The sequence below is a fragment of the Nelumbo lutea genome, chromosome 4 (genome assembly GCF_056320005.1).
Source record: "Nelumbo lutea isolate HS-2025 chromosome 4, American lotus-T2T, whole genome shotgun sequence".
Lineage (NCBI taxonomy): Eukaryota > Viridiplantae > Streptophyta > Magnoliopsida > Proteales > Nelumbonaceae > Nelumbo > Nelumbo lutea.
Genome location: NC_142687.1, coordinates 15,889,642 through 15,961,730, shown reverse-complemented (window position 1 = coordinate 15,961,730; position 72,089 = coordinate 15,889,642). Strand labels below are relative to the sequence as shown.

At 35.6% G+C, this 72,089-nt stretch overlaps 3 protein-coding genes across 4 annotated transcripts in view; 1 reads left to right on the top strand and 2 right to left on the bottom strand.

Moving 5' to 3' along the window:
- The window catches only part of LOC148854169 (SNF1-related protein kinase regulatory subunit gamma-1-like), a 5,835-nt gene extending 411 nt beyond the window's left edge, over window positions 1-5,424 (bottom strand). Inside the window, exons 1-6 of one of the 2 annotated variants that reach the window (XM_088983998.1) lie at window positions 5,135-5,424; window positions 4,440-4,611; window positions 2,492-2,934; window positions 1,399-1,665; window positions 813-985; window positions 1-84 (exon numbers count right to left, since the gene is read on the bottom strand). The exon at window positions 1-84 is cut by the window's left edge and continues 411 nt beyond it. In XM_088983998.1, coding sequence (XP_088840124.1) covers window positions 1-84; window positions 813-985; window positions 1,399-1,665; window positions 2,492-2,934; window positions 4,440-4,608 — 1,136 coding nt within the window. In that variant the 5' untranslated portion in view covers window positions 4,609-4,611; window positions 5,135-5,424. The remainder of the gene's footprint in view (window positions 85-812; window positions 986-1,398; window positions 1,666-2,491; window positions 2,935-4,439; window positions 4,612-5,134) is intronic. The other variant, XM_088983999.1, reaches the window with a different exon arrangement.
- A 13,048-nt stretch (window positions 5,425-18,472) lies between these two features.
- LOC148854168 (WRKY transcription factor 72A-like) lies at window positions 18,473-22,540 on the bottom strand. The gene is made up of 6 exons (XM_088986694.1): window positions 22,390-22,540; window positions 21,894-21,977; window positions 20,922-20,987; window positions 20,304-20,828; window positions 20,101-20,214; window positions 18,473-19,967 (listed from the first exon to the last, which is right to left on the bottom strand). The coding sequence occupies exons 1-6, from the start codon at window positions 22,489-22,491 to the stop codon at window positions 18,993-18,995; spliced, it is 1,866 nt and encodes a 621-aa protein (XP_088842820.1). The 5' UTR covers window positions 22,492-22,540; the 3' UTR covers window positions 18,473-18,992.
- A 21,849-nt stretch (window positions 22,541-44,389) lies between these two features.
- On the top strand, window positions 44,390-68,052 carry ALDH12A1 (aldehyde dehydrogenase 12A1). Its single transcript, XM_088984455.1, has 16 exons — window positions 44,390-44,755; window positions 45,583-45,662; window positions 58,397-58,500; window positions 58,764-58,831; window positions 59,133-59,190; window positions 59,310-59,423; window positions 60,207-60,290; window positions 60,751-60,855; window positions 61,226-61,339; window positions 62,946-63,077; window positions 63,173-63,262; window positions 64,074-64,163; window positions 64,554-64,763; window positions 65,099-65,209; window positions 67,562-67,641; window positions 67,719-68,052. The coding sequence occupies exons 1-16, from the start codon at window positions 44,667-44,669 to the stop codon at window positions 67,855-67,857; spliced, it is 1,668 nt and encodes a 555-aa protein (XP_088840581.1). The 5' UTR covers window positions 44,390-44,666; the 3' UTR covers window positions 67,858-68,052.
- The last annotated feature ends 4,037 nt before the right edge of the window (window positions 68,053-72,089 follow it).

Sequence of the window (72,089 nt, the reverse complement as noted above, 5' to 3'; positions counted from 1 at the left end):
TTGCATGTTATTGGTGGCATAACCTTCCCAGGTTCTTCTGCAATTGATGCGATGGTGTTCATGAAATCAATCACGGTGAGCTGCCTGCAAGAAGAGCAATGCAGAAGAGGAAGTAGTACAATCAGAATATATAAAAACATATAACAGTAAGTAACCAAAACATAGATGGTTACAAATGCAAGATCATTTCAAGGTTTGAAACTTAAAGCGACCTCTGATTATTTGTTGCATATATAATTGATTTACTAGAGAAGGCAACCAATACAAAGATATATATATATATATATATATATATATATATATATATATATATATATATATATATATATACTTTGTGATTTTAGAATAGAGATGACCATATCAGTGCAACAAAATTATTTTTGTTGTAAAATGAATTTCTGCCAGCCAAATCTTATAACAAAATTAAATTGAGTGCACTCTAATTTAAGAGTTAATAGTTAAAAGATATTAAGGTGGATGTGGATTTGCTTAGCCCATGGCCATATGACCATATCAGTGCAACAAAATTATTTTTGTTGTAAAATGAATTTCTGCCAGCCAAATCTTATAACAAAATTAAATTGAGTGCACTCATTTAATTTCAGAGTTAATAGTTAAAAGATATTAAGGTGGATGTGGATTTGCTTAGCTCATGGCCATATGCATTCAAGTTCAACAAGTTCTACTGGGACCTAAAGGCCAGCCAAGCCAGATCCGGTCTTTCTTTCAGTTAAGGCTATAGAGATTTAATTTGGTACTTATGAACTCTCATTGCTTTCAGTTAAAATTCACATTTGTGTACTCCAAAGCACCTGAAACTGGAAAAGAGTCCAGGGTTAAGCAACAGATATCTGATGTCTCTTATGCTAATGTTTCCAACTATCTTTCTTTTGGGGCCCTCTACAACAGGAAGACCGCCAATTTGTTTGTCCTTCATGCGCTTGAAAGCTTCCAGAATCAGTTCATCACTCCTGATGCTGAGGACCTGACAACCAGAAAATAAGAATATTCTTGATATTCCATATTGAATAACAAGGAATAAAAATAGCAACCGAAATATTATAGCACTCAGGCTTGTCTTCACATATGCACCACAAAGATGCATAATTGAACTGATTAATTAAACATTGATAGATGTTGAGATATCCTTTCCAAGCATATAAAGATGGCTACAAAGACCAAATGATCAAAGAACTCAAAAGCGTCCGACTTTTGTGGCATTGCTTTATTGTGAAATCTTATATAATTGAGATGAAACTAAAGGGTGACTGTGGCGAGGGCATGTGCAGTGCCTCCTTTCTTTCCACCATCATCTTCACAATAAGTGGTTCAATTGCAAGTGCAAGATCTACCTTATCATCTATGCTGTAATATATACAGAAGTTATGCAAATCTCACCTCATTATGAGACATAAAAGGAAGCCCAAAATCATAAATTGGACGTGCAGAAATGCAATCAAACCAGTCCCTTCCTTTGCACTGTTCAAGGCCCTGCACAACTGCTGACTGAGTAATAAAATTCCTAATAAATGGCTTGCCTGTTTCGATTACTGGGACACTCCTCAATCTGTACTTTGAGAGCAGCAGCAACACAGTCAACATGGAACTATCTGTTGAAACGGGAAGAAAAGGAGCCCACCGAAAGGACTTAACTATTGATCTCACCTGGACAATAAGTAGCAATAACAAGTACAGGATCAATTTACAAGAAGGGGAAAGAAAAGTTGCCTCCAAGAAAATAGACCCTTATGGCTAGTGTAAACTAGAGTTCAGCCCAGCTGGTTGCATTTGTATTGATAAAAAATGGTTGGAAACTTTGTTTTCACTGTAAAAGGGGAAGGATATAACTGAAATACAATACTATGCCTTGGTTAGAAACTCGGTAGATTCTACAATACCCATTGTCAGTGGGTTTGGACTCAAGTCAGGGCGAGAAGCTAGAAAGAAGCTGTTCTCCCCTTCTTATGCTGTTCATTTGCCATCCATTAAGGGGTGGATGATCAGCACTCACTCGTCTAGTGTTCCATCAAGGAGATAACCCCACTCCCCCACGCCTCCAAGCAGAAAGTAAGAGGGTCCAACAAACTATTTCAAGATTGGATAATTATGTGCATCTCATCCAGTCATTTCTAGCCTACCCATGCTGGATGAGAGTAATTGAATATGAAGTTCTCGCCATGGGTGCAATGTAACATGACTATTCCATTGTTCTCTCTAAAAGGTCAAAATGTGAAGGCTAGAAAGTTTGAATTTCATTAGGAATCTGAGATGAATGTAGGATATGATGCATCTTTTCAAAATTAGATAGTTGAAACAACAGAAAAGAAACAGAAAATCTATAGAAGTATATCACTTGAACAATATCGATATAAGTTACAGGATACTTTGTCCATATGTGGACAGTTGAAACAGTTAACCCGAAACATCAAAGTTTAAATTTAAAAACACATGGCAACCCAGCTGTCTGATTCTCCAATGAAGATAAACTTACTGTGGTTGACTTAAAAGGCTCCTCCTGAAGGATAACTTTGTAGAAGTCTTCCCCCAGAGAATCAGCGGCTGTTGGAGCATCTTTCCCCATCACTCTGTCTGCAGCCATACCACCAGCCACTGCTGCACCAACTGCAGCAACGGTCAACCCAGCAACTGCAATAGGACCAGTTGCACCTAAAGCCAGTACACCAAGTGCACCAACAGCACCTGCACCTACTCCAGCAGCTGTTGCAGAACCTGCTGATATAGCAAGTGCAGCAAGTTCTGCATTCTCTAACACCCAGAGAATGATTGCAGAATAGTCTACTATTCCCAAATACCTATCCCTCCAATCCAAACTAGTTCCTGCATCTGGATTTCTTACTGGAGCAGACATAATCTTGCATTCAGATAGAATTTTAACTGCATCAGCAATAGATGCATCTGCTTCGATTTCAATAACTGCAAAGAAGAGAATGATATATCTCAGGCATTGAGAGGTTAGAAGGAAGAGTTTTATATCTCATCCAAGGGAGTCTTTAGAAATAAATATTAATATAAGCACTAATCAAGCGATTTTGCAGAAATTGGTAACTAGTGGATACATAAACATGTGTATTTGTGCACCGCGCACATATATCCTTCACAGGGTATCTTTAAACAATGAGTTCCACAAACAAAATGTGGTTTGCTGTCTGAATAAATCATCTGTGTTTAACGAGAAAGCATATGTTGCTTGCCTCACATACACAAGCGTGTACACACTGTTACAGTTAATGTGCTAGAAAGTTAAACTATTTTATGTTTATTTTGTCTTCTTCTACACCATGTAGAAAGTAACTTTAGTTGGGTCTTTTTCACATTTTGTTAACCCGGGTTAGTTGTAAGAAGTGTATAGAAGAAGCTTCTATTTGGTTTGCTCAATAAGCCATTTTCATAGCAGAACCAAGCACACTGCTCTCAAATATCACTTCATTCGAGATGCCATTGAAGGTGGAAAAATTGAACTAGTGTATTGCAGGACCCAAAAGCAATTAGCTGATATTTTCACCAAGCCATTGGCAAAAGAAAAGTTTGAAGAATTAAGAGAAGCATTAGGAGTCCAACAACAGCACATTAAGGGGGAGAATGTTACAGTTAATGTGCTAGAAAGTTAAACTATTTTATGTTTATTGTCTTCTTCTACACCATGTAAAAATTAACTTAGTTGGGTCTTTTTCACTTTTTGTTAACCTGGGTTAGTTGTAAGAAGTGTATAGAAGAAGCTTCTATTTGGCTTGCTCTCTACCTTACTTCAATCTATTTGTACGAAGTGTATAGAAGAAGCTTCTAAGAAGAAGAAGAAGAAGATTTCAGCCATTCTCTTGCTCTGTTTTTGCTCTTTACCTTCAATCTGTTGCATGTAAATCCTCTGTTCTATAATATTTTCTCCACTTTGCATGCACCCACAGGTAGCTGAAACTATAGCCAACATCTAACACACACACACAGAGAAACCGGGAAGCATGTAGACAAAGACTCTAGCACAAGAGCATATACCAATTCAAGAAATGATTCCTTTAGATAATATAATCTTGTGAGCAAAAGCAACCATATTCATGGGTTTCAACAGAAAATTAAAAAAACATCAATATTGTAATAATGCAAAACAGATAACAAGTAGTAACCAAAAAGCTTTGCAGAATGGTAAAAGAGTGCATAGATAGACAATGAGACCAGTTTCAGTACTTGATGAAGAGCCAAAGCTCACTGTTCCAACAAAATGCAGAAATTTCAACTGAATTTAGAGACTTGAGTTTTCTACATGACCATGGGGAAGAATATAGGGAACCACCGCAATTATTACTCAATTCCTCCATCAAACTCCAAAACAAAAGATAAATAAAAATGTACATTGAAAGAATTCAGAGAAAACTTAAAAGTTCAAAAGTAAGTGATGACTGTAAATAAACAAGAATGGGAATCACCTATACCCCCTGGAACGTCTGGAAAGGATGAAACTGGAATCCTGGTAAACGCTCCCGTTAAAGACTCCTGTAAATGATGTGGCAATTTTTTCCTTGACTGGACGGTATCAAAATACGCATCATTGCTTGGAACTTTTGAACATGACTTAGCTTCTTGCGGTTGTGCCATTATCTATTCAAGAAACCAATTACACTTTGAAGTTAATTACCTGCTAACTTGAGAAATCATGCCCTAAGCACATTTATCGCTTGCAATAATAATAGGTAAGAACTGAAAAGATTTAGCAGACGAAGTCTCAACTTGGGCCAGAGCCAGACCGAGACTGCCCCGACGCCACATTTCTCTGCAATTGAAGAATGTACAGAGGTTCACCATAAGTCGGACTCATTCACACCGGCCGGTATGTGGCGAGTGGCGACTTGGCTTATTTCCTTTTTAAGAGATGAAGGTGGTATCTGGTAACGATCCAATGGAATGCTTCTAGTGTTTCTGATTTTTTGCTCCGAGAACATCAGAAACGTTGTGACAGCGTTACCAAGTGCCACCAATCAAAGAATCAAATACAATTGTTCATTCCCTTTTTCATTCTCATAGATCCCGACGAACCAGATAGTCATAACAGAGATACTGAATTTTTATAAGACTGATCGAATGCAAAAGAATTGGATAGGAATAAACCGAAACCATGACGTACCTTTCCGCTTGAAGTTGAGTAGATTGGAAGAGTATAGGGATTTCTGAGACAATTAATCCGTTCTTCCTCCCCTCCTGTCTATTTGAAAAACAGTTACGAAATTGAGATTTATATCTGAGCTCTAGTTTTGCGAAGTGTGCCACTTGGAGATGCGTGTCCAACATTTTTTCTGTCTTGAACAAGTCACGTGCAATGTTTGGTCGGTTGCTAATGCAACTGTTTCGGTTCAACTGTCAAGGGAATTGGATGGTGGAGGGCTTGAGAGCCCTTAGCTTGCCCCGCTACAAACTAGGGCTGATAATAAATCGGAAATTCAATTTTATCCAATTTTAAAGCAATTTAATTCGGATGTCCGATAACAATAACATCCATAGCCGCATGCATGTTTGAGACGTGTGACTATAGTGTTGGCGTTGTGTGCGGTCTAAAAATTCGTTAGGCTGTGTTTGGAAGAGGTCTAAAACGTTTTTTACACTGAATCATAAATATATGACCGTTGTATTTTGAAATGGATGTAAAAATATGTTTAAGTTTTACTATTGATGTAAAACTTTAAAGGAGATAGAGGTTTTACATCTATCATTGATGTAAAATTATAGTCCATTCAAATGTACGCAAAATTGAACCGATTTATAGTCTTACGTCGATAATAATTACACTCTTTTACCAAATGCGTACAAAAGCGAACCGATGTAAATTTTGCATTGGTTCTTGATTTACACCACATCCAAATACAGCCTTATTTATTTATTTTTTTGTTATTTTGTTGTTGAGTTCAAAGGGATAAAACTTTGGCTGTTGGGGGCCAAATAGACCTAGCAATTGGGTTGGGTGGGTCGGGTTGAATTTCGAGTTGAGTTGTCAAATGCTAGACCCTAACCCTAAATCATCGGGTTAGGATTGACTCATGGGTCAATTCGGGTCATCCCAAAAAACAATTAAATTTTAAAAAATAAAGAAACATTACATGAAAAATGTCAAAATTAAAAGAATTAACCTACAAATTCCAAATATAAAATAAAAAACTTGAACATTTAACAATTTAAAGAGTAAATAATAAAAGGTAAAGACTAAACAGAAAAAATTAAAGAGTTGAAACTTCTAACAATGCATAAATAATCCAATTAGACTAGACCATCGGGTCAGCGGGTTGACCCATGACCCAATCCAACCCAGTTTTTTTCAGGTCGGGTCGGGTCAGGTCATTTTCACATTCGGGTAGCTAAATATGAGACCCTAACCCTATTTTTTCGGGTTGGGTTGGGTCAACTTTTTGCTAGGGTCTAGGGCCAAATGTTGAGAGCGTTTTTAAGCTGTACAGGTTCACTAATTACTATTTTACCCTACTCTTTTATGGTCAAAAAGAAAAAAAAGGGGCAATTACTATTTTACCCTACTCTCATGGTAACGTGGCATTTTCAAGAATGTTCTTAATAACATAGGCTCTTGGCCCCCAACAACCAAAGTTTTTCCAAAGAGGTTTGGTTTCAATCAAGGTTCAAAATATCGATACAGGGTATACTGACTTGTATCGGTACTGCTTTTTTGTTTTATTTTATTTTTTTCGAATCTGGTTTAGAGGGGCTAGCTTAAGGCCGGTCTACCCCCTGAACCACTCGACAATCCAAACCATCCCCTATAGGGACGTATCGAAAGGGTCCCATTACAATACGTATCGATATTTTGAACATTGGTTTCAATAGCCTTACACTCGAGGCTTATCTCTCGCCTTTGGGCCTTTGGGCCTTTGGGCCTTTGACCTTTGGCCTCAAAATGCTTGAGGCTTGGACCTCAATTGTTTGGCATGTTAATGTTAAATATGGAGGAGGTTTATAAAGGGGTAAAATAGAAATTTAAGATAAAACAAATGTCTTGTTATATATGTATATATGTAAACATACAAATAATAAATAAATGCATAAAAATGTATAAGAAAATAGTTTGTTTTCTTGTTCATATTTTGTATTATTCATGCTTTATTCTTACCCATCTGCCCATTTACCCAATACTTGATAATCTATTTTGCATTACATAAGTGGTCACTCATCACTAATGCTTATAAGTGCAAGAAACCAAATAGAAATGTTTTTTTCTTAAAACATTGTTTGTTATATCCTTGAACTGAAAATTTGGACTTATTTTATTTTGTTCTTCTAGTGTTTAGATCTTAAGAAAAAAAATACCTTGGTAAGATTCTAACCAATGCAAGGTTCATTGTATTGATACAATACACCATATCTTTGGAGTACTGATACACTTTTGAAGGTACTTAAAAAACTCTTTTTAATAATTAAATAACATAAAACTAACATTGTTGTAACATTTAAAAAAAGAAAAAGAAAAAAAATGACGTGCATGGTTCAAAATGTTGATACTCGGTACACTCCTTCTATGTATTGGGGTGTATCAATACTATTTTCATGTCTAATATATCAAATAAGCCAAATAAGATTTTAATTTTATGTTTTTCATGTCTTTATTATTTAGGGATTATATCCTTTTTTTTTTTTTGTTTGAGACTTATACTTTACCCCTATCAGACCCAACATACTCACTTTCGCCTTTAGCTTTTTAAAACCTTGGTGCTGGTGGAAGTAGGGGATGATTATTTTCAGCCTGGCCGGTTTGACCCAGTCGAGAAATTCCAAGCATTTGGCTAGCTTTTACTCTCAGGCCTGTTTTGAGTCTAGGACTAGGGGTGGCAAATGGGTGGGTTGGGTAAGGGTTGAATACCAATCCACCCATATTGACACACCAACCCACCATGATCCATCATCAGTCCTTGTTAAAGGGTCCTAACCCACCCTAACCCTAACCCACCATGACTCACCCATATTGACCCACTTGACCCATCCATATTGACCCTTAACCACCATCACTCATACCAACCCACCTACCCTCACCTATAAATACAAAAATGGGTTGGGACGGCTCGTATGGCTGAAATAATAATTTTTTAGAGAATAATCCCTCTCTCAAAACTGCCACATGACAAAAACGAGTTACGTCACCTCATATACCCGAAAACGCAAAAATTATAGATAAATGTAGAAAATAGTAGAAAAATTGCAGAAAATTCAGAAAAAATACAAAAAATGCAAAAACAATACTAAAAAATTGCAAAAAAAAAAAACAACTTTTGCATAAAAATAAGAAAATATGCAAAAATTACAGAAAATGCATGAAAAAAAAACAGAAAAATGCAAAAATTATGCAGAAAACACCAAAAAAATGCAAAAAATACAAAAAAAAATAATAAAATGTAGAAAACACCATAAATTGCAAAAAAATGTAGAAAAGTACCAAAAAATTAAAGAAAATGAAGAAAATTTATAGAAAATGCAATTGCATAACTTTTACAAAAGTGCTTTCGCAAAAGTACTTTTATAAAAGTACTTCTATAGAAGTATTTCTGTAAAAGTGCTTTCTTAAAGGTACTTTTGTAAAAGTGTTTTTATGAAAGCACTTTGTAAAAGTGCTTTTATGCTTTCATAAAAGTACTTTCGTAAAAGTGCTTTTGTAAAAGTACTTTTGTAAATATTCTTTCATAAAGTTCTTTTATGTAAGTGTTTTTATGCTTTCATAAAAGTGATTTTGTGTAAAAATACTTTTTTAAAAGTGTTTTTTTGCTTTCAGAAATAAAAGTACTTTTCGTAAAAGTGTTTTCGTAAAGGTACTTTCATAAAGTGATTTCGTGTAAAAGTGTTTTTGTAAAAGTACTTTTATAAAAGTGCGTTTGTGTGAAATTGCATGTGAACATGAAAGTTAATTAAATCTATTTTATTTCACTTTTAATCCCAAAATGAAATGTGGCATGGTGGTTTGAAATTGTAATTAGAAATGGACGCGTTAGGAAGCCTGAGTTTGAGTCACTTCAATTACTATTTTTTTGAGATTTGGCGAGTATAGATAGAGTTGAGTTTGACCCAACCCATCCTGACCCTAATGAGTTACTTGACCCATATTGACATGCTAATAGATTGGATGGGTCAAATGGGTTGGGGTCAAGATTGCTAGCCCTACTAGGACGCTATATTTTCCGAGCAATCCTGGACCCAAAACATTTTTTTTATGCCAGGGAAAACTTTAGGGGTGGGGGGGGGGGGTGTGCGCACACATGTTAAATAAAATTCATATACCTATTCAATTTAAATGTTCTCTACAACACTAAATTTGCGATCTTTGTAAATATTGTGGCCTAAAGAATAATTATAAAAATGTTTTATTAGGTATCACAAATTATTAGTTATTGCAAAAAGCATTTGTTTTGTAAATTTTCATACAACAATACTTGTAATGATCTACGAATACCCTAGTAAAATTAGAAATCTTTGCTTAACAGTTATTATAAAAAACTAAAGAAAAAGTTTACTTGTAATGGTTTTGATTGCTTTTGTTTTATCTTCTCTTAATATGAAAAGTAGGTATGAGCAGTGAGATAGGGGTGTCAATGCTATTCGAAAATCCAATTTTGAATTCAAGATTCAACATAATCAAATCGAATTCGAATATTTAATTGGTTGAGTTTGGATATGACCAAATTTGATTCGATAAATATCCGAATTCGATCGATTACTTAATTCTTGTATAAAATATTTAAATGTTTCATATTATAATTTATATATATATATAATAATTAAATTATATAAAAAATTTATATAATTATATACTTTATATAAATAAAATTATTTATTATATATATTAATGACCTAAAATAATTAATTGATTAAATTTGAATCAAATCGAATTCAAATATTTAGGCCGTATTTGGGAGTGCTTAAGTTAAAAATAAATGCTTAAAAACAAGTGCTTATTCAAATAAGCATTTGGTACCCAACTTTTTCAAGTGCTTATTTTTTAAAATAAGCATTGGTAGTCTTTTTCTCTAATAAACATTTGTTACTATTTTGTCCTTCATTTTCTTTCAAATTTTCAAAATATACCCTTAGCTTTGAAAGTACTTTTATTAAATTACTTTTATAAAAACATTTTTATGAAACTACTTTTATGAAAGCACTTTTATGAATACACTTTTGTGAAAACACTTTTATAAAAGTACTTTTATGAAAGCACTTCTATAAAAACACTTATAAAAGTAATTTTAAGAAAGTACCCTTACAAATTAGAAAAGCACTTTTATGAAGTGCTTTTATAAAAGTGTTTTCGTAAAAGTGCTTTTATAAAAGTACTTTCACAAAAGTGTTTTTGTAAAAGTGCTTTCATTAAAGAATAAGAGTCAATTTTTTTTTGTGGTGTAATCGATTAGGTCATGTGTCGTTTGAAATAATGAAGTCTTTGTTTCCTCATTTATTTAAGTCATGTTCAATGTCAAATTTCCAATGTTAAACATGTCAACTGAACAAGCAATGTACAACATTTCATTCAAGTAATAAAAGATCAAGTTTCCCTTAAAATATTGTGTATTCTGATGTGTGGGGGCCTACTACTATAACTTCAGAGGGCAGGTATAAGTACTTTATCACATTGATTTATGATTTCTCTCATTATACATGGGTATTTCCCACGCATAGTAGAGACGAAGTTCCAAAGGTTGTGTGAGATTTTCAAATGATGGTGTTCACACAATTTCATGTTGAAATTCAAAATTTTCAATCAGATAATGCAAAGGAGTATTTCTATGGTGAGCCAATGAGTTCTTTGCTTCCCATGGATCAATTCATAGGAGCTCATGTGCAAGAACACCACAACAATATGGTGTTGCAAAGAGAAAGAACAGACACTTCCTTGAGGTTGCATGAGGGATGATGTTACACGTGAATGTACCAAAACGTTTTTGGATAGATGTTGTATTTGTTGTTGCTTATGTCATCAATTGCATGCCTTCCAAAGTGCTGAACTACAAGGTCGCCCATTAGTTGTTGTTCCCCCAATCTCATTTGTTTTCCTTTCCCATGAGAGTGTTTGGTTGCCATGCTTTTGTCCATGATTTATCTCTATCTCGTGGTAAGTTAGACCCTCGGTATATTCCATGTATCTTTTAGGGTATCCCTCTACTCAAAAGGGTTACTGGTGCTTTGATCCCATTGATCATAAGTTCTTTGTCTCTATGGATGTCTCATTTTTTGAGTCTGAACCATTCTCCTCTGCTTCCCCTCAGGGGGAGAGTAGCATGGAAGAGGAGAAGCATGTCCAGGTCCATCAAGTCTCTCTTCCTTCTATTCTGGATCCTACTCCTTTTCATGTCTTCCAACATACACATAGTAGAGATCAACAATGTGACAAAGATGTGGAGCCACCAAAAATTGAGCAACTGACACCTTCAAGTTCCTAGGAGGTAAGTCCAGATGAACTAGGTATTATCCCACCTGTTGATACCCCAGCTCCCTCTTCAGTTGTGGATGACCTTGACATTCCTACTGCTCAAAGAAATGAAGTTTGGTCATGCACTACAAAACACCCCATTACCTAGTATGTCTCCTATGACCACATTTCTCCCTCTTATCGTGATTTCCTATCTGCAGTTGATAACATCCCTATACCTAGAAATATTGCAGAGGCTTTAAAATACCCTGAATGTACAAATGCTATGAAGGAGGAGATTAATGCTCTCCATAAGAACCAGACTTGGGTGTTGGTTGATCTTCCAAAGGGAAAGGACCCGGTAGGGTGCAAGTGGGGTGTTCACAGTGAAACACAAGGTGGATGGGACAGTTGAAAGGTATAAAGCAAGGTTGGTAGCAAAAGGGTACACTCAAGTCTATGGTGTTGACTATGATGAGACATTTGCTCCATAAGCTAAGATGAACTCAATTCGGGTTCTTCTATCATTGGCTGTAAACTTTGACTGAGAATTACATTAGTTGGATATAAATAATGCCTTCTTAAATGGTGACTTGGAGGAGGAGGTCTATATGGTTCAACCCCCAGGGTTTTGTGCCAAAGGAAGTGAAAATAAGATGTGCAAGCTAAGAAAGTTTCTCTATGGTTTTAAACAGTCTCCTAGGGCATGGTTCAGTAAATTTCATATGGTGGTCCAACAAGTAAGATTCAAATAATGTCAGTCCAATCACAGTCTCATTGTAAATAGATGTCAGGAACATATTTTTATACTGATAATGTATGTAGATGATATCATCATTACAGAAAACTGGAGCTCAAAAATACAAAGGTTGAAGAGGTTCCTAACATCCAAATTTGAAGTGAAAAATCTGGGTCCACTAAAGTATTTTCTTGGAATTGAAGTTCCCCACTCAAAAAGGGGCATATATATTTCTCAAAGGAAGTATGTCCTTGATCTGTTACAAGACACAAACAAGTTAGGAGCAAAGCCAACAGATACTCCTATGGATGTAGATCATAAACTGGGTGATTGTCCATAACACGTCCAGACATTGCTTATTCAGTTGTCTATAACACGTCCAGACATTGCTTATTCAGTTGGGGTCCTAAGCCAATTCATGCATTCCCCTAAGAGACCACACATGGAGGCAGCAGAGAGGATTCTCAGGTATTTGAAGAAGTATCCAGGAACAAGGTTGCTATTCAATAAACATAATCATCTGAAAGTGGAAGTCTATACAAATACAAATTGGGCAGGTGTTGTGGATGATAGAAAGTCCACAAGTGGATCCTGCACACTTGTGGGAGGAAATCTAGTGACATGGAGAAGCAAAAAACAAAGTGTAGTTGCAAGGTCAAGTGCTGAAGCGGAGTATAGGGCTATGGCACATGGGGTCGCTGAAGTACTTTGGCTGAAGAATCGTCTAGGGGAACTTGGGGTAACTGTTCACAATCCTATGAGAAGTGGACAAGCACTTCATAAGAGAAAACTGGAGAAGGGAGAATTTTTTACGCCTTATGTCAACTCTAAGGAGCAACTAGCCGATATTCTCACAAAAGGACTTTCATACTTGCAGCATAATGAGTTGTGTGACAAGTTGGGCATTATAGGTATATTTAGCCCAACTTGAGGGAGAGTGTTGTTAGAATTAGTTTTTTTATTTCTGTTGTTAGGGTGCTATCAGTCTAGGATGCTATTAGCATGTTCTTTTCTTTGTTTAAGTTCTTATTATTAGAGCAGGCCACCAAGGCATACTTGTAATTTCATTTTCTTTTATTTTACATAATGATAATACAAATAGGAAGCTGGGAGCCGCAAGTTTCAGTTTTTGACTCTCAAACACTCTTTCCTCTTCTCTTCTCTTCTCTTATCTCCTCTCCTCTCCTCTCCTCTCTCTCTTCTAGAAAGAAAATGCAGATAATATCATTATTTTTGTGAAGGGGGAGACCCTAGGAGTGTGAGGAAACTAAAAGAACTTATTCAAAGGTTTGAAAAGGTGTCCAATCTGAAAATCGATTTGGACAAAAATTGTGTAGTAGGGATTAATATGGATGAGAGTGTCTTATGTTTGGTCGTGGAGTGCTTAGAGTGTCAGATTACCCCTTGGACTTTGACCTACTTAGGACTTCCCCTAGGAGCCAACCCTAAGGAAAGCAGATTTTGGAACCCAATTATAGAAGGATATGGTAAGAGACTGGCCACTTGGAAGAGGAGTTACATCTCTTTGGGAGGGAGGATTACCTTGATAAGATCTACTTTGGCTAACTTACCTATTTATTTTCTCTCTATTTTTAGGATCTCTCCAAGGGAAGAAAAGAAATTAGAAAAAATTATGAGAGATTTCCTTTGGGAGCCAGGAGAGACAAGAAAAGACCGCTTAATCAATTGGGGTATTGTGTGCAAAAGTAAGGAAGAGGGTGATTACGTCTTGGGAATTTGAGACAGAAAAACGCAGCTCTATTAGAAAAATGGTTATGGAGGTGGTCAATTGAGCGGGGAAATTTGTGGGCTGAAGTAGTGGACAATATTCATGGGAGATTAGAGAGTGGTCGGGATGCTGGTGTATCACGTCGGGCTACTTTGCCTTGGAAAGCAATCCACAGTGTGCTTCCTCAGTTCCTCAGTTTTATCAAATATGATGCTTGCTCAGGGAACCTAATCCGTTATTTGGAATATATTTGGCTTGATGACCGACCCCTAAAGGGGACCTGTTTCCTTGTACTCCATTTCCTTATACAAAAATAAGGTGATTTCGAGATTTTTTAGTCCTTTCTACTTCACCTTTGAATCTTAATTGGGATTTTGGGTTTCGAAGGGAGCTAAGGGATAAAGAAGCCTCCTTTTTGACAGAGCTTTTCTTACGATTGGATAAATTTTGCCTAGACCCTCTAAACCAAACAAGAGAGTATGGTTACCAAATCCTAAAGGTTTCTTCTCTTGTGCCTCCTTCTTTAAAACTCTTTGCCAGTCCTCTTCCTCTCCGATGTTTCCTTGGTAGGATGTTTGGTTTCAGTCGATCCCCCGTAAAATAAAAGCCTTTTGTTGGGAAGTGGTATATGGGAAAATTAGCACTTTGGATTATTTGCAAAAGAACAGGCCTTTTTTGTGTATTTCTCTGAATTGGTGCACTCTGTATAAGTTTGATGGTGAATCTTGTTTTCATATATTTATTTCCTGTTCTTTTACTACAGAAATTTGGGAGTGGATCTTCTCTTTATTTGGGTGCAGGTGGAATATGCCATTGGAGATTAAATTGTTGTTTAATCCATCTACATTTACTTGGCCAAAGAAAAGGAGAATAACGACATGAAGATGTGCTAGAGCAGCAGTGGTTTGGACTTTATGGGAAGAAAGAAATGCCAGAATCTTCCAAGAGAAGGAGAGCAGCAACAAATTATGGATTGTGTTTTGGCTAAAACTATACATTGGCTCTTTTATAAAGTGCTTTTGTAAGGGTACTTTCATAAAATCACTTTTATAAAATTCATCTAGGGATATTATTATAAGTGGTATTTTAAAATTCAACTAGGGATAATTTTGGAAGAAAAATTTGAATAAATGCTTATACTTAAAAAAAGTTGAAAATTTAGGCTTAAAAAAGAAACCCTTATTTTGGGCTTATTTCCCAAATACCAATAAGTGTTTAATGGCCCAAATAAGTACTTATTTTTAAGCACTCCTAAACATGGATTTAATCAAATTCGAATATTAATTTTCAATATCTGTTGGATATCGAATCAAATTTGAATATCAGATTTCTTAATTGGATTCAAATTCAGATATTGTCTTATTAGATTTGAATTTGATCCGTTTACACCCCTACAGTGAGCAGCACCGGCTGGTCCCACAACTCGAGCCCAAATAAGAGGGTTAGATATGGGCCAAAACACAAGCCCAACTAGAGGACTTAGGCAGGATTTAAATTCTAGAATATGTATTTATATTATATTATATTTGGTATTTGGTGATATGCACCACTAATAGCCTCATCCCTTAACATACTAGCTAACATAATGGAGCAAACCAGCTAACATACCAATTGAGCCACCCCTCGGTTGGCAAGTATGTATATTTTATACCTTATTAATATCAATGACTACTTAATGACCCCGTACTAAGCATGAGAAAACTGGTACATATTTTGTTTTAGTTCCAGTGTAAAAGTTGCAAGTCTTGGAGCATTTCATTCGAGTTTTTCATTTGATTTAGTACACTAAATCAGGTTTATTTTTGCATTTAGATAATCTACTTTATCTTGAAAAATAGAACCTACACGAATATGACATCTCAAAAGCCTTATTGATTTTTTTTTTGAATTTGGGTTATGTAATTAAAACTAGATTTGATTTGTTATAAGAGCTCCATTTGGAAGGAGTACAAATACAAATAGGTAGAGTGCAAAAGCTTGTATTTTGTATTATTTTGTATGTATTTGTATCATACATATTTGTATTTGTAGTTCTTGGGCTCAGTTTGGAAGGATTAAAAATACAAATATGTAGAATGCAAAACCTTGTATTTTGTATTATTTTGTATGTATTTATATTGTACATACTTGTATTTGTATTCTTTTTGGGCTCAGTTTTGGAAGGAGTACAAATATGGATATATAGAGCAGAAAACCTTGTATTTTGTATGTATTTGCACTGTACATATTTCTATTTCTACTCCTAAACTGAGCTTTTTAGGCTCATTTTGAAGGAGTACAAATGCAAATATGTACAATGCAAATACATATAAAATAATACAAAATATAAGATTTTGTACTCTACAAATTTATATTTGTAGTCCTTCCAAACTGAGCCTAAGTACATATGAATTGAAATTTACATTTTTTATAAGTTATAAAAAATATCATAGGGAAAAGCACTAAATCAGAGAGAGAGAGAGAGGAAAAACCATATTAGATGAAAGAAAAAAAAGAGTTTTAGAAAGAAGCTAGTTAGGGGAGAGGTAGACTATAGTCATTCATCATGCCAGATCACAGATTCACACGTGTTAATTGAGTTTTAATTTTTTGGTAAATATAAAAAACCATGGGCAGAGACGTGTTAATTTAGTTTTTCTTTTCTCAAATGTATCACATCAAGTTGAATGAGTTTCCTTAAGGCTATGTTTGGTTTGAAGGATAGGTATGAAAAGGTACGTTACCAGGTTAATAGGTTTCCGTACCTTTTCCTTCCTTTCCCTATTTTTTCCTTCCAACCAAACACTGCTAAGGCCAATCAATTTGGTATGTTTAATAAGATAATTAATTAGATTATTTTGTATTGATGGCAGCCTATATATGCCAAATTGAGGAACTAAGAGTAAAGGTACATGTGAAGTTGGTCAATATGCTTAATTTTGATTTTTAAAAAAACTGCCACATCAGCAAAATCATATTACCTTTGATGATGTGGCAGTTTTTTTTTTTTTTGAAAAACAAAATTATACATATTGGTGAAGACCTCCTTAATGCTTGTTGAGTGGGTGGGGATTGAAAATTAGAAAATACCATTTCTTCAATGTTGAGACTAGATCAGACTAGACAATTAATGAACTTGTCAACCCACAACCCAATCGCAAAACTGGGTTTTGAATTATCTGGTTCTCCAAATTATGTTTTTATTTTTTTATTTTTTCTTTTTATTTTTTTTCCCTTTGTCATGCCAAATGGTTGGAGTAGTCAATTTGCAACCCAACAGCCTGAATGGACTGATCTTTAGCCGGATTTAAGAACATTGCTTTTGTTATTGATTTTTCCTATGTTTTGAATGGAGAGAAGGATTGTTTCAGAAAAACGTATGAAATTGCATTGAATACCAAAAACAACTAAAATGATATTTATCAAATTAAGTAATATATGTAGGTAATAATTTTAATTGCTATGTCCTATATGTAGAACTAATGTGCTATCATTGTAATATCTAATAGAGTAAATACATTTTCTTAACTAATATTATTAATTAATAAATAGCGAAAGGTACCAATAATCTATAGTATTATAAAATAGATACTTATGTTGGTTTTGATGCAAGTCATAAAAATTAAATTTTGATGATATAATGTCAATTTATATCTTCTCTACGATTTACTAATTTACACATGCACAAGCCTTTATGCTGGTAAATCATAAAATCATGCACTGTCTTCCCTGCGTTTGGATATCCTATCCAAGAACCCAACCCACACCATCCTTAGGACACTAAAACTGTACATTGATCGGAAATATTTCCCCATGGATGATAAATTGACAACAAATTAGTACAGAAATGTTCTGTTGTACGGCTGTGGTATCCTGTGGGTAAGAGATCTAGACTCCTTCTAACTTTGATTAAATTTTAATATTTAATACTTTATTTATAAAATCTCAATTACAAGGGAGTCCATTATGGTATATGCAATAGAAGAAAGAAGATCAGCCCCACCATTGAATGAATGTTACCGGTGTTTATAGGGGAATGAATGTAATACATTTGAGAAACCAATAAAACAATTTGGGTACTAAAGAAAAAGTCATCTGATTTATGATTTATGAACTAGATCAAGCTTGAGCATTTATTAGGCTCCACCAAAAAATGCAATGATGGTAATCTAAACTTGATTTAGATGCATGGTTTTTAAAATTGAATCAGATTGGATGGTTGGACCGGAAAAATTGGGAATTAGTTAGGTGATCGGTTCCATTTTACCTCAGAACCGTTATTTCATCAAAAACCATTGATTTAGTCAGCAAATCACTGACCTGGACAGTCGAATCATTCGAAGCGTCTAACGATTTTGACCATTTTTAAATTTTTAAATTTTTTATCAGAATGGATCATTTGTTCAATTCGAACAGTCAGACTGTTTGACTCAGAAATTGGACCTCTAATCAGTTCATTGTCTGATTCCATTTTAAAAACCTTATTTAGACGGTTAACATTTTGTTGCTTAGAATTTCGCGGACCAAACCCAACCGAAGCGATCATTTTGTTGCTTAGAATATGTTTTTTCCCAGCCTACGGTTGAACCATTCACTTCATAAAACGAAAAATGCTTAATCTAACAAATGAACAAACTCGAGAGGTAATGTAATGAATTGATGAACTTGTCCTACCTTCGATTTTAGCAATAGAATGCAACATCTTTATGATACATGTGGATACAAAGAGGTGAGAAGTATAGCCAGAGTGAAACTTGACCTTAGGCTTAGGGTTTCAACTTTCAGGGTTTCCCTTCTTCGTTGATGGAACGTATAGCTAGCTCCTTCGGGCGGCGGATAACAATGCCACGTTGCACATGTTTGGGAGCAAGAGACAGACATACTGACGTGGCCATTATTCCACCTGCGGATCGAAGGTCCTACAATCCTTGGAGGAGGAAGTAGTAGCGAAGGTGAACTCTCAAGTCTCAATAACCAATGCCATATTATCCACATATGTATACCAACATTAATTGTCAGAAAGAAAAGTGATGACGATCGATCAATGTAGTTCGCTTGCTGTCACCTACGCCTTGCAAATTTTTCTTCGTCAAGCAGCCCAACCAGCATTAAACAACATCCCAGCGGTCAGCTATCCAGAAAAGCCGTCATCAGTTGATATTGATATGGTCCCTATTGTCAGCCGGAGACGCAGATGCACTCTTAGAGGTTGAAAATGGCAATGCAGGTGGGAGAAACATCAGGCTTCCTTGTTGAGTATTCGACGAGGCCGATCTGTTCAAGAAGCTCGATGCGCATCCATTCCCATTCGGAGTCGTCGATGTGTAGGGAGGAACAGCAGAAAATTGTTCACCCCACTTCAAGTTCTGGCCAAAATTCTCACCACTGCCTTGATTTCCCTGGGTCGTCGTCCCAGAATTTCCGGAACCTACTATCGATGCTATTGCGGCTGCTAGCGCCGATCGGAAACTTGGGTCTGATGTGATCGCCTTGGTTGCAGCGGCGATCGACTCCGTTAAAGACTGCTGAGAAGGAGCTGCAGGGTTATTCTTTTGCATGTAAGCCTGATAGAAAGGCTCTTGAGGTTGCCTTCCAAGACTCAAAGATCCAAGTTGCTGCTGGTTCTTATTGTAGGGCTGGGTACCATGGCTTAGGTACCCATTGCCCCAGGTTGGTTGGGAGTTAGATTCTGTAGAAGAAAAGTTAAAGATTGTTGGAGAGTATCTTTGAGCTGGGAAGTTTGAAGTAGATAACCTATTGAGATGAAAGGAGGACGATGATGCAGACGACGAAGGGGGGGCAGTGAGGTCGAGAGTAATCGTGGGGTATGTGGTAGAGGATGAGACTGAAGAACTCGGTAGGTAAAATGACGGCCTAGCTCTGGTATTATCTGCAAGGTTAAAGTTTAGGCCATGGAGGTCGGCCGCGGAGGTGGTGTTTGTAGCCAACGGCCCAAGGCTTGCACCAGCAAGGGTTGGTCGGGAGCTAGTTGAGCCGGACATTAGCATGGAAGCGGCCGCTGAAGTAGTGGAAGCCATGGCTGTGGCTGAAACCGGTAGGGGGTGGTTGTGGGTTCCTTCATATGTGGTGATCAAAATGGACATGTCCTCGGCACATCTTTGCACCTGAAATTTATAATGAAGAGAAAAAAAAAAATACAGAACAATCAAACATCTTTGGCAACAAGAAATAAGAGGAGATCAATTGTGTGAATCATATATCTCCTACAACAGCGGTGGAAACTAAGCGCTGCACTACCTGTTTTCTTACTGGGCATGCTGGTGCAACGGTGCAACGGTAGTATGCGCGAGGGCATGGATTCCCTTTGGCGATTTTCTGCCCATATTTCCTCCATTGGCATCCGTCGTTCATCTGTTAAATACATAAATCAGTAGTCAGTAGACATATTCCATATATAGTTCATCTTAACTGAAGAGTGGATGAAGACTGATCAAACTAACCGTTGGAGTATCGCATCTTGCTCTGACAGAAACCCTAGCTTTCTTCACTTGGGCCTGCTGTGAAACTTCATCATCTCCACTTCTCATGGTCTTGAGAAACTTACTGGGTGGCCATGTCTCCCCGGCCTCCTCTTCCTTGGGTTCTTCGAAGCTATTTTCCGGGCTTGGGTTCGAGGCTCTCTCAGTGGAACCCGGGTTAGAGACATCAAATTTGCAGTCCAACCCAAGAGATAATCCTTCGTGGTCGTCCTCTTTACATTTGCTAGAATTGCTGTTCTTTTCTTCCTTTTTAGGTTCAGTTGAAATTCTTCCAAGGCTAAGCGAAACAAGTTCAGGCTCTTCAATTTCTTGGTCTTTAGGGGCTGTATCTGCAAATTGCGTAGCTGCTTCTTGTTCGGCGATGCCAAAGAATTGCGTTTGGAGTGATTGGTAGTCCTTCGCAATTCGAGCTAAGACCATTTTCAATCTTTCATTTTCTTCTCTCACTTCACCCATTTCGGCTTTGGCAGATTCAAGCTTCTCCTCCTATATAACAAAGTATTAATTAAAGCAACTAATAAGTTCCTCACTAGTTGTGATTAAGAAACAACAAATATGGGAATATACAGTTGATCTTACCTGATCCTTCTTTATTGAAGATGGTGCTCTTAAAATATTTTGCATAGGTGATGTTTCAGTAGGCACCTGTATATGAATCAAAGCTAATCTGTCAAAACACCCAGCAGAGGTGAAATTCAACCAAATAGACAGGGAATTTAAATTATCTTTTATCGAATCAGGTTCTTCCCAAACATATAATAAATTTTCTGTCAACAGTCGTGGAAATTTTTTTCCTTGGTGTCTCCTATGGTGACCCACCTAGATTGACTTCATGGGAGCTATGCTAGAGATTCATGGGCAAATGGCAATTACTGAAAATTAAGTCATAGACAATTGGAAATCCCGCTGCCAAAGATAGAGTAGTATTCTTCTTAGATGGTCAACAAAAAAAAAAAATTGTTCAATAAAAAGGTGCATTTATAGACCCTAAGTCGAACGCCTATGATCTTTGGGCCACATATAACTTCGAAATGGGCTATCAAATCAATGGTATGGATCTGTTATCACTTGCCAACAATGGCAATAAGAGTGGTTGCACGCCCATAGCTTTTGATAAACTGTCTAACTGGAAGAATGATTATATATATATATATATTGCATCCACAACCATTAATTTGTAGATAATTAATTACCATCATGTGATGTAGTTCAGAAAACCTTTTTCCCAATTTTCAAATACAGTTGCTTATTGAAATCAAGAGGTGTTAATTAAGGATTTATCTTATCTGGTTGGGTTGAAGAAAAAAAGAAAGAATTAAAGAAAATGATTTTAATTTGTTCAAGCTTATCTAGATAATAAGCCATACATCAACTGGGAAAATATATAGAGAACTCTATGGCTATTTTAATTCAATTATTTGGAGAAAAATGAACCATTTAATATGAATTCTTTATCAAGATATAACTGAATGTTGATAATCAAAAGAAGAGTTCAATTTTTTACACTGTTTCTTCTAACAGTGAATATCCTTAGGTGTGTTGTGTACGTACCTGTTTGCTAATGGTTGTCTCTTTTTGGTTAGGTGAAGACGGCTTTGAACCGTTATCGTCGTGGACTTGTCTTCCATCACAGAGCTGAAAGAAGAAACCAATTGAAAGTTATATTCAGTAACAAATCTAGCAACCCTTGAAAATTCTCTACATATCAGTCATCACCGTGGCAATTAGCAGACAAAGAAGCTCTACCGTGAAAATTCAGATATCTTCAAGAAGATTGAATTGCACAGTGAATCTTTAGAGTAGCTTGAACTAAATCATTACGTAGAGTTTATCCAAATTAAATCTTCATCAACTAACGATGCAATTCGATTAAATTCAGTAATTCAATTCAACCCAATATCTAAAACCGAGCTCATGGCTTTCTTAGACCATTTGCTAGAGATGACAGAAAATAAATCTCATACTATTCAGAAGAACAAATTGAAGAAATATATTCCGGGACCTCTAATTCATCAAGGGATCGAATGAAGGAGAAAGAACAATTCACCTTTTCAAGCTCTCTAGAGCCGTCGTCATCACCGCAGGACTGATCGGCTCTCTTCTCATCCTTAATTGGACCTCCAAGACAAGATCTTATCGTGGCATCCATGGCTTAGAAGATCTCCTCCCTTTTTCTCCTCCAAGTTCAACTTTCTCTTTGCCGTATCCCTTGCAGTTCCCCTTTTATAAAAAGAGAGCCCCTGTTTGACTTGTTTGATATGTTTAAAAAAAGAAATTCAAACCCAAATACTTTTCTATTTTTCCCATCACACAACCATCAAATAATGCTCATAAAAGAAAATCACTTAACCTTCAAAATGTCAACAGCCCAAGTGCACTCTAAGAAGCAAAACGACATTTTTTTTAAATTATTGTTATTTTTTTTTCAATAATGGACAAGTTAAGAGAGGAAGAATTCATTCAACGCCCATGAATTAAGATATACCCAAACGGTGCCTTTTAGTCATCCCACAAGAGAGAGAGATGCTTCATGCCGCATTGGGCGGTCCCAAGCTTAGTACCACCTTTGAAGGTTCGTACAGGTAAACGTCACATGGCCGCCGGTGACTGGAGTTTATACTTTTTACCTATTTGGGGAGCCAGTTCGGCCGGTCAGTGGAATCCGTTGATGTCAGATTCCAGTCAAAGCTTAAAACGCGTGCTTAACAAGGTGTTGAATGACTCAGGATGGGGTTGTCCAAGCCACCGTCCGCTGTCCGCATCACCGTCAACACTTAAACCAGAATTAAGATTTGTTAATTACTGTATAATTTGATCATTTGCTAAAAGCCAAAAATTGGACGGATGGAGAGAATTTGGCAAGTCCAATTCCCTTAAAACGGACCTTTTTTTTTTATGTTACTTGTAAGCGTGTAATTCTAGGTTTTTTTTTAATACCAGTAAAAAATGTGTTTGTAGTAATTTTAGATGATGATAATGATAATAATAATATATTTATAAATTTTTATAAATATATATTTTTAATTATTAATCAAATGCAAATTGTAAAACGAAATCTGATTATATAAACATTTTATTCAAATATGTGATAATTTGATTGAGTTATGAAGTTTCAAGTATCAATGATAGGCCAATATACTTTACTAGATTCTTCTTTTTGTAATATTTTAGATTTTTTGTGTATCTTTTTTTTTGTTCATTTATAAAAAAAAAATGTAAGTTTTAAATAAAGGGAATGAGATGTGAACAGTAGTAGTTCAATTTATAATTTAAACGTCACAAAGTAAATAAGGAATAAATTCTAAAATGAGTATTTTAGTTAAAAGAAAATTCTACAATCTTATTCATATTTTTAATAGTTGTGTAAATATAGATTTATAGATGTGTTCAATTTTTTTTTATATATATTTTTTGGATTTCTCTGTGTAAAAATAATTTTGATATGTTACATTTGTTTTTGGTTTAATATGATATTATACATGTGTCTTAATGTTTTTTATTTTTGCAAAATTTATGTATTTTTTTATTTTTATAATTTTATATTTTATTATTTTTATTATTTATTTATGACATTAAATGTTAACACATTTGACCCAAAAGTTGAACTATTCATTTTGAATAGTTTTAAATTATGTACTTCATTTTCATTATCAATAAAAATAATTTTTGTTTATTACACTTATTGTTTTAATTTGATTAATAAAAATATCATTAATGTGTCTAATTTTTTCTATGTTTTTTGTAATTTTTTATATTTATTCTTATTTTAAAAATTTTATTACCTAACTATGACTTCATAGGTTGATCAATTTGATTTCAATGGTTGAATTTCTTAACCACCACTTGGACAATGAATGGTTTTGTTTTTTAGTCTGGTTTAAAATATATGAATTTATGTTGTTAAAAATATCAACATAGATCTAATTAGTAGCACTTATTGGTAAAAAATAATTTAAATATAGGATTTAATAAGAAAAATGAAAGTTAATAATTTAAGTGTAAGATTTAATGAGGGGGATTAAATGATGTGAGAAATAATAATTAAAGTTACATTTTCAACTCTTACCATTAGAGGTGGACTAAATACATAATTATGGGCATTTTAGTAACTATAAAATCTGACATTAAAACTATAATAAAATAACTTTTATACCCTTTCTAACACAAAGAAATAAACCGTAATTTTAGTCTGAAAAAGTTCCACATTGCATTCCCACTTCTATATATAATATAGATATAGATATGATACATCTCAACCATCCCTCAAATGGACTCCAACCAAGAAATCAAAGTAGAGAGGGTCAAGATCGGATTCATACATGTCTCCTTAAAGTCATTCATTTCTAGAGTGAAACGGGCCCACCCAGCTGTTGTTTAAATTTCATTTTCATGTTGAAGGTAGGGACCACTTTATAAGTTTCTATGACGAAAACCTTACAATTTCATGTAATTAAACTAACAATATCAGGTGATTACATCGCTAAATTTGAAATTCGAAATTAATTAATTCAGTAGAGGTGCTCCGTGAATTACAGAATTGTAAATCCATCACCTAATTACCATTAGAAATAATGGATAGAAGAAGATTTACACTAAACAATTGTTGTGAGTTCCAACTTCCAATGCCATTAATCCTTGAAGGCTTTAAACTAAGGTGCTTAAATCCCTCCCAAGTCTAAATTTGACACAAGCAATACGTAAGGAATGGGTAAGGATTTCAGCTACTTGTTTTTCTTTTTCTGCATTGCTGAATCCAAGGTATTGGGATTTGGGACCTGCTTCACTACCTAACCTAGCTGATTAGCTTATTGGTTCCTTAATTTTGAGAAAAAGAAAACTGTATATAGTTTATCAAATGTTTATTAATTGTTATGGTTGTTGGGATGCACATGTGATTAGGTGTATAGAATGAGGAATAAAAGAGAGTCTCACATTGGAAAGACACAAGAAGTGCATGATATTTATGTACAAGAGTGGTACATAATCCAATAACTTGGGCTTTTGGGTTGTAAGTGGTGTTATCTCTTGTGTACAACAAGTCTTACATGCAGATACATGTATGAGCCCTTGGTTATGGCAACTCTTCATGGTTCATGACCACCCCTCAAGACACAACAAGTGGTATTAGAGCCGAAGGTTTGGCTGAATGTAAGTATTGACAAATGAACATGGTGACTCCAATGGTGAAATAGTTTGCATGCGATGGCTGCGGCTTTCAAGAGAATGTACGTGATCCCGAATGGGTAGCAGTAGGTGGTAGACTCTCTATGGCTTGAGCAAGGGCTCTTGGTGTTGTGCATGTATTAAGTGTACGAGCCCCTCGTTATGGCGATTCTAACCAATAAAAACACTTCGTGATGAGCTTCCATAAGGAGATGAATTTTAGCAATCTGCTTAAAACATGGTCTCTGTAAGGGCTTGTAAATTGTAATCTATTCTTCCTTTTACATTTTTGTTTGATTTTTACTGTACTTTCGGTAATTTACATGTGTATGGTACATTTAAAACCACCCAAATATTATAATTATATTAAAAATGCATTGGTGCACAAATGCACAATAGTTTTATTCGAACTACTTAGATTCATTGACTTTACAATTTACCGTTGAGCCAAGTGGGAAAGCTGTAGATGGGAATTAATTAAAAAGAGCAATAATAAATTAGATAATTAATGATGGTTAATATGAGCAAAACTATAACAATATTACTGAACATTTGCTACCCACTTCGCTATGTTTCAAGTGGAAGATGCAAGATGCAGCTCTATCATCCTTATGTCTCGCCACAATTTCGGGATCAAGTCAATGTTTATGACATCTAAATAAATCGTACTAGGCTACCACTTCTATGAACAACCAACGTCAAATTGATCGATATCCCCAGTGAAGATCCAGAGAAAAGAGAAAGTAGTGTCAGTTACTAAGGACCTCTTCTCCCCCCTTTGACAGACAGTGATAAAGATTAAAAATTAAAATTGAGATTTTTAGATGGGAAAAATATTAAAAATAAAAAAATGGGGATTTGAGATGGAATATTCAGAGTCAGAGTATCCTCACCTTTAAGAAACGCACGTGCATCAAGTTGTCAGAGCCCGGCAACTAGTTGTTGTGGATTAATTCCAGTCTGCTTACTACTTGCCGATTTTCCTCCGTTGGATTTGGATCGGAAGGTTTTGTAAGCAAGCGTTGAAATTTTGGACTGGCCGACTTCATATTTTCCGTTTTCGGCTTTCAAAGAAATTGACGAAGATCATTACTATAGCCGTTTGAAATGACAAACTTCAACAATTTCGAATCGCACCGCGAGGCCGAGGCGTAAATGAACCAACATGCATAGACGTAATGGACCTTAAATTTTTTTCTCTGACTAATTTGCCCCAGATAATATAAGAAAAAGGAAATGAGAATTATTTTGACGTTTTTTACAATAAAAAATTCCAGTAGGGCCGCATTTGTTCTATTGCTGAAATAGGAAAATTGGATGCACAAATTTCACATTTTACTTGGTAATACAAGGAAAGAATACTGGGAACAAACCGTAATAATAAAGAAATTGTGTTTTCAAATTTCAATAATCCTTGGTTGAATTGATTGGTTGGGGTAGAATCCATCACCAAATTTTGGGTTACTTAATATGAAGAAACAAGACTTGACCAATGAACCAATAACATAACCAGTTTAACCATTTAACTGTTTGACCCAGTTAATAGGTCATGCATCATACATTACTTAGTTTTTCTTTTGTTTTTAAGTTATTTTCATCATTAATAAAAATTATTTTTATTTAATAAAATGAATATATATAATGTTAAAGATATTTTAAATTATTTTATAAAAAATATATTTTTTTGTCTTTTTTTATTTTATTACTTAATTATGACATCATAAGTTAATCCATTTGACTTATTGAATGGTTGAGCCATTGATCTATCACCTAGGTAGAAAATCAATTTTAAAAATGTTCCAAAATATGTGCATTTTTAAGTGTTAGACAAACACTCCCTTTCATCCAATCTCATAACATCTCAGAATTAAAGCAAACGTATAAAGAACAGAAGTTTAACTCGGATTGGGTTAGGAGCAACCAAAGAATAATTCTGCAGGTAATATAGAAGTGATCCAAATAAAATTGGATCTTGGATCAGATGATATGATCCATTTGCACCCCTAACCAAAAGGATTGGGGATGGGGGTTTAGTTTTATCCCCAACAAATATTAAGCTCGGGGTTGAGGTCAAGGATGAAGATTACATTGCCTGTCCCGAACTGCCCCGTTGTCATTCCTACCCGTATAACGTTAATCATGGCTGAATCTAGCAGGCCAAAATTGACCCATTACATCGCTATAAGCTGTATATCTTCCTTGCTCCTGATGAAAAGTTTGGTCTTCCCTTGAAAAGGCCCAAAGCATTGTCTTCCCTTGAACGAGATTTGCAGGGACAAAATGCATTTTACTACGCAACTGTAGAAAGCCAAAGAAATTAAAAATTAAACGAAATGCAAGAAAAGATGACTTAATCTGTGAGCATTTTCAAAGGAAACCGGTGGATGCCACCAAACCAACCAAATTTTAATAAGAATTTGGTGTATTTTTTTTTTTAGTTATCTCGTTAAGGTCTATGATGTCGATCATAACGAATTAGTTGAGAAGGAGGTGACGAGATGCCTGTTTGGCCTTAGTGTGGAAATGAATAGTCAATAATGGGGATTTGTTAATAAGAGACGAGTCATAAGAAGCCTTACTAAGATGACAAAATGGGACGATGACGCAATGACAAACAGATGGATGAAAGGGTCAGATGGTCTTCGCATACCTCTAGTTTATGACTAATTATTAATCACCAAAAGATAAAATGTTCATGTGAAAGTCTATTCGAGCTTGATTTCAACAATATGGATCCACTTGGTTTGGTGTGTGGAGAGAAATTTAATGCTGACTTTTGACCTAATCCTTCCATGTGTTCAATTCAGTAGTTCCATGTTCCAAGGGCAGCGCGTGCAAAGACATGAAACAGCTTTTTCTGAACAAATCGGACCAGTTCTAGCCAGGGAGACCGTCCTCGGATGGGGCCTTGGACGAAATAATAATAGTTCGAACAACCCTTTTCCGCGTTCTCTTTCGGAGGAGGTTCCTTCCTCCAAATAGTTGGGTGTGGCCTACCACGGTTGGCCATGCAGCATGCAGCAGAGATGTAAGGTCTCTGTGCCACTTTTTCAAACACAAAGAGAGCCTTTTCTGCTGAAGGGAAATTAATTAGGTAGTTGATTCATGTAAAACCAGACATACATGTGCATATGTATGCATGTTAATATATATATTCTTATACATATGAGAAATCTACATCTACGCATGCATACAAGATATATGGTATATAATTGACATTATTCTAATAGATACGCACCTAGATAATACTGTCGACATATAGCAGTGTACAGTGGTATTTCACCGATGAAAAAAAAAATAGATAAATAGTCAAAATAAGTGTAGGATCCATTCACAAGTAAACATCTTATGCATAAGGCAATCCACTGATTATTGAATACTCTAGATGGATGGATGGATGGAAGGGAGCATGCATCATCCTCAGTGCAATTTGTATGAGAGTTATTAATTAATCGTGGGTACATTTTCTTTACAAAGTTGAATTTGATCTCACATGCGCACATAACTAAAATATATAAGCAGAAAGAGTTTCTATTTATTAAAGGCATGTTAACACCTTGATCTTGGTTTTTAGCAACAATTGGTCAATAATCTGTACTTTGTTCTAACTTGTTTTACTCTATAAGCATTTATAGAGTATTCTAAGTAAGTTAAGATTCTAATCCATTATTTAGGTATTCAAGAAAATATTCTTTTCATCTCAATAGGCTACGATTGAGGAACCTAAATCTCCTGTAAACAAAAACTCTGTAAATATATAATAGGGAAAATTTATGATACCAAAAAGATATGATATGAAAAGAGTTTTGACTAATCAAAGCCTATTCATGAATTTTGATAAACGATATTTGATCCGTTATCACATTTATGATTCTAATTTATTGGTCAGTTGTTTTTCCGATATTATATCTTTTCTATATCATAGTCGAACCCTACATAATATTTTACCGTATATTAAGAATATCTCTTATACATATATGTTAAATCTCCTATATATAAACATAGTTTTTACTTGCAGAGAATCGCATCGCACCATTGGGAACTTGAGTGATAAACCTTCACAATGATGTTAATAAAAATATATATAAGTTGTTAAAAATACAGATCAAGCATTGAATTTAATATTCGATTGAGACTTTTGTTAAATTAGTCCAAGTTGTACATATTCTATTGAGTGAGGTCAATGCTTTTGATCAAGCATTGGATTTACTGTTTAAAATAGAGATGTGGGTGTCAGTCATCCTCATGCATTATAAACCACTTCAAGTAAGATTTGTTAGTTTTATTTTAATGGGAATAAAAGATTGAGCTTTCCTAATTGAAATTGACTTCGGCATGTTACTTGAAAACTAGTAATCTGCTACTAGCCTATGTGATAGAATAGTCATGGCTTACATTAGTTGTATAACATATTACCAATTTAGTCTTTTATATTTCCACTGGCAATAAATCTCATCTAGACTTAAAATTCAAAACAAGCTAATGCCATTATCCATCATCATGGAGGTCAAATACAGTTCTAGCTAATTCCAATATTCGAATACTACATCTGCTTAGTATAAAGAGAGAGGGAGAGAGATATGTATACTCATACTTATGTTTAGTTGTAATGGTGTTTACTAATGGATTTAATTAAATAGTAAATGAGATGCTAAATCAGTTTGGACTATTTCTGGACTCAAAACTTTAAAAGTTTAGGTGGAGAAGTAAACCTAGAGGTTTATCTAAATTAAAAATATACAAATAATTAAGTTGCAGCCAGAATAAGAATCAGAGTTGTTGGTTCAGATAAAAATAGGAATTGGAATTGGCAAGAATGGGAAATAGCCCCATTCTGATTCTGATTCCAGACCCCTATTCCTATAAACTAAACAGGACGTAATGGTTAAATCTACTTCAAAAAGGGCTTGCCATCATACTGACATTGGGTGAAGTCCATATCTTGAACACTTATAATAGACCCTAATCTATATATGCAACCGTCTCAGCATGGTATGACATAATAAGTGGTTTCTCTACCTTATCTTATGAGAAGCCACACAATTAACTAAAGGAAATCCAACAGGACCGACCACACACACACAGATAACTACTGTATGACTGGTCTCAATCTTATCCCAGAATTAACAATGAACCTGGTCCAAAAAATATAGATTTCATCACCAGACCGGATTAATCGGGTCAAGCTTGATTAGCTAATTGCGCAAAGATTTACAAAAGTCATTATTTAAGAATTAGCTAAAAAGTCAATGGAATTGATCTTGCATTAGAAGGCAACCGATCGATAGATACAGGAATAGGCATCCATCAGAATGTTTAAGCCCTGGATAAGTCAATTCTTCTTCTGATTAATGACTTTTGCTTAACTAAAACAAATAAAAAAAGAGGTCGTTTACCCAGAAAAGAAAAGATAGTCAATTTCTTCTCAGCAGAGCTTTCATGCTGAAATAACTTTTATTTTTATTTTGGGATAATAAATGTAAAACTTATAATGGGAGAGAGATGGCCTCAAATAATAGAGATCTAACGAATATACTGCATGGATTGTGCTAACTAAATAAAACCCTTTACTTTACACTGTCAACAGCATTTATTACATAGAAACTGTTAGTGTGAGTTATCCATATGCATTTTGATAACAACTCATCAAAACAGAAGAATTATTGAGGGCTTAGTCCAGAGTTAGTTCGGATATATAATTCACTGTATTTAGCTAGCTATCATATGATGAGATTGTTTTAGTTTCAGCTCTCAACCTCATCGTTTCCTACTTCTACTTGTATCTCATGAAATTATGAAGGGAGACTCGTTTATGGATAAATGCGTTTAACTGCAGTAGTCCTTTGGGTTTCCTGGACGAGGGCTAGACCAATTCTAGGCCACGTATTGTGTTGTGTTCATTGGTAATATAATTAACGGGCCAGGCTGGGAAAATGGGTTTGACTTTCTTGATAAACCTGTTGTCAAAGGTGTTACGCTATGATTGGGAGTCTTTATTCAAAATAAGTGCTTATTTGGGTTATTAAACACTTATTGGTATTTAGGAAATAAGTTCAAAATAAGTATTTATTTTCAAAATAAGAACATATTTTTTAAGCCCAAATTTCCAGCTTTTTTTCAGTGCTTATACAATAAGCACTTATTCTTTTTTTTTTCTTTCAAAATTATCCCTAGTTGAATTTTAAAATACCACTTATAAAATTATCCTAGATGAATTTTGTAAAAGTACTTTTATAAAGTGTTTTTATAAAAGTGCTTTTATGAAATCACTTTTGTAAAAACACTTTTATGAAAGCACTTTTATGAAAACACTTTTACAAAAACACTTATAAAAGTACCTTTATGAAAGCACTTTTAAGAAAATACTTTTATAAAAGCATTTTTGTGAAATTACTTTTACGAAAGCACTTTTACAAAAGTACTTTCTTAAAAGCAATTTTATAAAAGGAAAGTACTTTTATGAAAGCACTTTTATAAAAGTACTTTTATAAAGTACCATTAATAAAATCACTTTTACATAAAAGTGCTTTTATAAAGTGCTTTCATAAAATTACTTTCATAAAAGTGTTTTTATAAAAGCAATTTAATAAAAGTGCTTTCAAAGGGTATATATTGAAAATTTAAAAGAAAATGAAGGGCAAAATAGTCACAAATGCTTATTAGAGAAAAAGACTACCAAATGCCCAATATAAAATAAGTGTTTATTTAAAAACAAAATATGCACTTGAAAAAGTTGGGTGCCAAATGAAATAAATGCTTATTCAAATAAGCACTTGTTTTTAAGCACTTATTTTTAACTTAAGCACACCCAAACATGTCCTTAGTCTATTTGGGCAAAACCTGTATTTGGTTTGAAGGAAAAGGTAAGGAAACATATACAAGGTTTGTTAAGGTTTTCCTACCTTTCCCTACCTTTCTAATGATGTGCGATCTGGTGTTCCTTGCCATTGGATAACTTGAACGCTGAACTGAGTAGGTCGCTTAGTCGAGTTGCAAGGAAGTAATGATCAGAGTGTCTGGGTTGCTTTACCCAGGGTGGGCACTCCAATGCTTAAGTTAGCGAACTGGGTGTTTGATTGCAAGAAAGCAAGAGCTAGAATGTTATGAGAGCTAAATTGCACATACCTTGTGAGGATGAAGGTGAGCCTTTATATAGGTGAGCTGCCGTGAGCCTCACGAAGCGTGTCTGTGATCTCCGGCTTGTCTGGTTCGGAGGTGGTTTCATGCCTGGAGATGGACTCCCCGTAAGTGGGAAAGTTGGAGGCGATAGCCCGCTTAAGGGGGAGGTTGTCAGTATGTTAGGTAGGTCACTAATCGAAGTCAAATCAGGTTGCCTCTTACGCTAACTTGAGGTCTTGCTTGGCTGTTCACAATTTGGCCTACAAGAGTGGTGTCAAGGTCGTCAAGGCGGTTACGAAGTGTCCAAAGTACTCTTGGGGTCTGCTTATGTGGTGCCAAGATGTCAGTCTCGTGTTCTGCAATGTCACATGTCATGATATCATTAGAAGACCAAATTACCCCTCATTACTTTCCTTTTAAACCAAACACAACCAAAGAGTATAAGCTTAGGCCTCACTCATCTATGTCATTCTCATCACCCTCTATAGATCTACCCGTTAATAAGTGGAAAAACTTTGGCTATTTAGATAAAATAGTTTGTGTTGCTTTGAAGCTTTTTACTTATGACACATTAACATGGATGAAGGATAAAAGAATATTTACAATTAAGGTTGTGTTTGGTTGCAATGCAAAGAAATTTGCACTGATGCAAAACCATGGTAGTGCAAATGATTTGAGTGTAAATTTTGACCTATTTTTTATTTCAAATTTTAGCTTATTTTGTTTGATTGCAGTACAAATGAAGTAAATTAAGACATGAAGTAGAATAAAATAAAATTCAAAACAAAATTAAACAAGAATTTGCATTTTTTATATTTGCACTCCTATGCATTTATACTAGTGCAAATAAATTTGCATTGCAACCAAATACATCCTAATATTCTTTTAAGTATAAATATATAAGCAAGGAATTGAATGGATAACATGTCATGTGAAGGAAATTCTTAGCTAAACTGACCAGACTAGGTGTTTTTCCTAAACAACCAAAAATGTTCCCGTTGACACACTCCCCATGCATTATATTGGAGGTAACTTTTCCTAATGAGCATATATCCTTACCTAATTAAACTTGAGAGAGTAATGATCAATGATCAAAGTATCGGTATCGGTTACCATATCGAACAACTTGGATACAAATACGGATATGGATACACTTAGGAAACACATGTATACGGACAAAAAATAGAGATTCTAAGACATTATATAGATTCTTATTAATCTTTTATTTTATAAATAATATATAAATACATAAGAGCTTTATATTTTAATGGTATATATAAAGAAATATATTACAACTAATATAACAAGATGCAAAGATATTATTCAATTTTATTTATAGTGCATCAATCAATATTCTAAGACATATTATATAGATTCTTAGAAATTAATACATGCATAAAGCCATTATTATTTTATTTTCTATTAAAGTCCAATGCACAAAACATGTGCAACTATTCTATTTGAATTGCTATATCAATATTTTTATTTTACTATTTTTATTTTTTAACATTAACAAAAGAATCAACAAAAAAAAATCAATTCTCAAATAAATTTGTTATTATAAAAAATAAATATGTTAATTTCATTTTTTTAAATAAATATATTATTATAAAATGTAAAGTATTAATTAATAATTTATAAAAATATATAATCTTAACTTAAAATATATCAAATCTATTAAAATTTTAAAGATATATATCATACGAAAATTCATAAATTTTAATTACTAAAATAATTATTCCATTATTAATATTTTATTTTATAAAATTTCTAAAATGCAAAATTATTTTATTTTTATATAAATGTAGATTAGCGGAATTGACCAATTAAATTTATGTTATATTCTCAAATAGTAAAGACATTATTATTTAATTCAAATTAAAATATTAATTAATAATTTATAAAAATTTGAATATGCATATAATGTGCAAATTTATAAAATTTAATTATTAAAATAATTATTCTATCAATAATAATTTTATTTATATAAATTTCTTGGAATTAAAAAAAACAATTTTTGGTATATATGTAGATTTGATAAATTATTTATTCTATTGTTCATAAAATTCTAATTTTAAAAATTATTCTTTTTAATTTATAGTTGGACTTGTTGAATATTAATATACATTATTTATTTGGGTTGTATGTAGACTACTAGACTTTATTGTAATAAAGGTTAATGTTTTTCTTTTATTATCAAAAAGTGGTAAGTGGCTTTGTCGTTGAAGAGACATATGCTCTTGGTCATTGTGTAGCTCTGGTATTGTGGTTGAATCATGTTGGTCTCAATTTTTTTAAGTGAGATGTGGTTTATACTAGCCAGACGAAGGCATGGACACGAACGCGTGATACGTTGTCGTATCGGTGCGTATCAGATTGTATCACTCGATACTATACAATACGCATCAACACACTAGCGCATTGGACCGATACGCATGACTAGCAAGATAAGTATTCAGTCGTGACATATCCTGTGTCGGTCAGGTCCAATACTGATACGATACCCGTATCGGGCATCGTATCGATATTTTAATCCTTGGTAATGAAACAACCATTATGTTCAGCTAATCCAAATTCACATATAATCTAACTTTGGAGGTGATTTGATAGAATTATGGATTTGATAAATTTGCTTTCTCATTTTGTCACACCAATAAATTCTTCAGATCACAAGAGATTCTTTAGACAACTCTCCATAGGGTACTTTTGGATACATTGGCATATAGAGGAGATGTTTCCAATGCATGGTTAGAAGTAGGGTGCCTGTGGGGTACATATGTGAATTTAGCCATTTGATAATAGATGAAGTTGCTGAAATGAGAGACTTATTATTTTATTTTTTTAGTGGATAAAACAATTTTAAAATATTCAAGGATATAATTATATATCCAACTTTAGCTTCAGCAATGAAGAAGCTCTCAATCTCTTTAAAAACCCATTCACTATAAAGCAATAATAAGCCTTTCAATTCAACCATTTCATTTATTATCAGACGGTACCTGAGTGATTTTTAACATGGAAATTAAATGATGTGTTCATGTTCATAGTGCCTATAACAATAATATGCAAACACCTCAAAAGAAACACAAAAATTCCATGCCAGCGTTATTGACTTATTTCTAATAAAATGTGATTGTTGGATCAATTGGGTGTTTGTTTCTCTAAATCTCTCAAAAGTAATGAGATTTAGGAAAAATATTTACTAAACACTCATTTCTTATATATCCACTTATTAACCTTCAATATAAGAATTATATTATAGCTCCCACTTTTTCCTTTCTTCAATGGTTTACAGATGCATCTTAACACATATGTGGTACATGATGCACTTATAAGTGATACAACTTAGTTTAGTGAGATGTGCAAATGCATGTGCAGGAGAAGAGAGAGTATCCAAGAAAGAAATTGACTGTTGAAGTCCACAAGACTCCTCCATATCCTAGATTAAGTGATATAACTTAGTTTAGTGAGATGTGCAAATGCATGTGCATGAGAAGGGAGAGTATCCAAGAAAGAAATTGACTGTCAAAGTCCACAAGACTCTCTCCATATCCTAGAAGAGAGAGTATCCAATTGATACATTAGTCACACATACTTGGTGTAATAATGAGTGGAAAAATCAGGAATTTTCTTTAGGGAGTAGAAAAAGTAGGGTTTAGGGAAAATGACCTGAGAATGTTTGGGTTTATTATAGTTTTTTTTAAATAAAAAAATAAATGTTCTTTTTGGATGAGAATTAGAAAGTGATCCTTTATATTTTAGTTCAAGTTTTGGGGGAGGGGGGGGGGGGACCCACTTTATTATGTTTTTGACCCAACCTCCACTTAGTAACCATATAAATAATGGTTATAACAAAATGTTTGAGGATCCAAGGACCTCCCACCAATATACTTGGTTCCATTTTGGTGGTAACTGTATAAGTGTGTGATGCATGCATTGTTGAACGAGCTAACATGTGATACAAGGGAGTAATATTCAATATTGACAGCCTAGGTTGTCGACTATGTGTAGCCAAAGTTTTCTTTCACGAATAGAGTTGAGAGAAGTAAATATATATATATATATATATATATATATATATATATAGAGAGAGAGAGAGAGAGAGAGAGGGAGAGAGAGAGAATAAATGGATTAAATTTTCTTTATAATGGATGGAATATATAAACATTTCTTATTTTAGGCACATTAGTTTAAAAAGAAAATTTATGGTTTCTTCCCCTTCAGGAATTTTTATTAATTTTCTGAATGTATTATTGTAATGGATCCATCCACTTGTCACTATTCCTAAGTGTATAAACCTACAAAAATTTATGAGGTAAAGGAATCTATAAAAACCCCTTAAAAAAAGGTAAAAGTCATTTTTTTTTTGCTGATAGTTGATTATGGCCATTGGATTGAGGTATGTAAAGTGATGGCCTTTACTTAACCATCGACTAATAAAGTAACATATGAGCAATAAAATATAGGTGGCATTTTTGTTGAGTAACTATTTTGTTGAAACAATATAACTTCATTCAAAGTAATAAAGAATGGGACTCACCGGCATGTAGATAGTTGGATTGAGGCAGCAGTTTGAATATGTAAGTTGGCATTTCTATCATATCAGAACTGCTAGCATGCAAATGGTTGGACCAGTACCCTAAGACAACGGTTTTGTCTTTATAGGCTAGTGGCAATGAACTGAACTGGCACGGCCTAAAGCTTGGGTCTAAGATGGTGATTTAGAAGGTTAAGCCGATAATTCATTTTTCTTGTAGTGATTCCATCTTTTATATAACAAGTGGTTAAATCCTTCGTGGAAAATGTTGGAAATCATACTTTAGAATAGTTAAAGAATATTTTAGTGTTTCAAAATATCAATCAAAGAAGACCCTATTAAAAAGAATGACATTCTCCAACAATTATGGTCTATTTGGTTCATGTGACAGAGATGAAAAAATAGGAATATTCAATTTGTTTTGGGCGATATAATGGGATGCCACAAGAATTCTCTTCTCAAAATATGGGACGTGGGGTCTCACCTATTTGGTGAAACCCCATTGAGAAACGAAAGAGGTGCAACGATAGTGACAAAATGTTATTGAGGGCACACTGTTCTCATCTCCCACCCTTGTAATGGTCCAAACTTCGACCGCCTGAAACCTTCATTTCCAATATAGTTTACGACCTCCGGTAAGCACTTTCATCCCGTTTCACACCATTTAAATGTTCTTTGATATTTTATTCGATGGAAAATCTAATTCCCTTCTTCCCTCAAGTCAAGTTCAAATCCTCAAATAGCAAGGAGACATGATTATCATTTTCTTGTTCTTTGGCGAAGGTTCGAAGTCTAACTATTGAAATCTTGTTCTCCGGCAAAGGTTTGAAGTCCAACCATTGAAACCTTGTTCTCCGATGAAAGTTCGAAGTCCTACCATTGAAACCTTGTCCTTTGGCGAAGGTTCGATGTCTGACCATTGAAACCTTTTTCTCAGCAACTAAACATGGGGCAATAAGAGTTCTTACATAGTGTTATGCATGAGAGTTGTTCCCAATGCACAAAAGTAATGTGTTGTGGGTAGATGTGGGCAGGAGATTTGAAGTCGATTTTTAGTCACTTTGTGTGCAACCACACATAGAAATGTAGGTGAGTGGTTGACTCCCACGATTACAGCAATAATCACGTTCTCTTTTATGAGTCTATGATCTTGTGGTTTATTTGGTCGCATCGGAATAAGAAAATCTTGGAGTAGAAAGACTTTAATGGTCCTAGTACAATGATTCATAGAGCTCAGGTATATGTTCTCACTTTTCTTCAACATGACAATTGATCAAAGTCCTTCGCAACAAGATACCCATGAGTGCTTCAGTCATTTGAACAAAGCCCCTTTAGTGGGATCACTGTGTCGATATGTTATCTCACTAAGGGGGCTGAAGATTGCATTGGATCTATATCTTTGCAAGATATTGTTATTGAAGGTGATGCATCAAATATCACAAATCAACACAATTATGATTGATTGTAGGGGCTTCATTTCAAACCTTCCATTCATCTAGGTGGCAAATAGTGCAGCTCACCATATCGTATGTTGTGTTGTTTATATTAGAACTTTTATATGGTCTTAGGTTGCACGTATGAGTGTATAGAATGTACTTTTTCACATTGGAAAGAAATGAAAAATGTAAGGGACTTATGTATAAAGATTGGTTTATAATTTAATGACTTAACCTTTTGGGTTAAAGGTCGTTTCCACCTCTTTTTTATATGTCCTTATGCATATAAAAATTCTCCAGTTTTTGGCGACTCCCCTTATAAGTACATGTAGTTTACCATCACCGGGACTACAACGAAGATGTGGAGATATCCCAACCAGGACACCTCTATAATGGCACAACAATACTTTATCAAAGTGATATAAGGCTCATGCACTTGTGATGAGCTCAAAAGGACATCCTACACTTGCGATGAGCATGAAATGCCTTCTAGGACTTCGATGAGCATAGTGTGCTATCCAAGACCAGCGAAGGATATCGCAACACTATGATGAACTCAATACACTACCAATATCATGCGATGAGCATAGAATGACAGCTCACACCATGATGAATGATAAACAAAGCCAAAGCCAACAATATATGTTCATAGGCAATTCGCACTCTGCACAATTGCAATAAGCCATGATGAAATGCTCCGAAGATCTCTTATAGAGACATTCGAACACATTATCCGATCGAAAGTCCTGACACGTGACTGTGAGAGAAGCCATGGAGGGGTGTAGCCAATATGTTCTATGTGAGAATCCTTAGGGAAATGAAACCATTTTTCTAGAAAGTCTTATTAGACACATGGCGAAACCTTAATGAAGTTCGCCTAATAGCTAACATGAGGATAAGTTTCCCTTTCCTAATAGGGAAAAGCCTCTTTTGGGATATTCTCTTAATAGCCTCAAGATCTTGTTTATAAAAGGGGAGCAACCCTCCCCCATGCCAGATGGCCGTATAACCCTAATCATAGGGTTCCTTGGAGCATCTCTCTCCCTCCTCTCCACCATTCTATGCAATAATTCTTCTCCATCTTCTCTCTTTAGCGCCATTCTCATGGATCTTTAGAGACTAGGCCAACTGTTTGGGGTCCATACCGATTGCATTAACTACAGTGATTACACCCCTCAATGTACAACACCTAGTACCAAGGCTGGAAATTTAGTTGGACACAAGTATTGATAGATGCACATGGTGACTCTCATGGTTTTAGTGACTTCCCCTTGGACAAATAAAGAAATAAAGAAACTCAATGTACAACACCTAGTACAAAGGTTGGAAATTTAGTTGGACACAAGTATTGATAGATGCACATGGTGACTCTCATGGTTTTAGTGACTTCCCCTTAAATAAATAAAGAAATAAAGAAGCTCACATGTGAGGGAGAACCCCACATTGATCAACTCGTGTGTAAATCTTAAGCACATGTATGACTTCCCCCATGAATGATTTCCCTCAATGCGTAACATTCTTTTTATTCAAAATTTCCAATTTCAAAAGATGTTTTTCAATCGAGATCGCAGTGAATGAAATTTTATGTGTTTGTACTTAAAAAAACACTATGGCTGAGTTTGAAAGGAGTACAAATGCAAATACATAGAGTGCAAAACCTTATATTTTGTATTATTTTGTATGCATTTACGCTGTACATATTTGCATTTGTACTCTTTCTAGACTAAGCCTATGACTCAATTTTGAAGGAGTACAAATACAAATATATAGAGTACAAAACTTTGTATTTTGTATTATTTTGTATGCATTTACACTATACATATTTGTATTTGTACTCTTTCCAGACTAAGCCTATGATTCAGTTTGGAAGGAGTACAAATACAAATATGTAGAGTACAAAACTTTGTATTTTGTATTATTTTGTATGCATTTGCACTGTACATATTTGTATTTGTACTCCTTCCAAATTGAGCCTATAAAACAAATCATTTCTTTTCCTCATTCAACAAATGAAGAATTTAGCCTATGTTTGGTTTGAAGGAAAATGTAGGGAAAGGAAGGGAAAGGTAGGGAGACCTTTACAAACCTTGTATTGGTTTCTCTACCTTTCCCTTCCTTTCCCTACCTTTTCCTTTAGGCTCCATTTGGTTTGTGGGAAAATTTGGGTGGGATGAGAAAGTGTAAAAAATTAAGTTTCCATTGTTTGGTTTTATTGGAATGGGATGGGATGGGATGGGATGGGAAAATGTAAAAAGGGGAGAAGTTTATGAAGGAATCCAGTATTCACCTTCGTCCTCCTCTCGACCGAACAGAGCGACGACTAGGAAGAGAAGCGGCGGATCTGAACCCATCTCCGACTTCCCTCTCCCACTCTCTCTCCCCGATCTTCTTCTCTCTTCTCCTTCTTCTTCCCCAATTTTCTCTCTCACTCCGTTTCGTCACCGCTGCTGCAAGTTGCAATGGTGGTAGATCTGCACGCCCCCTCTCTAATCTCTCTCTCTCTCTCTCTCTTCTTCTTCTTCTTCTTCTTCTTTTGCTTATTTTTCTTCTTCGTTTTTCGTCTCCACTACTCTGGTTTGCTTCGCTTGTAAGTCACCGCTGCCGCCACAGATCTGGTGAAGATTGGAAGAAGGTGAGGGAGAAGAGAGAAGAGGAAGATGGAGGGAGATCGCCGCTGCCCCTCGCACTGGTTCCTTGCCAGGTGAAGAAGAAGGCTAGTAATGGTGGTTCTTTCAGTAGTAATAGTTCTTTCCCAAAATTTTCCACCAGGGTCGCACGGTTTTGGTGTGACCCCAAATCCATGATTTTGGGATCAGAATATTCTCTTTTTCTCATCCCCATCCCACAAACCAAACGGAGCCTTAGGGAAAATCTATGATATGGAAAAAAAGTATCTTTTCCATATCATATCGGATGAGATGGACCAATCAACATTTGACTTTTTGTTTCGGTGAATATGGATTATCCCAAGTAACTAGTTTCAAAAAGAACTATTTAAATCACATTTCAAAACAAAAAAAGCATTTCAATATAAGAAAGACGTTAACCAGATTTCTTTTTTCCTGTGTAGTCACCGAGGGATTGTTGTAGGGTTCTGCCATCGAAGAAGAGTTCCACAATGCACATATCCGTAGGCAACTGCCGAGGTGGTGAAGTAACTGAATTGTAGCACTAGAGATATTGAGTTAGCTTTTGATTCATTAATCTATATATATATATATATATTTTTGGGGGGGGGGGGAGTGAGTTCATGAGGGTAAGATCAATTTCTGTTCACATTACTATAATTGCTAATTCATATAATACAACATCGCATTGGTAATAATGGTCTTTCTTGGTAGAGCGCTGACTCCGACATAACAAATCGTAACAAAACAAAATATCAAAATCTCTCTAACTGGTAACAAATTCAGAAATATGTCCAACTCAATTATCTTTTACCGACTAATAAAGTGTTTCGGCTTCTTTGTTAGCATTCAGTTCCTTTGAAAATACAACTCAATTACAATTTCCTTGTATGTGCTCATTTTCAACTTCACAAAGCATTTTTTTTTCACTTACTATGCTTTGTATTTGTTGATTTTTGGTTTGCAGACTGCAGTTATGCCACTAGGAAAGGAGGAACTCCATTTTGGTAGCCATGTTATCTAGGAAGAATGATGAACAATATTTATGTTTTTGAGATATTAATGTTGCACCAGGCCTTTACAATTCTTGTCTTGTCATGCTAAATCTTAGATGTCTTGGCATGGTATTTGATCTTGATGAAACACTTATAGTTGTAAACACAATGCTATCATTTGAGGATCAAATTGATGCCTTACAGCGGAAAATAAATACATTGCTGGCATGTTAGTAGAGGTTAAGCGCTATAAGGATGACAAGATTATTTTGAAACAATATGCATAAAATGATTGGGCTGTTGACAATGGAAAGGTGATCAAAGTTCAATCTGAGATTGTTCCAGCTTTGTTTGACAACCATCAACCAATTGCCGGTCCACTTATAAGGTTACTCACCAAATCCAAATCCTTTTACTTAGGTCAAATCCATAACTGGGTTTACGATTTCAAAAGGGAGAAGTTCGACCAGAAGAGGGAACTCGAAGGAGATAAGAATGGGTTAAAGAGTGTTTTAAATTTTAATTAATATATAAAAAACAATTACCGGTTATTTAAATAAATTCAATAATTACTGCATACGTGGCAGTAATAGAGGGTTTAGATATGATATGATTTTCCATATCATAGTCGGACCCTTTCCTTTAAACCAAACATAGCCTTAATCTCTAACGAGAGATTTCACAATGTGTCCTACGTGATAAGCTCCCACCTTGTTAGAAAATTGAATCAAACTGTAGTTTGCTCTTCACATGTGGGAGACAATGTCCGCAAAGCTAAAAGCACCCAAAATACGTTTAGTAAAAAAAGCCATAAACGGACTTATTAGGTAAAAAAAAAAAAACAGTAAAATCCTATTTTGCCCATACAGAAAAAGACCTCATATGTTTTATGTTTTGTTGATGGACTGTGTTCGCTTGTGGTTGGGCCCATTCAAATTTTGACAAAAGTTAAGTCCAAATCTGACCCATGGACTGGTTTTGTTGTGCTGTCCCAGCCTGTGGGCCAGCACATTTTTTTATATAATGGGCTACATAGAAATTTTCTTATTCTATATATATAAATGTTATATTATAACACTTACAATATATATTAGATATACCATTTTATAATTTACAATTATAAAATATTTATATATATAATATATACTATATAAAAGACAGGCCCAGGTCATACTGCGGCCCGTTTTACACCTATAGTTACTGGTAATGGATTGATGGTTGTGCTGGGGGTAGCATGTGAAGGTTTTCTTCTTTGATTTCTCGGTTGGCTGTTAGGTATTAGCTATATTTCAGCTAAATAACTGAAAAAGTGAAAATGGTCAGTTTGAAATCTCTCGAATTTTTTATCAAATATGGCTGATAAGTTTTTACTAATGCAGCAACGTGAAAGCTCTCTTAAACGACAAGTCTTTAAAATTTTTTAAAAACTATGGGCCCCACAGAGCACTAGTAGTCCTGTGTCCGAGGCCCGAGATAATAACCTAACGTGGGCTATGTGAAAGAATGTGGGCCCCCACACCCACCATGACGCCCCCGCAAGCTAAAAGAAGGAAATTTAAAACTTTAAACTGGGGAGATCAAATCAGCATCTCACAAGATTGCCCCACCCACAACGTTCCACGGCACATTACCGTGTATTGGGAACATCTCCTTTCCCTTTTCAATACACGGAGGAGATGTGCTGTGAGGGGCTGATTTGAACTGGATCGGTTTGGATAACCATTCAGTTCACTACTCCTGATTTCGGGTTGGTCGGACCATTATCCTGATCTAAGAGTGATATTTGACCCGATTCAACCCTCCCAAATTCTTAATTTTGAAAAATTCATCATCAGCGGCTCAGCAACTAAAATAAGAGTTCAGATTATACTCTACAAGTGGGCACCCCATAACGTCCCTGAAAATATCTCCGATGATAATATTATTATTTTTAATAGTATTATTGAAAGATGTTTCCAAAACATACGGCGGAAATGTGCTGTGGAATGTTGTGGGGCGCCTCTTGGGGTGCGTTGTGGGGTTTCTACTTTCAAGTTCCAAGCCAGTTCTCCGCATAAGATCTTACTGTAGAAGAGAAATATGTCATGTAGCTAACATCCATCACCGTTTTGTGATTTTTTTGCGCACAAGTTAACAAGAATAATAAGATTATTCTATACCGTTCGATAAAATCGTTAATGGATTGATCGATCACTCATACAGATGAACTGAACTACCATTTCATATCTTATAAAATCCCTTGAATAAAAGCAATTTCGTATAGTGAAAAGTCGACATGGAACATTGGAACCTATCCTTAAATGCCAACATATATAATTCTCGCAGACGAGAATTTGTTTGCTCTTTAGTATTTTCTATCAGTAGAGTTTCAGACGTTACTTGTTTATTTATTTTTGAGATTTCGAAAGGTTCTAGGGTTTTATCCGAAGCCGAACTGCTAGAAGAGGATGTATAGATTTGGAGTCTGCAGAGAAATGCAAGCCAGAGCTCCTAAATGGGCTTTGAATTGGTTCAACTCTTCATTCATTGTTTCAAGGTATATGGTGGTATTTTTAATTTCGCAACTTGATTTGTTGTTGATTAATGGGTTTCTTAGTAGACCGGGAACTTTTCTGGGTTCGTGTTGTTCCTTGAAATCATTAGCAGCCAAGTATAATCGGAGTTTTCTTCAATTTAGTTTTTCCTCTGTGATGCTGTGAATTTAGTTGTGGGATTGGCTTCTTAGTTATACGATGTTGGTATTGTTGTCATCTTGAAAGCTCGGTTAGCTCTTTATGATCAGGCGTCTTTTGATGGTTGAGGTTTTATAAGATTGTCTGCTGAAATCAGTGAAAATTCCTTATTCTGGTCACACTCGGTGATGATCAATACGTCGGTGTGATTGGATTATTAGTAATTTTGGAGCTTCAGTGTGGTCTAATGATTATTTAATGCCTTCGGCACTATGTCTCTACAATGTTTTTTTTTTTTTTCTTTTTCTTTTTGTTTTTATTCTGAAGGAGTTGAGCCATTGCTTCTCACATGTGAATCGGTGTTTGTATTATTTGTTGAATATATCGCAAGAAAAAGGAAAAGATAGAATTGGAGGTTTGTTTTCAACGTCCTCTTTATATTTCTGCTCCTGCTCCGTGTTACAGCATTGGCTAATAGAGAGCTTATATTTATTATTGAGTGATGGATGTTTGATATATGAATCTTCTCATTATTATGCTTTGAAAATTAATATTGAGATTGTTGAGGAACTAGCTTATTCTTGTATGCGCTAGATATCTAAAATGCTGTAGAGGCATGGTTACTTTTTTTTCTTGATCTCCTTAATTTGGTTCTCATTTTAATAGATTTTCTTTCTTTTATTCATTGCAGATCTGTATATTCACTGCCTTTTGCTACTGTGGAAGTTGAAAAGATCTCAGGCTCTCAACCAGCTGAAGTACGAAATTTGGGTATGTATTTCAAAGTGAGAAGTATGCACCTATTTATACATATATGCGCATCTCCTTGTTATTGGTCAGAAAGCTCTACTCGAGTAACTCACCCCCTTTTTTTTGAAAGGTAAAAGTTAATATATTAAAAAAAAGATACAGATACATGGTTTGAGATATCAGATACATCAGAAGTATAAGTATCTAGCAAAAAATAATCCTGTATGGCAGTTTTGCTTTTGCATGCAATCTGATGGGCTGTAGTGTTATATTTTCTACTAATGTGAATACAAGCAACTGATTAAAATTCTTGAAGTAGGTTCATAGTTCATTGTTCAGTGAAGAAGATGCAACAATGATCAATGGAGAGATGTTTTTCCTTGTAAGGCTTGAATAGCTGCCTGAGAATTTGAGTAAACCAAAATGTGCCACTTACTGTACTGTTGCGCTTGGATGAGGCCTTGATATATAGCAAAAAGTTCCGCAGCTTCAACCAAATTCAAAGATTTCCGACCTCCTGAGATTTGAATACAGTCCAAATGCCGATTGAGGAGGATAGTTCCAAAGCAAAATTCATTAGAAGAAATCTCCCCCGCATCTGTTAAAAGGATACCATCTATATATGGTTGCACAGACAGAGTTAAGGTGGGAGATGAATCCAGCAAGGGTTCATGAAGAGTGGGTAAAAGTAGAATACTATTAAACACAGTATTAGTTTTGTGTAAAATCCAGTGATTGGAAACAATAATATCTTTAAATGATTTTTCATTTCGCACAAACCAGATGTAATATAGTGCAATTGCATACCAACTAAGTGTTTTTAAAGAAGTAGTTTTTTCAGGGAAAAGAGTACGCAGATGCGTAATACAATTAAGCTAGTTGGTACAATGAGTAGTAGAAAAATTAATATTCCAGGGTGAAGCAAAAAGAATGGATTGAGTGAAAGAACAATCAAGAAAAAGGTGGCTCAAAGTTTATGGATGGTTCTGACAAAAAACACAGTTGTGGTCCTGATGAGAAGAAAAAATCTGTGTTTTAATAGGAATAAAGTTTTGGATAATTCTCCAAATAAATAACTGATAATGCAGAGGGCAGGGAAGTTTCCAAATCCATTTAAAACAAGATTTAAGTTGATCAGAAACATTGGGAAGGTAAGCCTGTATTAGGTCTCTATAGGTTGCAGCAGAAGAAAATTTACCCAAAGAATGTTTAGTCCAAACCCAAGAAATGGAGGCATTGATTGGAAAGGTTGGGGTTTGTAGAATACTTTCAACTTGTTCTGTATTAAAAAGTTGATGTAGAATGGGGGTATTCCAAGTATTATGGTCAATAATATCATTGAAGGTAAGTTGAGATACAGGGAAGGAAATGGGGTGAGGTATCATTTGAAACTTCTCAGTTGTTTGGGCCCAGGATAGATGAGCAATATGTTATGAGGAGGATGTTTTAACTAAGAATCCTATTTCCTGAAGTAGAAATATGAAGTTTAGGGGCAGCCAATTTCCAAAATAGAGAGCTATTTGATGGGATATTAGAAGGAAAAGAGAATGACTAAGGAGATATTTTGATTTCCAAATTTGGGCCCACAATTTATGCTGCTCATTAAGGTATCTCCAAGCTAATTTTTTGAGTAATACTAAATTGATTAACTTGATGTGTCTAAAACCTAATCCTCCTGAAGATTTAGGGATGGCTAAAGAATTCCAAGAACACCAATGATATGGATGAGGGTTGGAATCAGATCTGACCCACCAAAAGTCTTTAATAATATGTTCAATAGAATTTAGAGTTTTTTGGAGTAGTTGTACAACAGACATGGTATGAGTTGGAATAGCTTGAAGAACAGATTGAATGGGAACTCTTTTGCCAGCTTGACTTATTGCAGTAGCTTTCCACTTATTAAGTTTGGCTTTGAGATTATCCAAAATGTAGGATAGCTGGGAGTGTTTGTTTCGACCCCAAACTAGAGGTAGGCCAAGATATTTAGAATTTGCAGGAAGGGTTTGTATATGAAGTTGTTGGCGGATCATTCATTGGTGCCTAGGATGAATGTTTCTGGTAAAATAAATTCCTGATTTCTCGAAATTGATCAATTGTCCTGAGGCATCCTGGAATTGTTGGAGGATAGTTTTAAGGTTATCTAGTTCATCTCGATGTCCTCGCATAAATAAAAGAATATCATATACAAAGAATAAATGGGAAATTGGGGGAGCTCTAGTAGAGATTTGGATGCCTTGGAGCTACTGATCATATTCAGCTTTTGCAATCATTCGGGTGAGACATTCCATGGCTATAGTAAACAAATAGGGGGATAAAGGGTCACCCTGTCTAAGTCCTCTTGTAGGTAGAATTTTTCCTGCAGAAGTACCATTGATTAGAACACAGTGGAAATACATTCAAGTATGAAGTGATGGAAGTCTTCAAAAAAGCCTAAAGCTTTTAATACTAAAAGAAGAAAAGACCATTCTAGTCGATCATAGGCTTTTGCCATATCTAACTTGATGGCCACATAGCCTGTACCCCGTTTATGCTGTTTTAAGAAATGGAACATTTCATGTGCTATAATGGTATTATCCATTATCTGATGACCTGGGACAAAAGCATATTGGTTTGGGGAAATACATTTATCCAGGACAGTACGGATTCTGGTAGCCAAAATTTTTGAGATGATTTGTTGTGAGGATTATTTAATTGTTATTTTATAGTTGCTATTAGTGGGTTGTCAGCTTAAGATGCTGTCAGTCAGTTAGTTTCTTTCTTTCTTATTAGTTTGTTTCTAGGGAGTGCCACCAGGGGCATACTTGTAATCTCCCATTCCTTTTATATTAAGTTAATATAAATAACTAAACTGGCGACAACCAGAAGTAGTTGGTTTTTTTGTCTCTCAATCATATCTTCCTCTTCTTCTCTTTCTCTCTCTCGTTTCTCTCTCTCCCTGAATGATTACATGGTATCAGAGCAAGGTTCTGGGCTATAAAAAAATCGGTTTCTCCCATGTGAACCTGCTACGTCCTCTTTTCTTTGATTTCTTGGACGTGGAAGACAGAGAAACCCTAGTAGACTACTTGCGACTCTTCCTTTGGGTTCTTCCTTGGTCGTAATATCAAGGAGACCCTAGTAGAAGAAAGGGTGATGCAGAAAAAGACTCCCTTTCTTATCTGTTTGATGCTGTGAAGTTAATTTCTGGTTGGCACCTTCTTACAAGTGCTGGACAGGTTGTGTGGGATTTGGTCTGATTCAGCAGTACTTTATGGAAAATTATGATTCAACTTCATCGGGGGGTTACACCGACCCGCAACACAACTGGTATGGGAAGTGAAAACATGATGTTTCCCATGCCCATTACCCCTTTAAATGGTTTAAACTACCTGGAGTGGGCTAAAAGTGTAAAACTTTATGTAACGACAAGGGGAAAAGCTGGTTACATAAATGGAAGGGTGAAAGAACCCAAGAGTGAGATAGTTGAACATGATTGGTGGGACCAAGAAAACAGTATGGTGATGTCTTGGTTCCTTGCAGCCATGGAACCTGATGTGAAGAAGAACTTTATGTGGGCAGACACCGCTAGTGAGATTTGGGAACAGGCCAAAACTACCTATTTTGAGCAAAGGCATTATGCCAAGGTTTACCAGTTGCAAGCTGAATCCTCAATCTGTAAACAGGGAAATCGTAGTTTGTCTTCCTATTATTCAGCCCTTACTTTCATATGGAAAGAATTGGATTATTATCAGGCTATAGAGTGGAAACATGATGATGATGGTAAGGCCTACAGGAAGCTGGTTTCTCAACAGCGTATGTTTGCCTTCTTGTTGGGACTGGACCCTGCCTATGAACCCTTGAGAGTTCAGATCTTAGGAAGCAAAGAGTTGTCGTCGGTTCACGAGGTATATGCCCTTGTTCAATCGGAAGAAAGTAGGCGGAGTGTGATGGTTACAACCGAGGGGGAGCAATAAATTGCTTTGGCTACAATGAGTAATAACAACATGGGAAAGAAAAGTGACACCAAGAAGGCTGATGATAAAGACAAGTTGTTTTGTACCCACTATCGACACTTACAACATACACGTGACACATGTTGGGACATTCACAGGAAACCCAAGTGGGCAGTGAAGAACCAAGAACAGGGTAAAGGGCAAGGTCAGAAGAAGATGAACACATCACATAATGCAGCACATGTGGCAACCCAAGATACTCAGGTTGCCGATACTACTCGGGACCACCTTACTAATTTTGACCACAAGGAAGATATAATGAATTCCTTCAGAGACCACTTGGAGTCATATGGTAGGGCTTTGCGACAGATGGATATTTCAGTCACTGGTACTACGTCATTTGCATCTACATCAGGTAACGCGGCTTCTGCATTCCATGTCACTACTACCACTGGTTCCCCTTGGATCATTGACTCAAGGGTCTCTAACCACATGACCGGTAAGCCGAACTTGTTTTAGACTTATAGCCTTTTGTCCGGAAGGGATAAAGTGAGGCTTGCAGATGGATCATTCTCCCCCACTGCAGGCCAAGGATCAATATCTCTTCCCCATGGTCTTAACCTGAATTGTGTATTGCATGTCCCTCAACTTCTTATAAAATTGCTTTCAATTAGTAGTATCACAAGCTCTTTAAATTGTAGTATAACCTTTTTTCTTGGTTCATGTGTTTTTTAGGACTTAACTTCTGGGAGGACGATTGGTAGAGGGAGCTTAGTGGATGGTCTCTACATTCTCGACAACAAAGCTGGTCTCTCGATGTCATCCTCAGTCACATAGTCAATCAAATAAGAGTCAAATTTTTTGTGGCATAGTCGGTTAGGTCATGTTTCTTTTGAAATAGTAAAGTCTTTGTTTCCGGTTTTATTTAAGTCATGTTCAATGTCAGAGTTCCAGTGTCAAACGTGTTAGTTGAGCAAACAATGTAGAACAACTTTTCACTCAAATAATAAAAGATCAAGTATTCATTTTCATGTTGTGTATTCTGATGTATGGGGGCCTACTACTATAATCTCTGAGACCGGATATAAGTACTTTATCACAATGATCGGTGACTACTCTCGCTATACATGGTATAGCCTATGCATAGTAGAGACGAAGTTCCAAAGATTGTGAAAGACTTCCAGAGGATGGTATTTATGCAATTCCATGTTGAAATATGGATCTTCCAATCCGACAATGCAAAAAAATATTTTCATGGTGAGCTCAATGAGTTCTTTGCCTCCCACGAATCTATTCATAGGAGCTCATGCGCAAGAACACCACAACAAAATGGTGTTGCAGAAAGAAAAAACAGACACCTCCTTGAGGTAGCTCACAGGATGATGTTACACATGAATGTTCCAAAAAGGTTTTGGATGGATGCTATACTTGCAGTTGCTTATGTCATCAATTGCATGCTCTTCAGAGTGCTAAACTACATGGCCCCTCATCAGTTGTTGTTCCCTCAGTCCCCTTTATTTTCCATTCCCACGAGAGTTTTTGGTTGTCATGCCTTTGTCCATGATTTGTTTCCGTCTCGAGGTAAGTTAGACCCTCGGTCCATTCCTTGTATCTTTCTGGGGTATCCCTCCTCTAAAAAAGGTTATCGGTGCTTTGATCCTGTTAGTCATAAGTTTTTGTGTCTATGGATGTGTCCTTCTTTGAGTCTGAACCATTCTTCCCTGCTTCTCCTTAGGGGGAGAGTAGTAGGGTGGAAGAGGAGAAGCATGTTCAGGTTCGCCAAGTCTCTCTTCTTTCTATTCCGAACCTTGCTCCCTTTCATGTCTTCCAACATACACGCTGTAGAGATCAGCAATGTGATAAAGATGTTGAGCATCCAAACATTGAGCAACCGACACTATTAGACTCCCAGGAGGTAAGTCCAATTCCTGCTGCATCTACTGATTCCCCTACTCCTACTGTGGATGACCTTGACATTACTATTGGTCAAAGAAAGGGAGTCAGGTCATGCACTACCAAACACCCCATTACTCAGTATGTCTCCTATGATCACATTGCCCCCTCATACCGAGCATTTCTATCCGCAGTTGATTGCATCCTTGTTCCCAAAAATGTTGCAGAAGCCTTAAAATGCCCCGAATGGACAAATGCCACGAAGGAGGAGATTATTGCTCTTCATAAAAATCAAACTTGGGAATTGGTGGATCTTCCAAGGAGGAAAGTGGGTGTTTACAGTTAAATACAAGGCAGACAGGACAATTGAAAGGTACAAAGCAAGATTACTAGCCAAAGGGTACACTCAATTAGGGTTCTCCTGTCATTAGCTGCTAACCTTGACTGGGAATTGCATCAAATGGACATAAAGAATGCTTTTTTAAATGGTGACTTAGAGGAGGAAGTATACATGGTTCAACCCCTTGGATTCTGTGCCAATGGAAGTGAAAATAAGGTGTGCAAGCTGAGAAAGTCTCTTTATGGTTTAAAACAATCTCCCAGAGCTTGGTTCAGTAAGTTTCACATGGCAGTTCAACAGGTAGGCTTCAAACAATGTCAGTCTGATCATACACTCTTTGTGAAGAGATGTCAGGAACAAGTTGCTGTAGTGATAGTGTATGTGGATGATATCATCATTACAGGAAATTGGAGTTCAGAAATACAAAAATTGAAACAATTCCTTGCATCTAAATTTGAAGTAAAAGATTTAGGTCCCCTAAAGTATTTTGTTGGAATTGAAGTCGCCCGCTCAGAAAGGGGTATCTTCATTTCTCCATGTAAATACACCATTGATCTATTACAAGACACAGGCAAATTGGGTGCAAGGTCAGCAAATACTCCCATGGATGTTGATCACAAGTTGGGTGACTGTGATGGTGAACCTCTGAAATATGTGAAACAGTTTCAAAGGTTAGTGGGAAAGCTGATTTATTTGTCCATAACCTGTCCAGACATTGCCTATTCAGTTGGAGTTCTAAGCCAATTCATGCACTCTCCTAAGAAACCACACATGGAGGCAATAGAGAGAGTTCTTAGATACTTAAAAAAGTATCCCGGAATAGGTCTACTATTCAGTAAACATAATCACCTAAAAGTGGAAGTCTTTACAGATGCTGATTGGGCAGGTGTTGTGGATGATAGAAAGTCCACGAGTGGGTATTACACATTTGCGGGAGGAAACCTAGTGACCTGGAAAAGCAAGAAACAAAGTGTGGTAGCAAGGTCAAGTGCTGAAGCTGAATATAGAGCTATGGCACATGGGGTGGCTGAAGTCCTTTGGATAAAAAATCTTCTAGGGGAGCTTGGAGTTGTTGTTCATAATCCTATGTCTCTTTACTGTGATAACAAGGCAGACATAAACATCGCCAGCAACCCTGTCCTACATGAGAGGACCAAGCACATTGAGGTGGACAAACACTTCATAAGGGAAAATTCGGAAAAAAGAGAAATTTGCATCCCTTATGTCAACCCAAGGAATAACTCACTGATGTCCTCACAAAATGGCTTCCATACTCGCGGCACAATGAGTTATGTGACAAGCTGGGCATGATAGACATATTCAGCCCAACTTGAGGGGGAGTGTTGTGAGGATTATTTAATTGTTATTTTATAGTTGTTGTTAGTGGGTTGTTAGCTTAAGATGCTGTCAGTCAGTTAGTTTCTTTCTTTCTTAATAGTTTGTTTATAGGGAGTGCCACCAGGGGCATACTTGTAATCTCCCATTCCTTTTATATTAAGTTAATATAAATAACTAAACTGGCGACAACTAGAAGTAGTTGGTTTTTTTGTCTCTCAATCATATCTTCCTCTTCTTCTCTCTCTCTCTCTCGTCTCTCCTTCCATGAATGATTACATGATTTTATAAAGAACATTACACAGACTGATGGGTATCCTTTTTGGGATTAGACAAAGAAAAGTATGATTTAGACATTTAAGTAATTTCTTGTTCTGGAAAAATTCCTACACAAAAGCTACAATTTCAGAACTCATTAACTCCCAATAATGTTTATAGACTAATGCTGGCATTCCATCTGGTCTAGGAGATTTGAGACTACCAATATTGAATAAAGCTGTTTTAACTTCATCTTCAGAGGGGATGGCAGTTAAAAAAATTATTTTCATCCTTTGAAATGATAGGGGTAAAAAGTTCTGACACAGGATAAATCAGATTGGGGGTGATGAGTAAATAACTCCGAAAAATACGAGATAAAGACATCCAAGATAGATTTATGATCTATCACCCAATAATTATGGTTATCTTTTACTCCTTGTATTTCATTCTTTTTCTATCGGCATAAAGTACTTTTATGGAAAAAAATTATGTTCTTGTCATCCAATGAAAGCCGGATTTGTCTGGATCTTTGTCTCCAAAAACTCTCTATTTGTGATTGAATATCAGCATACAGTTTATACAAAGTTGAGAGTTGTGATTGATTCCAAGGGGTGGATTGTTCTACATAGATAATGTGTTGCTCCAAATCACTTAACTTCTCTTGGGGATTTATGAATTTAAATTTTTGCCAATGAATAAGGTCAGATTTAATTTGACTCATCTTCTGAGACAAGCAGTAGGCAGCATATCCATGAGTCTGTATCTCCCAACCATGCTGAATAACTTCATTATAGGAACTATCAGCCAGCTACACTTCATAAAATCTAAAGGGCTTTGGAAATTGGTTTTTAGGGGGGTAGTATTTAGGATTAGTGGATGATGATCAAAACTAGGGGTGGATTTGAGCCGAGCCGAGCCGAACTGAATAGTACCAGGCTCGAGTTCGGCTCGAGACTATTCTACAAGGCTCGAGCTTGGTTCGAGCTTGGTACCACAAGTTGTACCAAGCCCGACACGGAGGTTCATGCCACGCTGGGCCAGGGGTTCGAGGCCCATGGGCTGGGTTGGCATGGCACGACTCAGCATGCTAGGCCCATAGCGGGCCGATATTAGGGGGGTATTTGTGTTTTGCTTATGGGGGTTGAAAAAATGACATAAATGCCCCCCCAACAGCTATATAACAATTAGTTTAGGGGGTATTTTGGGTAAAGTTATAAGTAACTTTACAATGATCAAAATACCCCTCCCAACAACTAAATAACAGATAGTTTTTTGGGTATTTTGGGCAATTGAATTATGTTCAATTCCTATAAATAGCCCTATCCTCCACCATTCTCATCACACCAATTCAACAATTCTCTTAATCTCTTCTCTCTCTCTCTCATACTCATATATTCTCAATTATCTGCAATCTGAGAAATTATGATTAGCTTATTGTCTGATTCTGCATTCTCTAATTCTCAAGTCTCAACTTTATCGAAGTTTTGACTTTTAACAAGAAGGCTTGTTCAACCAGTTCAAGTATCTCACTTCGGGAGGCTTGGACGTTGAAAGGCTTCAACCGTTGAAATCAAGTTGGGGTTTTGAACCGGAAATCTGGGTAAGTTGAATTAGATTAATTTTTATCTTTTTAGAATTAAAAAAAATGGCCGGCTCTTTTGAAAACCGATTCCCCAACATGTTCGCCATGGATGACATTCAATCGCATCACGATAGTGTTAGCATTGATGCGATTGATGTCGATGGAAGTGGAACTTTCATCCCCGGTAGTAGTGATACTAGGGGAAAAAGGAGGGCTTCTAAGCTGAGTAGCCCGGTTTGGAAAGTTTTCAAAGTAGAGGATATTGATGGGAAGGGGAAAAGGGCCGTTTGCCAAAAATGTAGCAAGGGTGGTACGGGTCATTTGAGTAGACATCTACTCACACATGAGCGAGAGGAAGATGAAGGGAGAGAAACAACCCAAACAGATTGGGAGGGGGACTAGTTTTGGTATATTCACAAGAAAAAATGAGACAAGAACTTGCTAAGTATATTGTACATGAAGAACAACCATTTATATTAGCTGAAGATCCAAAGCTAGAAAAATGGTTGCGTACTTCTGTAAACCCACAATATAAAAAAAATTCTAGGAATACTATAAGAACTGATGCTTTAAAATTTTTTTATTCATATAAACAAAATTTAATTTCTTTGTTAGCAAATCTTAATTCTAAAGTTGCAATTACTTCGATGTTTGGACATCCAAATTTAATATTAGTTATATTTGTGTTACTGGCCATTTTACTAATGAAAATTGGCTTTTGAATAAAATAATTTTAAGTTTTACTAGGCTTGAATGGCGACATAGTGGCCCAACTATTGTTGCAAGTATTTTAAATACTTTGCATGCTTATGGAATAGAAAACAATAATGCCAGGAATAATGATTCTGCAATAAATATTTTAAAATCTCAATTAAAACCATGCTTAAATGGTAAATTATTTCATATTAGATGTGCATGTCACATCTTAAATTCATGTATTCAAGATGCCTTGAATATTATTTGTACTCATATTTCAAAAATTAGAAATTGTATTATATATATAAAAAGTTCAAGGGCAAGAAGACAAGAATTTAAATATTTATGCCAAAATTATGGTTTAAAATATAAACATTTTATATTAGATGTAAAGCATAGTTGGAATTCTACCTATGCTATGTTAGAAAGTTGTATATCTCATACACAAATTCTTTCTGATTTTTATAATTTAAAAATGCCTAATGATATGATATTTGAGGAAGACTGGGAAATGGCAATCTGTATAAGAGATTTTTTAAAACATTTTTATGATGCAACAAATGAATTATCTGGAATTTATTATCCAACTAGTTGTAATTTACCATATGAATTAATGGTAATTAGTGATTGTTTTGCTAAATATAGAAATAATCCACAATTTCAATGTATTGCTGAAATTATGGAAAATAAATTTAAAAAATATTGGGAGAACATTTCTCCCCTTTATTGTTTAGCTATAATATTAGACCCTTGGATTAGGAAAGATGGTTTAGATATTTTACTTCAAACATATTGTGAAACTATGAATATTGATATATGAAATAAAAAAGAATAAATTAATAATTTATTATTTGGAATGTATAGTTTGTATGAATCTGAATTCCTACAACTTGTTCATCATCTTCTTCTACTTCTGACCTTGAGCCCAATAGTAGAAGAGAAAGTTTTTTATTTAATAAGTAAAAGGCAGAAATCTGCTAGTTCTACAACAAGTTCATTTACTGAACTTAATTTTTATTTACAAGCAAATTCTTCTAATTTAGGTGAAGTATCAAATAATTTTGATATTTTAGCCTGGTGGAGTGATACAACACTGGACATTTCACCTAAAGCAGATGATGAAAGTCATGAATGATGATTCATGAATTTGAATGCTTGTATAGAATTTTTCATTTTTTCAAATTATTGTAAAATTTTTTATTTTTATTTAATTTATTTGATATATATTTTTAAATTTTTTAACAATGTAATTTTTATTTTCAATTTGTAACCATATTGTATTTTTTATGTTTTATTAATTTATTCCATTTTTATATTTCATTCATCCAAGTATGCAATGATCCAATCATTGTATTTGTAATTCACTAATTTGTACCATTCAAATTTAAATGAAATAAAATTCCTATTTCTCTTCCAATTTGTTATTCCATCATTCTTATTTCAATTTGGTTAAGTATTTTTTTTTCATTTATGTGTTAATTAACTTAGATTTCTCATTTCTTAATTTTTTAAATAGTTTGCATTTCCCAAAGTTCATAGGAAAGTTAAATATTTTAGTTTTACAATTTTACTTAGAAAAGAAATCAAAATTTTCAAAAAAACGAAAAAAAACAGTGCAACCCGGTTCGGCCCAAGCCCAAGGTTTGCCTTGTGGCCCAGCTCGGCATGGCCCAAGCCCACATGTCGGCACGACACGGCACAGCATGGGCCCACCTGGGCCTGGGCCGTGTCGGGCCGACCCCCAAAATTTCCACCGGGGAGGACGGCACGGCCTATGGCGGTCCGCGGCCAGCACGACATAGCCTGCCTTTATGGCAGGCCGCCCACGGGCCGTGTCGTGCCGGCCCGGCATGGCCCACTTTACACCTCTATAGCTAGAGCTCTATCTAGTGTTCTAGAAATAAGTCCTAAGCGTCTTTTATTGGACCAACTAAGTTTTCCTCCTTGAATGCTAATCTCAATAAGACTGTTGTTTAACACCATATTACGATATTGGCTAGATGTGAATCTAGAGTTATGAGTGGATGATGTAGGATCAAGAGGCAAGACAGAGTCCGCTTCATTAAAGTCCCCTATGAGTAAAAAAGGCTGCTAATGACAGTAACTGTTGATTGACGTGGGACCAGAATTTATTCTAGGGCTGGCTACACAATTCTCTCCTGCTGTGGTGCTCTATAAAGAGCCAAATTCCTGCCCTCAATTGCAATTGAATATCATTATAGCATATTATTTAAGGAGACTGCCCTAGTGGTGCACAAAATGATTCAGGGTTCATATTCATATTGGTTGGCTTAAGCTTTCTGTGCTGGCTGCGAACCTGACAGAACATTTCATTTTTATCTTGGCTTGAGGTGGCACTATAATATATGCTAACATTAGTGAGCTTGTTATTGATCAGAAAGAGAAAGGTAAAAGAAGATAAAGCATGAAAAATGAAAACATATGTATTAGCTGAAATTCGAGGAACTGACTCTGAGGTATACAAGTTCCTTTTTTTTATTATTCCAATTATGTTTCATTTTCCATTAGTATGCCAACTTTATTTGATTAAAGATGAAATCAAATGTGCCTTCACCATATCAAATTTATTTCATCTTAGATGTTGGAACTCGTTTTTATTATATCCATAACTGAGTAACCATTTCCACTTGCACATTCTTTGGTTGTTTATGCCTACAATTGTCATGTAGTGTGAACTTTGTGTGCTGGTTCTGTTTAGTGCAAGGTAGATGGACTGAATCTTCTAATTGGAGTACTGTAGTTGATCCGCTAAATGGAGAACCATTTATTAAGGTTGCTGAGGTGAATGAAACAGAGTTGCAGGTATTTTGGCCATATATTAGACTTGAGCCTCTTTTTCTGTTGCATTGGTTTGTCCTCTTTTTAGTGAAAAATATGGTTTGGCACTAGTGCCCCTCCTCCCTTAGGATCCTATGACTTTACAATGGTGCCCGTAAGTCCTTAACTACCATTTATTTTTCTTGTTTATTCCCATTCTGCCTTCCTGAAATTCCATCAGCCTATGGTTTTCTTACAATATTTTCTTGAAAAGAATTTTTTTGAATTGATTGTTTTTCTTTATGCAGCCTTTTGTGGAGAGCTTGTCCAAGTGTCCAAAACATGGTCTTCACAATCCATTTAAAGCACCAGAGAGGTATGAATTTCTTCTTATGTTTGTGCCTTTTTGTTTTGCTAATATGTGGTAAAGCCCTTAAGTGATTCTTTGTTTACTAATTTCCATGAATTGCTGCTCACAAAGTCTGGAATCATAAAGCTATTGAACTTCCTTCCTGTTGCAGCATAATGAATATTTATGTAGAAATATTGTGATGCATTTGTTTCTGATTTACTAGTACTAGAATTCTTTTCTTTGGTCCAAACTAATTACAACACTTTTCTTCATTTTTTTACAAGTTGCACAATCAGATTTTCTTACAAAAAATTATATTCCCCAGATATCTTTTATTTGGAGATGTGTCTGCTAGGGCTGGTCACATGCTTTCTCAACCGGAGGTAGGACATAGTATTGAAGGAAATATAATTTCATTTTCCTGTTATAGTATTGTGAAACAAATAAAGGAGCCAGTTTAATTTCTTCATGTCTTAAGTGTTCAGTAATTTGACATTTTCAGGTTTCCAATTTTTTTACAAGGCTAATACAAAGGGTATCTCCAAAGAGTTACCAGCAGGCCCTTGCTGAGGTTTATGTTAGCCAGAAATTTTTGGAGAATTTCTGTGGTGACCAGGTACATGAAGAACAGTCATATATTTATGAAGATTATTCTACTATTGCTTTTAGGTTTACCTGTTCAAGCAGAAAATGCATGCATACACAACTGTGAGTTCACATGTCTGTGTATGTATGTATGAAAAAGTAACTTTACTTTCATTCAGTGTTGCATGGACACAGATATGGAAAAGCATATACTAGTAAAATAGTTCATATTCTCTGAATCGTAACTTTATATGCTTGCAAAAGGAGGGTCTAAAATGTTGCCTTTGTTACCAAGTAACATTTGATATGAAATATGACATTCATCTTGTACATTAGACATTCAATTATGTCAAATGAGATTGGAGATAAAATGAATTGTTACGTAGTCTGTGAAGTGTCAGATTCTGGCGCATATCTGACACTTACACATTGTCTATTTAGGAGAATCCAAGCAACGTTTCATTTATTGATATTTCTGACCACAAACTTCCTCAGGCTTCTTTGCTGCACTCTCATTGGTAACTTCAATTTTCTATTAGTAAATCCTGTAATTAACTAATTATGACAATTTTTTTACTCTTATTTGATGAATTTCGTGGTGTTTACTGTTGGGGTAATTAAGTACCAATACTGTCCAGTGATCTTTACTGCAACATTCATATTTGTGCCTGAAATTATGGTTTATTTATACTTTTTTTTTTGTAATTCCTATACAAACTATTCAACCATCTTTCCTTTTATAAGGTAGTCAATCTCTGTTGTTGACACTGAAGCAGTGCCTTCTTCTTTTTGTTATGCTTTGCTAATTTGTCAGGTACGCTTCCTTGCAAGATCTTTTGCGGTACCGGGGAATCATCTTGGTCAGCAAAGTCATGGCCTTCGTTGGCCATATGGTCCTGTAAGTCTTTTTCTTTCTTTTGGCACAAACATCGCTTTCAATGTAGAACTGTGGGTACAGAGGCATGGCCATGTAATGTTTCATTTTATGGTATCTCCATGCTAATAACTTGAACATTTATTTTCTATCAGAATTTAGAAACTGAAACAATTGATACATGCATGTGCTGTACAGTGAGGAGTTGTACTGTGTTCAGGAAACAACCTATTTAACTTGATTTAATCAAGTCTTGTTCCTATATAATTTCATTTAGATAGAGGAGGTAGTCATGCTGTTTAAGTATATTATGTCCAATATTTGTTTTCACCATGTATTAACGTTAAAATCAGAAAAGGTTTGTCCAATCATGCACATTTATGTGTTTCTGTTTTTGAATTTTTTGTTGCTGATGGTTAGATTATGCTTTCATTATTTATTTGCCTTATTCTTTGAAATTAATGTTGGGGGGTTAATTTTGTAGGTGGCAATTGTCACTCCCTTCAATTTTCCTCTAGAAATTCCCATACTGCAAATGATGGGTGCACTTTATATGGGCAACAAACCTATTCTTAAAGTTGACAGCAAGGTATGGCCTTAAAATTCCTATAATTTTCTCTCCAAAGTATGATTTGTCCTTCTTTCATATCAGATTTTAGAAGTTCATAATGTGCTTTCAGTAAACTTTAGCTGTAAAGGAAATATTATTGCAAGATTGGATATTATTGACTGGTATAGGATGGTATTACCAATATATACTAGAGAGGAAAATACTATTGGTTTCATATTTCCATAGTGAATAAACTTACATTAGAGTTTCACTCTATTTAGTTGGTCTTATAAATTGGCAATCTTTTGCAAAACCAATCTTCTAAGATTTAGAATTCTACAAATCTTTATGTAAATTGTTTCTTTCCTATCTTAATTTTTTATTTATTCAAATTTGAAATGTTTTACAGGTCAGCATTGTGATGGAGCAAATGCTCCGACTACTACATAATTGCGGCTTACCTAGGGAGGATGTCGATTTCATCAACTCTGATGGAAAGACAATGAATAAGCTATTGTTGGAGGTTAGTTCTTATGAGGATACATTTTCAGGAATAGCAGAACTTGGATATGGTTTAATTCAGTTACTGATATGCATTAAACAATGTCATGGCATCTTTTGCATTTCAACCATATTAATGGATTTTGACTGTTGATTTACTGAGGATTCACATTGTGTTGCTTGACTTTCCTTTTATTGATACTGAAAAGACCTGGTTATTATCTAGATACCTGTATTTGAGTAACTACTATACGTCTTTACTTTTGTTCTTTCAAGATTGAATACATGGAGATAGTCCTAATTTCATGTTAGAGGAGTCATCCATTGCAGGCTGAACCACTTTTGTGCAATTGTGCTCCTATACATTAGTGCTTTATTGTAATTGATTCAATACACTGCTACTATCTGCAACATGGTATACTACCGTACTATGAAGACTAAATTGGGTTGTTCTAGTGGCCATAACATGTACTTTAGTTAACCAGAATATGGATTAGGTTAGCTTTCCACTTCGCTTCCAAATTTGTTTACATGTCAGATACAGTACACACCATCAAAATGCAACATAATACCAAAAGAAACTGTCCCCAGTGGGAAAGGGTTGTTCTTCACAAATCTGGCCTTAGGCAAGTCATCTTGACATTTCAGAATTTCAGATGGGGGTATGGGGCATGCACAAAAAAATTCTCCACAAAATGCTGAAATTTTCTAACTTTTTTTTTCTTAAATATCATGCACTATGGAATTTCTTGCTTGTATTATGTTATAATTCTTCTAATTTTCAGTAAAAATCAGAAAGAAAAGCCTCTATATTCATAAGTAATGGTGAACTATGATATCAAGATACTTGTACAAGGGCGTTGTATCATATTGGATATTTAAAGCCTTAGTGTAAATACTGTATCCAAGTGTTTTCAACCCATCGTTGACCCAGCCAGTCGAACCACTCAAATCGTCACCTGGCCAAGATTCCGGGTCTGGTTCTGTCAAGACATGTCAGATGGTCAAAAACCGTTGACTTGGTCAAGAACCGTTCGACCTGGATGGTTCAACCATTGACCCGTTCAACCCAGTCACCAGATCGTGGGTTGCACACTCAATGTATGCAAACTTTCAGAGGCCATAACTTTTCACTCTGATGTCCGATTTGGGTGATTTTTTTTTATTTTGGGTATTTTTTCAAGATCTATGCGTCCCAAGGCGCCATACCCTGCTATTTTCACAAAAAATACCCTTTTTTGCCTCAAATTGCAATTTTTAATATTTTTTATAAATAAAAAAAATTAAAAACTGAGTTAAAAATATAAATTAAATATAAAAATACATCTAACATATTTATACATTATTTATTGATAAAATATATATATTTATACACATATATACATATACATATATATATATATATATTTATATATTATATGATGTGGCACGGTCTGAACCGTTCAACCTGGCTGGTTGAACCAGTGACCCGCAACCCGGAGGCAAAAAAGGTTCGGCCTCCGGGTCAGTTTTTAAAACATTGCTGTATCCAACACTGTCCAGCTATACCCTTGCCATATGAATAACTTGGATGGTGGGTAAAGCGATTGATATCTGTTTATGCATTTTTATATTTGATATTTTAACAGGCAAAGCCACAGATGACTCTTTTTACCGGAAATTCACGAGTGGCAGATAAGTTAGCTGTGGACTTAAAGGGGCGTATTAAATTGGAAGATGCAGGGTTTGACTGGAAAATACTGGGTCCTGATGTTCAACAGGTTTGTGTATTAACCACTAAATGTTGTAAATTTACTTAAGTTATATCTCCTGTGCTGTCATCACATACATAATTTTTGGAGTTTTTAACTTGCAGGTTGATTATGTTGCATGGGTCTGTGATCAAGATGCATATGCATGTAGTGGTCAAAAATGTTCTGCACAATCAATTCTATTCATGCACGAGGTCAGCAGTTTCTGTTAAATATTCTCACAGTAGACCCTTTGTGCTATCAGTATGTGTAAAATTCTCTGATAGTGTATATTGGCAATGGTACCGTTCCTTCACATGTTCATCCCAAATGTAGAACAAGGGATAGATATGGATAGCGCTGCTAGCAACCTTTGAATCTTCCATATGCAATATGGTTTCAGTGCCATGTAGAGTCTTCTTGGGCTGAATTTTTCCCCATGAAAGGGTAAGAGGAATGTATTAGACATGAGATATCCATAAAATATCACATGCACGGAAAGAGGTGAAATTAAAATGTTACAATATTGAGATATTTTTGCAGGTGACCTCCTCAAAGGTTTTTTAGACTAGCACCGTGCAAAATCCTCTGTTGGTGTATCTTGGCAATGGTACCCTCCCTCCCCATGTTCATCTAAAATGTACAACAAAGGATAGATATGGATAATTTTGCTAGTCTAAACAACCTTTGAATCTTCCATATGCAACATGGTTAGGGTGCCATGTAGAAAGTCTTCATGGACTGAATTTGCCCCATGAATAAAGGAGTAAGAGGAACATATGGAGCCTTTTGGGACCCCAACCATGTTGCCACATCAAAGATTCCATTATTTGGGTTTCTTCCCTGAACTACCCCACCTGCAAATTTGCTCCAGTACATAGGCAGGCTGGTATTTGTTTCATAGAAACCTTGTTAATACTTTTAAGTTATTTTCTGTGGAGAGGGGGGTATATTTTGTCTGATGCTTCAACTTAATCATTCTTCTTTCTTTCTTTCTTCTAACACAGACTATACATCTCAATGCAGAATTGGGCTACAACTTCACTTATTTCTAAATTGAAAGATCTTGCAGAGAGAAGGAAGCTGGAAGATTTAACTATTGGCCCTGTTCTTACTGTAAGATCCTTCTGCTGTCATTCTGTATTATCTCGTGTCATACATGAAATTAAATGATTTACATAAATAATTAGAATACTTGGTTGATATGTCCAGTTTGTCATAACCTTTTGGATGAGTAGAAATCATGCATAATGAATTAAAAGTAACCAAATTAATAAATAAGAAATAAAGAAAGAAGTAATTCAATGAAAATGGGCAACACACATTAGGATCATACTCTTTGGGTTGGATAATAATATCCATTGAATTGTGGGTCACCCCCCATGCATGTTCATCCTGTGTAATGGGGATCTATGTTGTAAGATGGGTGGAATTGTTTATGGTATTGATGGACTTAAATATCAATTTCATTCATTTATAGAGACTTCTCCTTTTTCTTTTTTGTAGTGTACAACTGAAAAAATGCTAGAACACATGAACAAAGTGTTGGAGTTACCAGGGTCAAAGCTACTATTTGGTGGTGAACCTTTGACAAACCACTCTATTCCAAATATATATGGCGCTATCAAACCAACAGCCGTTTATGTTCCACTTGATGAAATGCTGAAAGACAACAATTATGAGCTTGTTACAAAGGAAATCTTTGGACCATTCCAGGTAAGGTTTATGTTTCTGGTTGCACAACCATGATATTTAATTCTCAGAAGGAAATAAGATTTTCTTGATATAGAAAAGAAAGAATCTTAAAAGGATCTGGCTTATAATCCAGTTCTGAGCACTCACTTTTTCCTATCAAGTAATGGAATACATTATTGACTCTTGATGTTGAATTTCCATTTCTGTACAATGCCTCAGAAAGGTTTTCATTCATCTGTCAAAGCCTTGCATATGTAACTCCAAATGGGACCAAAAGAAAACTACTGGTAAACCATGGTATGTACAAATATTAGATTTATACTGTTGATAATTTTTTCTTTTCTTTTTTTGTTCAGATTGTTACTGATTATAAACAAGAGCAACTTCCAAAGGTGTTGGATGCTCTTGAGAGGATGCATGCACACTTGACGGCAGCCGTGGTTTCAAATGATCCCCAGTTTCTACAGGCAAGAATCATTAGTTATAATATTGATTTTTTTTTTTCAATTTAACCTTTATTTCTAGTATTAGGGCATTTCTGTGATATTTGTTCATGCCCGAATCTCTTTTCTAATATAGTATATGTGGAGTTAGTAGTGTTCATTTAATTTCTTTGCATTCACATACTAGTAGGACTATAGCAGCATATCCAAAACCAATCAGATAAGATAATCCGGGATATCCAAATTCAATTTGATATCTGAAAGATCATTGAAAACTTATCCAAATTGGACTTAATTAAACATCTGTCTGTCTGATTTGATCTGGATCTCAATAAATATGTACATAAACCTAGAAAGCTAAACATAAAGCATGCAAATAATAACTTGCACTATTAGTTTAACCTAATGTCTCCATCCACATGAATCAATTTCAGCTAAACCAAAATCATCATTAAATTAATCATTACACAAACATAAATATATTATCAGATAAGATTATAGTTTATCAGATTGGGGTCTATCCAAATTTGATCCAACCAGATTCATTGGCCATCTAGATCCGGCTAAAATGAGTTGAATCCCAATTGGATCATAATGCAGCCCTTTTGTAATCACATCGCATGCTGCAAGTGATACTGAATGTCTTTCATGTAACTGAATAACAACAAAGAACTTGTGTTAGGCCTTAGATCCTAAAGATATTCCCCTATCAAAATTCTATCACCAGTGGATCATAATCAGTCCTTTTGCGGTCCCATCACATGAGCAACAAACAGGATCCACTGCTGTTCCTCCTCGTTATCACCAAAGCCTTATCCCAACCATTATCAGGTCAGCCACATGAATCCTGTTTCACCATTCCATTCTATTTAATGCCATCTGTTGCGAAATTATTGGCACTTAAATCATTTCTTTCTACTTCTACCAATGGCTTTTTTTGGCACTGCTGTTCCTCTTGGATTCAAATTTACCTTGCTCATATACTAAAATTGACAAATATTGGTCATCTCATTGCTGTAGATGCATGTTTTAATTGTTAGGCTTGTTGATTACTTGATTATGCTCTTCAATTGAGGTATTACCGTTTTAATATACTACATATTATATTATATATCATCTAGATACATGAAAAACAAGAAAGAATTGTCAGGAACTTAGCAACTAAAGACCGTCGGGTAAGTGTTTCCCTTAAAACTTCAAATTGAAATGACCTTTTTCCATTTCGAAGTAATGGGAAAACTACTTTAAGTCACTCTTATCATTGCTGCAGTTGATAGCCAAGGAGGCTTCTGAAGATCTCATGACCATTGACAACCATGGCTTCTATGTAGCTCTTGGGTTCAATTTTTTGCCCATTGATTGGCATCAAGTTTTGTTAAGACTTGAGAGGAACATATATGGAATAGCACATACATGCATGAAAGGAGTAGTTGAGTATCAATATTTTTGGGGTTAAATAATTGGTACTAAGCTTATATTGGTAGATGATGAATGTGTGTGCGTGTCTGATAGTTGTCAAGATGATGCCTAGGCAATGCTTAGATTCTAAGGTGTTTTCCCAAACACCTATATATTTATATGTAAGACACCACATAATATTTTTATATTTTCATTTTATGTTATTAATAGTAGTACAATAGATATTATTAGACTAAATTATTCATATTCTGGGTTTATAGTATTGATATTATTATTCATATACTAGTTTCTTTTTATTATTTTTTTATTTGTTTGGGTTCAATTGACACACAAGCATAGTCTTGAACCCTTTAGGACTTTAAAACCTAAATTTATAAGTAAGAAATAACTTGCAGATGACACTACAAGAATCAATAGGACAACTTCTCCTATGACCAAAACAAGGGCTCAATCCTTATTGTGTGCTTTCTTTTCTTTATTATTTTTCTTTGCATAAGTAATTTAATTTCTATCTTTTGATATGGGATTTATACTTATTTCATGAGAATTATGGTAATTATTAGTAAAAGATTACTGCTTATTACTATGAGACCTAGGTAACTACCCTAGGATTTTTTATTTTTTTATTTAAAAAAAAATCATGACTTGGGCACCTGCAACCTGTCTAGATGACTAGGCGACAAGGTACTCCCCCTATTGCGTGACTTTGCCTTGGTGCCTTGTGTGTGTGTGTACGCGCATAAGAATGAGCATTAGTTCTGTCTGTTTGAAAACATACTCGAGTTAGACTCTGATGAACTTGATTAGCCTTTTGTAATAGAACTCTTTGATGACTTGGAGGAAGCACATATTAATAGAGATTTTAGTATTCACCCATGGAAGTGAAAAGCAACTGGAATCATTTAATACATTTGTTATTCTATTCTAAGAAACTCATGATCATGAGAACTTGTGCAGGATGTCCTGGGGAAATCTGTGAACGGGACTACATATGCTGGTATTCGTGCCAGAACCACTGGAGCTCCACAGAATCATTGGTAAGTGTTTGTTAGTGATGTCTTTCATAGATACGCTGAAAGTGTTTATAAATGACCCGAAACAATGGTTTTTCCAGGTTTGGACCAGCTGGAGACCCCCGGGGTGCAGGAATTGGGACTCCAGAAGCAATAAAGCTCGTGTGGTCTTGCCATAGAGAAATCATATATGATGTAGGTCCCTTGCCTCAGGACTGGGAGATCCCACCGTCCACCTAGATAGCCACAAGGAACAGAGGGGCAGTATTTTTGCTTTTTTTCTTTGGTATAAGTCAACTTACAGAAAACAAGGTTGAAGCTATTTATTCCGATTATAAGATAGAACACGATAGAAGCACCATTGTAAACGGAATTTGAAAAATAATCATTGACAGATAAATCAGAGAGGTGGGACGATCCACCTTTTTTTTACAACCTCCGGTCTTCCCAAACCTACTAAGCAGGTCTTCAATTCTTAATAGTTTTTTTCCTTGTGGTGGGGATGGAAAAGTGTCCTCACCTGTAGAAGAGTGACAGTATATAGAGGTCAAGACGTCAAATATCATCAGTTCATCACGACCAGGCTGGCGGTTAGTACAGAGAGAGAGAGATTGCTGATAGAACTTCTATATTTATCGATTATAATGGAGGTGTTTTAATTTTGAAAGTAGAGCTAATAGAAACTGTATTGCCTTGAAGCTTCACTCGAGAAATAGTAATAGAGAAATCATTTTAAAATGGAACAGTATTTTAAAGAAGTTTTATTTACATTGTTACTTTCCCGCATAGCTTTATGCAGTTAGATAAGTACAAATCTGAATCTCTGCGATTGAGACGTCTTTGTATTCTGGGAATCTTTTCAATACCAGTTAAGATTATTCTCAGCTGTGAAGGGTCAAATGACTGAATCAGGCTCAGTCAGAAGATTTTTACTTGAAAGAACTTCAAAATTGAAATGCTTTGAATTACCCAAGTTCCAAGAATTTTGTTCTTTATCAGAAACCCATCTTCTCAAGCGTCCAGGCTGGAAGGGACCATGTTCCATGAATGGTCCGGCCATAGGGTTGATGCTGACTTGCTGAGGTTAAACTTCCATCGAGCGAAATATTGGTGAATTAGGTTGGGGAAGCTGTAATACTCTCCACAAATGATTTAGAGAAGGTGAAGAAGAAAAAGAAGAGATGTTAATGGATAACCAAGAAATAAATTACAGAAATCTGGCCGACTGACTACGTTCGAATTGGATATAACTAGATTCAATTTTATCGGCTAATATTCGGATCTGAATCTAATCTTACCCGTTGGAATCCTACAGGACCTCTGTGGGATTCTTATATTTAATGCATATTGCGAATATTGATGATGAAACTTAGAAGCTATCGCACTTGGGCAAATATACGTGAGATTGGATTAAAGTGAATCTTATCCGATCCACATTTTTAAATGGATACGATATGGATTGCCTTGACCATATTGGATTCGAATTTGAATCGGCACAAACAGATACACAAACATTAAACGGAGGTGAGAAACTGGTGAATTCTAGAAAGAAAAAATCTAAAAAAAAAAATCCCAGATGGAGGATCAGTTGAAAAGGTGAACGAAACCAAATAGCAAAAGTCTGGAAAGTAGTGGATTTGCAAATGGATTTCCGCTCTCAGACTCAGATTCGGACTCAGGCTTGAATTCTTGAATTCTTCTCTACAAGCATATGACATTAAGAAGGAAATTCTAAACAAAAGGTCAAAACATTGCATCATATCTAGTTATCTACAACATTTTTATTTAAAATAATATCAGCAACATAAAAGATACACAAATAATAAATATATAATATAAAAGCTTACTCCTAAAGAAACCAGGCTCTATCTTCAAATTAAATAATGAAACCAGGATTGCTTTGGAGGAAAAGGAAGGGAATGGTAGGAAACCTGTAGATTTGTATAGGTTCGCTTGGCCTGTATTAGGTTTGTATAAGTTTCCTACCTTTTTAATCTTTTCCTTAGAACCAAATACAATATGAAAAAATTCAAACTTTGAACCCAAAACCAAACTGCGATATGATTACGGCTCCACCATGAGTTCTATTTATTATATTAAAAAGTTGTATAATAAAAAAAAAATCATTTAACTGATATCAAAAAAACTTGCAATCATTTAACTGACATCACAAAAGTGATAACAAATCACGTAAGTTTTCATTAAAATTTACGGGAAGTTTTGATTGGTCAAATCTTTTGAAGTATTATGTATTTTTGGCATCATAGATTTTCCTAAAAAAAATCCTAACTCTCAACAATAAACAATAAAAAATCAGATAAACATAATGACCCGTGAAGAATGAAATTCACGTAACGTGATATGTGGCATCATTATCGTTAAGTGCCAACTTGTATTGTATGTATTCAATTTTATACTTTTATTTGTATGTGAAAAAATAAAGGGGGAAATACATTAAATCCAAACAAGAGAGAAAAAGAATAAGAAAGAAACCAGCGTCACATGGAGGTATTAGTACAAGTGGAATCCAGAGACACATATAAAGAGTAATTTATTCATCAAGCTCATAGTAAAACTGGAAATACATGGGGCGCAGTGGTAGCAACTAGCGATACAAGAATGAATTCTGCAGCTAGTCAGCTGCTGTTCTGCCCCTGCTCAATGCCCATAGTGAGTAGAGTGGAACTCGAAATAAATGGGCGCCCCTGTAGACTGTAGACGGTAGTGTTGTTTCCCCTACTTTCTGGGTACGCTACTGTTTCTGTGGTCTGGTCTAAGTAATCTGTGGCCGGGCATTAATGGGTCGGTCCCCCACTAAACTCCACGCGTTTCATGCATTAAAAATATATCAATCCAAAGGAATGATGCTAGTAAACAACGAATTTATGCTTATGTAACTAAAATTTTTCTACGCGGTTGGGACTTGGGACTTGGGACTTTGGTAAGCAACGAAACTCGGCTATAACTATCATTTTACAGTTGGGATCTCCTCCTACTGTGTGATACTGTGATCAAATTTATGAGCGACTATGCCTTCTCATTAACGATGTCACGGTCTCACAAAGGCTTAGTTTTGTTTATATTTGATAGGTTTACATTAAGGGACATCATCGTTATTTTCGCATGTAAGATTTTTGAAAGAATTGATGTTATTTTCAAGCAGACATCTAAAAGCTTAATGTACTATTTGAGAAGGAGTGGTCGACCTCCTTGGGTGTCTAACCTTGCCACTCCTAGACCAATATCTCTTGCGGAGCGGCCATGCTTAATGGTTAGCATGGCTACCAGGGTTCCTCATGGGCGCACACATGCTCATGGGGAAAATGCATAGATTGGCACTGCGCTACCGACAATCAATGGAGGCTTGGCATGCGGGCCTAGCTTAAATACGACCATTCACCACGCCAGCCCCTTGCCTAAGATGAATGAGCTATCTCGTTGCCCATAGCGCATGGATGTGTTCCGCCCCAGCAGTTGCCTATCAACATGGCGCATAGGTGCCCATCATCATCGGCATATAGGAGTCCTTTCACATCGACATCAAGTCACCTCTCATCATGGCTTTCCCCCTTTAGCACATAAGAGGCGCCTCCCATGGACTGGCAAGAGCCAACCGAGAGCCCTGGCCATGCGACTTGAGATCATGATCCAGAGCTACTAACCTTGGTAGAGCCATCTCATCGGGCACCTCCTAGCCTCGCATTACACAAAGGCTTGTCTTGTCCTGCCTTGGCCTGGTCGCCACATGGGTTTCTTCCACTGCAAAACTACCCCCATGACAATTGGTATGAGAGCGAGCTAGCCAATTACTGTCACAGTTGGTATCAGAGTAGATCAACATAGAGCCAATTGAAGCGGCCATCACGACAAGCAGCACATCATGGGGTGTGGTCACTAGGTACTTCCACTCGGGTACAAGCAAGCAATCATACACATCATGCCTAATAAGAGGCTATTCATCGTGTCCTTATTCCAATGACCCTAAAACAGCACCCTTGCGGGGGCAGACAGATTGGTCGCTGTGCTCATGTGGGGGCAAACGCATGAGCCATTACATGAAAGATATCGTGGTAATTCGAGTGGGGGAGTGCCATGCTTCCTCCCGGACATCAGTTGTTCATTTTAGTGAGTTGTGGGCGGTGCGCCTACATCTTGGTTTCATGAGGGATGAGTCATTGTTCTGTAGCTTGTCAGAGGCACTACTAAGGCATAAACAACAGTCCGAATTGGTTTGTGTCGACGGTTAGTCAAGGAATATCACTTAAGTGGCAATTTTGCATAGAACGAGTCATTGGTTGAAGCCACAATATTGGAATGATAGGAATGTGGGTACACTAGCTGTTGAAGCATGGTGGCCCTACATTGGCAATGCATCGGAGGACATGCTCAGCTCAACAAGCTGAAACATTCGTAGCAACAACAACACATCACAAGGCGAGTGCATGTTTGGCAACATCATGGGTAAAAGTTGC

Bases quoted from the DNA above. Each gene is read 5' to 3' on its own strand.
- LOC148854168 (XM_088986694.1), bottom strand. From the start codon at position 22,491: ATGGATGCCACGATAAGATCTTGTCTTGGAGGTCCAATTAAGGATGAG. The intron at 21,978-22,389 runs GTGAATTGTTCT...TTCTTCTTTCAG, and splicing joins GCTCTAGAGAGCTTGAAAAG to CTCTGTGATGGAAGACAAGT. The intron at 19,968-20,100 runs GTAGTGCAGCGC...TATAAATTTCAG, and splicing joins CATGCCCAGTAAGAAAACAG to GTGCAAAGATGTGCCGAGGA.
- ALDH12A1 (XM_088984455.1), top strand. From the start codon at position 44,667: ATGTATAGATTTGGAGTCTGCAGAGAAATGCAAGCCAGAGCTCCTAAA. The intron at 64,764-65,098 runs GTAAGGTTTATG...TTTTTTGTTCAG, and splicing joins AAATCTTTGGACCATTCCAG to ATTGTTACTGATTATAAACA. The intron at 65,210-67,561 runs GCAAGAATCATT...GAACTTGTGCAG, and splicing joins ATGATCCCCAGTTTCTACAG to GATGTCCTGGGGAAATCTGT.